The 72,089-nt window shown below is 32.8% G+C and overlaps 5 protein-coding genes across 7 annotated transcripts; 3 read left to right on the forward strand and 2 right to left on the reverse strand.

Annotated features, from left to right (window-relative positions):
* The first annotated feature begins 16,194 nt into the window (after nucleotides 1-16,194).
* LOC131626310 (potassium transporter 2-like) lies at nucleotides 16,195-20,624 on the forward strand. 3 transcript variants are annotated; one of them, XM_058897143.1, is made up of 10 exons: nucleotides 16,195-16,328; nucleotides 16,842-16,923; nucleotides 17,014-17,248; nucleotides 17,326-17,568; nucleotides 17,802-17,858; nucleotides 17,944-18,204; nucleotides 18,590-18,642; nucleotides 18,758-18,875; nucleotides 18,967-19,221; nucleotides 19,308-20,624. In XM_058897143.1, exons 2-10 carry the CDS (start codon nucleotides 16,885-16,887, stop codon nucleotides 20,420-20,422), a joined length of 2,376 nt encoding a protein of 791 aa, XP_058753126.1. In that variant the 5' UTR covers nucleotides 16,195-16,328; nucleotides 16,842-16,884; the 3' UTR covers nucleotides 20,423-20,624. The 3 variants fall into 3 exon arrangements, with proteins under 3 accessions (XP_058753126.1, XP_058753124.1, XP_058753125.1); XM_058897141.1 differs by lacking the exon at nucleotides 16,195-16,328 and adding an exon at nucleotides 16,425-16,660 and having other exon boundaries at nucleotides 16,737-16,923; XM_058897142.1 differs by lacking the exon at nucleotides 16,195-16,328 and adding an exon at nucleotides 16,425-16,660.
* A 3,010-nt stretch (nucleotides 20,625-23,634) lies between these two features.
* Nucleotides 23,635-24,562, forward strand: LOC131626284 (uncharacterized). The gene is made up of 3 exons (XM_058897117.1): nucleotides 23,635-24,015; nucleotides 24,094-24,157; nucleotides 24,273-24,562. The coding sequence occupies exons 1-3, from the start codon at nucleotides 23,737-23,739 to the stop codon at nucleotides 24,446-24,448; spliced, it is 519 nt and encodes a 172-aa protein (XP_058753100.1). The 5' UTR covers nucleotides 23,635-23,736; the 3' UTR covers nucleotides 24,449-24,562.
* Nucleotides 24,563-32,369: 7,807 nt separating this feature from the next.
* On the reverse strand, nucleotides 32,370-33,926 carry LOC131626296 (zinc finger BED domain-containing protein RICESLEEPER 2-like). Its single transcript, XM_058897126.1, has one exon. It carries the CDS (start codon nucleotides 33,924-33,926, stop codon nucleotides 32,370-32,372), a length of 1,557 nt encoding a protein of 518 aa, XP_058753109.1.
* A 1,039-nt stretch (nucleotides 33,927-34,965) lies between these two features.
* LOC131626285 (mini-chromosome maintenance complex-binding protein-like) lies at nucleotides 34,966-39,451 on the forward strand. Its single transcript, XM_058897118.1, has 14 exons — nucleotides 34,966-35,242; nucleotides 35,316-35,429; nucleotides 35,522-35,635; nucleotides 35,725-35,847; nucleotides 35,935-35,982; nucleotides 36,462-36,581; nucleotides 36,698-36,853; nucleotides 37,045-37,119; nucleotides 37,241-37,354; nucleotides 37,532-37,734; nucleotides 37,820-37,955; nucleotides 38,113-38,340; nucleotides 38,747-38,814; nucleotides 38,894-39,451. The coding sequence occupies exons 1-14, from the start codon at nucleotides 35,075-35,077 to the stop codon at nucleotides 39,006-39,008; spliced, it is 1,782 nt and encodes a 593-aa protein (XP_058753101.1). The 5' UTR covers nucleotides 34,966-35,074; the 3' UTR covers nucleotides 39,009-39,451.
* A 2,961-nt stretch (nucleotides 39,452-42,412) lies between these two features.
* Nucleotides 42,413-44,024, reverse strand: LOC131626311 (expansin-A10-like). The gene is made up of 3 exons (XM_058897145.1): nucleotides 43,786-44,024; nucleotides 43,343-43,655; nucleotides 42,413-43,023 (listed from the first exon to the last, which is right to left on the reverse strand). The coding sequence occupies exons 1-3, from the start codon at nucleotides 43,928-43,930 to the stop codon at nucleotides 42,720-42,722; spliced, it is 762 nt and encodes a 253-aa protein (XP_058753128.1). The 5' UTR covers nucleotides 43,931-44,024; the 3' UTR covers nucleotides 42,413-42,719.
* Nucleotides 44,025-72,089: the final 28,065 nt, after the last annotated feature.

Consider the following 72,089-nt stretch of genomic DNA (forward strand, 5'->3'; position numbering starts at 1 on the left):
TTTTACAGTATTCTAAACATATATAAATTAAATTATTCAAAAATTTAAAAATTAAAGGATAATTAAACAGCTTTTAAAATTTTAGAAAATAACATGGACTGGAATTGCATGCATAAAAATTTTAAAAGGACTATTTATTAAAGGAAAATTTTATAGAAACTAAAAATGCAGGGTCACATGTTTATAGGGATTAAAAACGTATTTAACCCTTTTTTTAACCCTTGAATTTAAGGCAAAATGACAGCTGAATGAAAAAGGCAACAGAGGATCCTTATTCCAAAGGAATGAACCCTTCCTTATCTCTTAATTATGTTTCCTCCCTTCTCTCATAGTTTCATATGCTTTTAGTGGCGGTGCACCACAACATAATATACTGCTTCTTTTTTCTTTTCTTTTTTATAAAAGCTTTGAGCTTAGAATAAAAAATCAATGAGAATGAATCAAATATTCAACTCAACTAAACTATCTTTGAACTTTAACATGGTATCAAGCTTTTTGATCCTACATTCTGCTACGCTTCTCACTACTCCTTCTCCTTTCTTTGTTAGTGTACCTTACTTCTCATCAATGGTGGAAGTTGATGACTCGTCACCCCTGTCCAAGAATTGCACGACTTCAACTGATGCACATGTAGCCTTTGGAGGCTCATATATTCATATTCTTCATTTGGATCGAAATTTTCCCTTAAACAGCAAGACAACAACTATCTATTGTAGAATCAATGGGTAGAATGTGAGATTTTATCGCATAAGCTCTTTAGTTATGTGAAGAGTCCCAAAACTCTGCCTATGCTCAAAACAGATAAATATCGTCTTCAAATCATCACCTCACTAGAATATGAGACTTGGATAGTGCAAGACCAACTCTGTTAACATCGCTACTTTCAAAGATTTCTCAAACCGTGATTCCATGGTTTCTCTATTGCAAATGGTGTAACACCCTAAACCCCACATATAATTTATCGAGAATTTAATTATAAAATACCAATCACTCAGGGTGTCACACACAACAAAACATAGCCAGCTTTGTAACACGGATTAAACAACACATTTAAAACATGTTATCACATGCTCGCCTTCACTTAGGTTATCATCAAAGCGGGATCAACATCAAATCAATCGAATAAAATATTTCATTTCATAACATTTAGTCTCGTAACTTTCATAACATAAAAAAGAGGAGTTGTATTATTCTACTCTCAACAACTTTGAGATCTCAACAAAATATAAATAGTAAACATCAATTATTTCACCAAGCACTACCATGATGTAGAACTGAGCGTTAGATTTCTAACGCTTCAAACGGGACGTCATTTGGACTTATGGATCAAAAATCATGGCCAAAATCGTCGGACAGTGCAACAAAGATCAAAACAGAAAAATTCTAAAAAATTTGGCCTACGAAAATCAATTGTCATAGGATAACAATGGATTGTCATCAACGATGCTTAGCTACTTCCAGACCCAAAAAACACATTTAGAGACATGACAATCGATTGTCATTTAGTGACAATGGATTGTCACAATGTTATTTTCCAAAATTGCACTAGTGCAATAAATTGTCATCCTGTGACAATCGATTGTCACTGTGTGTTTTCCCAAAACTTACAATTAAGTTCAGGTTACAAAATCACTTTTTCTTAAAATTCCTTCCAAACACTACCTTATATGACAACAACTTATTTACGAAAATATATCAGATTAATCCAAATTTCTACTGATATAACATCCTAAACACATTTATTACTTCATGGATTCATGAATCAACAACACATTACAACAATATCATTACGTTCATCATCTCTATATCACCATTAACACACTTAAGTTTACAAACCTTTAAACATTCATCAATGGCACATTTCCATACATATAAAATCAAGGTGAATCAACATAATTTCATTCACCCAATCATACATTCATATATTTAAGGCAACACAACAACAAAGAAATACAAGACAATTATCACATTAATTCATTCTTCATACTCATCATCAAACAATAGAGAACTCTACCCTTTCACAGTTACGACATTCTTAGATGAATAATTCCCCTTACCTGAATTTTCCAGCAAAATTGATCGATCCTTGAACTTTTCTCTCCTAAGTCTTTTCTTGCTCTTTCTCTTACCCTAGCCTTCTTTTCTTCTTTTCTCCCGTAAATTCTACGTCAGTAAACTAATTCCCCTACTATTATATTTATTCCCCTTAAAACAATTCCCTTAATTCACTTTTACTCCCATGTCATTCACTTACTCACAAAAATCCAATATTGCCATTTTTTCTTTATTTTCTATTTTATTTAATTAATAAACTAAAATATTATTTTAATTAATAAAATAATTCTAAATACATCTACCAACTTCTAATTACTTTGGCACTTTCCTCTCAAGGTCAGACACCCTATCACACTTATTTATTTAAATAAATCAATTAAAATACTATTTATTCTAATTACTAAGATTCTAAATAATTTTTAAATAATTTCTATCAACTCCAACAAGTCACAACATATTCTCTACGCCTTATCTATAGGACATTCACCTCTACCCTCTTATTTATCTAATTATTCACACACGATAATTAAATAAATCACATTTAAATCACAAAGAATTCACAAATAACTCAATTAAAAATTTAATAAAAACTAGGGTGTTACAAATGGTCCTATGAGGTGTGATACAAAGTCCACAAGCACTTCATAGCAATCATGAAAGAACGTGTGAGGTAATTTCACACTTCAACTCAAAACAACTAAGACGCTTAATCAGTGTGCAGGTGAATTTGTTCTTCGCATCAAAGCAATTTCATATTCCTTTCTTTCCGTAGGCGACTACATATCTGAACAAGATTAGATTGATGATATTCTTGACGAACTCCCTGAAGAGTACAATCAGGTTGTGATGCAAGTGTATGGTTGTCCTAAACCTCGTAAAATATATGATGTTTAAGTCTTGTTTATGTTCAAGAAGCTCAACTTGATAAGTTTAGACAAGAGCTTTTGGTTTCCAATGTCTTTGCAAACCTTGCTCAATATGAACCTGCACCTAGTTATGGAGGTCAGGGTATGCATGGACATGGAAGAAATGAAAGTTTTAGAGGTCGTGAACGCTTTAGAGGAGAAAGCTCGGGGAATTGGCATATGTGTCAACTTTGTGGCAAGTATGGGCATGTTGTGCTTGAATGTTTGCACATGTATGATGAACATTTTGTACCTGCAACAAGCACTGAAGGTGTTTGTGAAAATGCGCAAGTGAATGAAAGTCATACTCATAATGAGGCACCTGCCATACTTTTTAGTTCCAATGCTCCAAGTACAAATGTGGCCAACACAAATCTACAAATGTACATTGAGGAGTACTTTATGCCATGTGAGTTGGAGTCCTAAGTGTGGTTCGCTGATTTAGGTGCTTTACATTCCTTTACATTTTTTACTCTTTCATACATTATAAGTATGCATACTTAGGAAATGATAGAGTCCAAATAGGGAATGAACAAATCCTTTCCATTATGCATGTTGGATCCCATAGTTTATTCCTCAGTTCTTAGTTAATACTAAGCTAGTTCTTAAACAAATCTTTAAAGTACCTCACTTAACTAGGAACTTGTTATTGGTTTCAAAAAATTTCAAAGAAAATTGTGTCATATTTGAATTTCTTGCTAACAAGTGGTTTGTGAAATCTTAGGATTCTATTCAAGTTGTCCTTGAAGAACTCCATGATTATAATGGATATTATTGCTTTCCTCACATTCATTTGTTTCATTCATAAGTTTATGGCCTTGTTTCTCTTAGATCTAATAAATATAAGTCGAGCCATAAGTCAGCTCTAGCAGGTTGTACCTCTTATAACGTGTTATCTTTGTGGAATTATAGACTAGGTCAAGTAAACTTTCAAACTGTTTGACAAATACTCAATTTGAGTGATATTAAAGTTCATAATAAAGATTATATAGGAAAGCTCTTGATGTAAGCGACTTGGTAGGTTGGATCCTTTGGTGATCACCTTGTGTTTTTTGTGGTTTTTTGAATTAATCCAATTGTTATTTGATTCAAAAAAAAGTTCATAATAAAGAGACACCACAAATTTTAAGTTCTTGTTGCTTAGGTAAAGCTCGCAAGATTCACTCCCATAGTTCCTCAAATGTCTATAGTGCTCCCTTTGACCATGTGTATACTGATATTTTGGGTCTTGCATCCTTTATGTCTAAAATTTATGTAAGTGGTATATTAGCTTTGTTGATGCTTGCACTAAGTAAATTTGGGCATAGTTCCTTCAACTCAAATCAGATGCTATGACTGTTTTCAAATTATTTTATGCCTATTTCAGGTCTCAGTTCCAAACTAATGTCAAAGTTGTGCAATCTGACTTTGGTGGAGAGTACATACCTTTTACCAAACATCTCATTAACCTAGACATAGTTCACATGCTCACTTGTCCACATATCTCTCATATAAATGGATCAATTGAAAGGAAACACAAGCAGATTGTTGAAATGGAACTCACTCTCTTATTAGGATCACAATTTTACCATGGCCACCTACATCATCAACATGTTTCACACTACAGGTTTATCTAATTTTACCTCAGCCTACTATGCCTTGCACAAGAATATACAAAGTTACAAGTCACTCAAGGTCTTTGGATGTTTCTGTTTTTCTTTTGTTAGACCTTACAATCAACTCAAGCTCTAATTTAGAAGTGAGAAATATGTGTTTTAAGGTGTGTCTCCTCAACATAAGGGGTTTAAGTGTCTTAATAAAGATATCATAATTTTCATTTCAATGGATGTCTCCTTTAATGAGTGCAAGCTTCCATACTCCATTGTTTTTCCTAACTGAACATATAACTTGCAAAACTAGCATTCTAGCCCACTTATTCTCCTCACTCAGACATTTGGCATGCCAAGTTACTTACTACCCAACACTTCGGCCTATATTTATGGTCTACCTATTTCCAACAAGGTTCTGCTAGTTGGACCTAGTAGCAGGGATAAGTCTCAGTTGATACCTCAAGTGATGTGTCACCATACAGTTCTCAATAGTATGAAGACATATCTACCTCATTTATGCTTGAGGAAGTCTCGAATTAACTCTCTCAAGATGCCCCACTTGTCAACCCCATGACTTCATCTCTTATACTTGAGGTACCAACTACTAATGAACTCGGGCATACTATAACAGGGATCCACACTCTATTAATTGGGAACACTCATCCTATGCTCACTAGAGCCAAAACCGGGCACTCTAAACCTAAATCATTTCTTATCATCATCGATCCTACCTCGGTCAAAGAGGTCATGTCTAGTCCTTAATGGGACAAAGCCATGGAACTAGAGTAAAATGCTCTACTTGCTAATACGAATTGGTCTCTCGCCCAATTACCTTCTTGTAGAAAACTTGAGGGATGCAAGTGGATATTTAAGATCAATGAAAATCCTGATGGAATGTGAATAAGTAAAAAGCCCACCTAGTTTGTAAAGGCTTCCATCAACAACTTGGATTTGATTACAATGAAACTTTCTCTCCTGTTATCAAGATTACAACTATTATGGTTATGCTCACACTTGCCATCACTCATGAGTGGTAACATCAACAATGTGTTTCTTAATGGCGTTTTGCAAAAAGAGGTCAACATGGTGCAACCTCTAAGCTTATCCAACTCTGATAAATCCACGGTCTATATCTTTCTCTTTTATTTTCAAGGCTACGATTATTAGGGTTATGCTCACACTTGCCATCACTCATAAATGGGAACTTCAACAGATGGATATTAATAATGTGTTTCTCAATGACATTTTGCAAGAAAAGGTATACATGGTGCAACCTTCTGGCTTCTCTAACTCTGATAAATCGAGGGTGTGAAATTCGCATAAGGCCGTGTATGACCTTAAATAGGCCTCAAGGCAATTGTATGAGAAGCCTCGTCGAGCCTTGTTCTAGTTTGGATTTGTCTCTAGAAAATGTGACCGTTCCTTACTTTTTTATTCTCATCAAAGTATTGTTATCTATGCACTTGTATATGTGGATGACATACTTCTCATTGGCTCATCCTTAACTCGTATTCATGATCACGTCACTAAGCTTCATCAAAAGTTTTCTCTGAAAAAGTTGGGTTAACCTGAATACTTTCTTTGTAATGAAGTAAGTCACCATGACAAAGGATTCATTATGTTGTTTCAGTCAAAGTACATCAAAGATCTCCAGACTCTTGCTCACATGCCTAATGCCAATGGAGCTCCTACACCTATGATTAGTAACTTAAGACTTAGCAAATTTAGTCCTAATGTGTTTTCAGATCCTCATCACTCTAGGTCTATTGTTGGGGTCCTCTAGTATGGCACTTTGACACACCCTGATATTGCACTCATTGTCAACAATGTTTTCCAATTTGTGGCCTCTCCTTTAACTACACATTAGAGAACTGTCAAACGCATCCTAAGGTACATAAGTGGCACTATCAACTTTGGTCTCACTTTTCTCTCTTTTAATGCCTTACACAAGTTAGCTCTTCGTGCTTATAATGATAGTGAATGGGAAAGTGATGTGGATGATAAAAGATCCATGTATGGCTCGCGTATTTTATTTTGACCAAACTTGGCCTTTTAGAGCTCTAAGAAGCAATCCCTTATGGTCGGGTTAAGTGCATAGGGGAAATATTGTGCCTTGGCTCATACCTTTAGATCTCCTTTGGCTTGAATTACTTCTAATTGAGTCTGTGACCCTTTTCTTCCTCTCACATTCCTATTTGATAATCTGTGTGTTGTTTATCTTTCCCATAACCCAGTCTTTCATACGCGTACAAAATATATTGAGTTGGACATACATTTTGTACGGGAACATGTGGTCTTTAGGAAACTTGTCGTCCAACATGTTCCAACTGCTTTTCAAATTACGGATGCCCTTACAAAATAGCTTGGTTCTACAGCCTTTAATGATCTGCATGTCAAGTTTAAAATTGGTCCTCCACCACCCTAAGATTAAGGGGGGGGGGGGGTATTACAAGTATTAACTATTTCTTGATTGTCTCTCTCGTTCCTATTTGATTCATCCTAATCTCTCTTAATACAAACACATTATAAAGGCATGGAAAGAGTTGGGTGAAAGGATAATGGTCTCTTTTTATCCTAACCATATGTTTTGAATTCAAATTCTACCTTAAACATGTATTCCATCTGTTTCACAATGACTGTCGTTTTAATAAATAAAATTTGTTTTAAAATGAATATTATTCTCACTTTTTAATGTAGTAATAATTGTTATTTTTCAACTGTGCCCTATAATTATTACACTTTACATTATTTCAAATATATTTGTAAGGTTAATTTAGTAAAATTGCGATATCTTATGATAATATGATTACATTCTTTAATTTGTGCACAAAAACTTTAAACAACAGTCATTTTAAAATTAATTTAAGCTTAATTACTCCAATACTCCAAATCACATATTAGTAATTTAAAATTTTCAGTCTCAATTGACGGAATACATTATCATTATTAGTTGACAGTATAAAATTAATTTACAGCATCTATTTTTCTCTAAAATTAGTTAAAAAATCAATTCAACTTCATTTTTACTGAATTTTATTTTAGTTTTAGAATAAATTTTTTAAACCAAAATCTCAATAATATCATCCTTTATATCCTCCTCCCATGGTTTTTGTCCCAAGAACAATATCCTTAAACGAAAAAATCCTTCGGTTTTTCGCCGATAATTGATGCTCCACGGAATATCTGAGTGATCTTTTGGAAAAGATGCCACCAATATGAAAAAAATCATTCTCTCCTATGGACAATGAGATCGTCATGTTTGTTAAACAATTCAATAAAAATAAAATCGTATAATAATTCAAAACATTCCATTCTTTGTTTCTAACCATGTTCCCACGTATGTAAAAAAAAATAAAAATTCTAGTTTTGGTTTTTCTCTCATTCTTAATGTACAGATTCGTCACTGTCGGCAGATACAGAATTTAACACTAACATCATCCACTTGCATGGTGTTTGTTTAATCAGGAACAGAAATCTGCCTTTACCTAACCTTGTAGTAAAAAAAATAGTACTAGAATTAATTCAAAACTGGATTTATTTGTCATGTGTGAAAAATATAAAGGGTGTCCAAAGTGAGCTTCCGGTTTCAACATTAACCCGTGACGCATGCTGCTGCTTAGTAATTGAACGTGTTAGAATGTGACTTTGTTTACGATTTTGAAATTATAAGATGCTTTAATTTGAAATTGAAAGAAAGTATATGTACTATTTGCACCACTTTCAAACAAAAATCAACGAGATCTATCAATGTCGGTTAGATGTCGCATTCAGATGTAGTACTCATGCATGGTTAGTAAATTACTAGTAATTACGCTATATCTCCTGAATTTTAGATTAGTATGAAAAGGAAAATGATATAAAAGTTATACGTAGTATTTGATTGTCATAATAAAAATTAACATTTAGGAACACATTCTTCAATTAAGAATTCATCTAAAACATATTGTGATTGAAGTAAAGTTATGAAGCAAGACAATGATTGTAATTATTTTATTAGTTCATTGTAATATTAAGGAAGCAATTGTATGACTTATACGATATTATCAAACATGTCATATGCATACCCTCTTACAGTAACATTACTTTAAGTAAATTAATAAATTATGTGAGGGTAAAAATTAAAAGAATCCTCGTAGTTCTAGATACTAATCTTTATATAATTTTTTAGCGACAATTGGTAATTTTTTAAAAGTACAATAAAGGGGCCATGTATTTGTAGGTTCATTAGGGTGAATAGCTAGAGCTTGCTTACGAAGAGTGATGATTTTTAATCGTAGATAACGTAGGCAATATCGAAGGGACTATGATCTTTGTATGATGACTTTTATTCGTAGGCAGCAAGCTAAGGTATCCCAATGTTCGAGGGACTTGACTATTTAATCGAAGGCAGCATATAAGAGATTACCTTAAAGGTGAGTGGGTGCAGCAATCACGTGTATTATGTTCAGATAAATTAATCTTTGAATTAGTGATCTACAGTTGATTTTATTCTTGAGCATGCAATCCTATTAGCCACACATGAAAAGAATTATATATGAAACAAAGTCATAAATGGAATTGGTCAAACCAAACGTTCAGCGTGGGGCCCTCCACCAACGCATGCATCCAATGGGGAAGAAAGAGAGAGTCTCCGCCCGTTGACTGGCCAATTACGCTTAGAGAGAGGGATTAATTTGTTGACTAGCTAACAGCAACACCACACGTGACACATCCTTGTTCATCATCTTCTTCTCTCCTGGGCTAGCTTTTTGCTACGAATTTGGCAAGTTTTAGCTACGATTTCCTGTCACGATTTGGTAGCTAATTCTGTGGATCATGAAACCTGCAAAAATCAATCAAACTACACAATAGAATAGCCCAGATATACTAATTAGGGAGCCCTGAGTCCAATGGTGTGGTCATTTCGATCTAAAAAGGCCGGTAAGTATAAGAACAAAAGCTTTGCTTTCGCGAGCCCTAGCCATGGTGATTCTCCAATCAATGCTCCAAACACCCCTATTATACATCAAACCTGTTCTAAACTTCAACATAAACATGTTAAAAGCACCAAATTAAATTGGAATGCATAGAATAATGGAAAACGAAACCCAAAATATTGCATGAATATGAACACGCATGGTATGATGTTTAACGTAGCATGAGGGTCATGTACTCGTCCATACGCACCCTAAATCACCTTAGGAAGAGATTGAAGTGATTATTTGGAATTGATGATGGTTGGAACTTGAGATGTCGAATTGCACTTCTTCTTGAAAAAAATTGAAGTTTGAATAGGGTTATGGAGGCTAGGGTTTCGTGTCTTTGGTCTTGAATGAATTAGATATATATAATATACTGAATTAGGTCAAGAAAATTGGACTAAATCTTTGTGAATCAAGATTTTGCATTTTGTTGGAAATTTGATTTGTAAATCTTTCTAAATGTGTCCAATTTCAATCTTATCTCACCAGTATTATTTTGCACGAATTTGGATGGAAAATATGACTCTTAATAGATTGAATTTGATTGGAAATCAAAGCCAAATCAAATCCCTTTCATGCTTCTTTGATTATTTGATTTAAATCACATTTTTAATGAATAAAATTCAATAAAAAAATCAAATAATTGTCACAAATTTGTGGACTTGGACTTGGAGCTTCTTGATTACTTAAGGAACAATTTTGGATCATAAAAGATTGGGCCCATTTGCAAGAAAATCCAATTTGGTCCTTATTTGCTTCATGTATCTCTTCAAAAATTTACCAACTTCAACAAGTCATAACTCCTTCAATATTTATCATATGAAGGTGTTATAGGAATTTTAGAAAAGCCCAAGATATCCTCTTAAAGACACTTTGGAACCTTTTTTGCAGTTGGAGATTTTATCTTGATGATATTGGCTTTGACAAAAAATAGCTTTTGGCAGATTTTTAGAAGGACCTGTAATGTTTTGGCTCATATCTCCCAAATGATGCATTTCTTGGTCTTGGGCCCAACATAAAAGTTATAGAGAATTGAATTTTCTTGAGAATGAGCTTTGGTTGGAAAATTTATGATGAACCATGTGAAAGTTATGGCTGGTCAAAGTTTAGTTGACTTTTAGTTCAAAAACCCTAATCTAGAAACTTTGAGTTTTGTTGATTTTTGAAGCTTTTCTTGATGAATCATGATCAAACCTTGATCAAATGATGAATCTTACTTCAAATTAAGGATGTTGACCAAAAATCAGGAGTTTTGACTATAAGTTGACCATAGTTGACTTTTAGGTCAAACTAGTTGACTGTTGACCTTTTGAGTTGTTGTCTAGGCAATCTTGTGAATCAAAGCTTTAAACTTGGTGTGAGAATAATTTGAGGCATATGAGAAGCCATGAAGTCCACTTGAGGTATAAGAACCTGATTTTACCTGGAGAGAGACAAAACCCTAGTTGGATGCTTGTTGCTTAGGAGAGAGAGTGGGCAGGCATATTTCTTAGTGCTTGAGCCAAATTATTTTGAAATATGATGGAAAAATTTTGGGGTATGACAGATTCCAATCACAATTATCACTGACTCAAATCATGAACTTTCATGACTCGTAAACGAGTAGATTTTCTTTTGTGAGATCTTGTTTCACTGCACTTGCTCATTTGACTAAAATTATGAAATGTTCTTAACTCGAATCTAACTAACTTTTTCCATCCATTTATGTGCTTAATCTTAAGCATCTAAAATTCATTTTGTCATCTCATTTTCAAATAGCAATATCATAATCTACATTGTGAATTTTTGAAATCAACACCCTCTCATTTTTTAATACTAAAAAACTCTTGCAAACATAAATTCTTTGAATTTGCACTGACTCAAATCATGAACTTTCATGACTCGAATCATTGAAATCAGGTAGCTTTTCTTTTGTGAGATCTTTGTTAATGCCTTGGTTTATGTGATTGGCATTTATGTTTGGCTAAAACATAGTAGCAGCAATATGTAATAGGATCTATAGAACTTGTAAATATAAATATGAACAAAACATGTACAACAACAAGATGTTCTATGGAATGTTAAGACATGCACTGTGACATCGCGCCTGCTAAGCTGATATATAAAGATTCTAGATATAATTAAACAGATGCAGAATATTCCAATGGAATATTATGCAATCCTATGTGGCGCAGATTTAAAGATCAAGAGAATCAAGTCAGAATATTGAAGAATAATTTGTTTCTAATTATGGAGACAATTTAGGAAACTTGTGATTAAAGACCTTTCTTTTAGCAGAAGTTTTCTACAGATTTGTAACAGCAAATATAGCTGTGATTGTAAGCCCAAGTCCAGTTGGGAATAGGTTATAAATAGGAAACTTTGTAACCTAGTTTTGAGGCAATCCGATTTTAAGAAAGATGTAATCATTAGGGTTAGCCGTGTAAGGGAACCATCCGGATTGTGGGATGGTCACTGATCTGTGCCTCGAAGCCTATAGGTAAGAGGTTTATGTTACTCACTCAGATGTTGTGAAGCAATGAGTGCTGTATTGTTCTTGGAGGAAGCTTTGAAGTAACTCTAAGTTATGTTTGTTTGTGTGATTAGAATGTTGGCAAATGGTTGTTGATGCAGTGGCTGAGTTGTCAACTACTAGACATTATTGCGATGATTGGGAGTGAGAGTGGTTTCTCATATCTAGGGAGAAGCTAGGTAGAAGGGTCATTGGGTAGTGATTAAGTGCGTAGATCGTCAACAGGTGTGTTGGTTGTAGGGTGTACAAATTGATACTATTAATAGTGGACTTCATCCCTGGCTTGGTAGCCCCCAGAGTAGGTTGGTTGAACCGAACTGGGTGAACAATTCCTTGTGTTATCTATTTTCTGCACTGGTTTATTGATCTGGTATAAGATGTTATAACATCGGTTATGTCATCAGCAAATTCTTTCAAAGCATGGGCTTTCAACAAATCAAACCAGATCAATACCTGATTGTAATCTCTGTGCTATCATTATAAATGATTCCATAATGTTTAGGATCTTTTAGCATTCAAGTGTTGAACTGAAGTTGAAGATGATCCTATTTTATCAGTGCAGTTCTTCTAACAGACTAGATGTCAAGACATCCTTATATGACATCTGAGTCTGCTGTAACCAGAATTTCAATCTTGTTTCACTGCACTTGCTCATTTGACTAAAATTATGAAATGTTCTTAACTCGAATCTAACTAACTTTCTCCATCCATTTATGTGCTTAATCTTAAGCACCTAAAATTCATTTTGTCATCTCATTTTCAAATAGCAATATCATAATCTACATTGTGATTTTTTGAAATCAACACCCTCTCATTTTTTAGTACTAAAAAACTCTTACAAACATAAATTCTTTGATCTCGAATCTCTTGTTTAATTTCAGAACTTCATTATAGAGATTTGTAATTATTGAGGGAGACGTGTCTTGAAACTAATAGTTCTTGAAGGTTTGTTAAAAAAATTCACGAAGCTTGCAAGATTGAGGTTGTTGTCATTGGTTGTGATAAATTCCAGTGAAAAGAAGGCGATTCTTCTCTCCAATTGACCTTGGTAGTGACAGTATGGAAGGCTACAGTCAAAATGAAGTTCTTCTCAAATCTTCAGACTGTTCATCACTCAAGAAGTCGGTGGTATCAAGGGGTGATTGCCACACACAAAGACAGTGAGCAGATTGGTGAAGTTGTAAGATTCAAGAAGCGATAATCGAGTAAAGATTTTGCAGGAGAGTTTAACATTAAGCTTTATACGAGTCAAGATTCAGATAGGGGATTTAATTTTCTCTATATTTTTTTGGATTAGTAATTGTATGAACTCATGTAATATTTTTCAAAATAAAAAGAACACAAAACAAGTTCCAATGAAAAAATATTGAAGAGTGGAGTAGGAAAAACGGGGAAGAACGTCAGACCACTATATATTCTGATGTACTCTCACTCTCTTTATCACTCTTGCATTTAATTTCTGTAGGATATTGCATGCTCAACTTATCAATTCTTAGCGTAGTTTATTGTTCAATTCAGTTGGTGGAAATTTATTATGTAAGGTTAGGTTTTGTTAGAATTGGTACCTAATTGAGCTTTAGTGCTGATTAAATTCTAGAAACTAGTGTTGTTAGAATTCGGTCATAATTGAAATATTGTACGGGACACATCTTATGCAATATATAATCATTCAATTAATCATCATTGAATAATCTATGAGTTTCAATTGTGTATTTGCCAATGTGGTTGAATTCCACGAAAATCATGAGTCTTTATTTTCGCTTTAAGACTTCTGTGCGCATTTTGTAAAACTTATGATATTCTATTTTTGAAAAATATAATAAGGGTCTATTCACCCCATCTAGATCGTTTCAATACAACTCATGAACTTCATAAACATCAACAAAGAATGAACCTCCTCTACAATAGATCTCGCATTCTCTAAGAATTGAGAAGCAACAATGATGTTAATCTTTCTAGAGATTGAAGATGAATTCAAATGCAAAAATAAATGTGAAAATGCGTTATTTGAAAGTGGGCTTCCAAGGTTTTAGAAAGACTCTCAAAGAAGTGATTGTCAACACAATAATCATTCTCATTATTATGGTGAGAAATGACAAATGAAAGAGTAAAAATTAATGGTGAGGGAGAGAGTAAAATGATTTATATAGGTGCTTGAGATTATGCACAAAAATGAGTGAAAATACTCCCATGATTTAGGTCACAGGCAATGGATATGATTAGAGTAAAATGAGAGAAATAGTTTGAATCAAGAACATAAAAATCCAAATTTTGCGCCTATGATTCAAGTCAAGGGTACGTCATGATTCAAGTCAAACAGTGTTATGATTTGAATTGTGTGTAATTTGTGATTCGAGACAAACAGTGTCATGATTCGGATCAAGTGTAAATTTTGATTTGAATCAAATTGACAAAATCAAAAGATTATTCATATTTTACAATGTCATTCGAATCAAATTGACAAAATCAAAAGATTATTCATATTTTACAATGTCATTCGAATCAAATGTATTCTCTGTTTTGATTAAATAGAGAAGAATCAGCAAATATATGAGATTTTGCACTATGAATAGAACCAAGTGTAATATGCGATTTTAATCAAATTGGAAAGAATGTGAATTTTCACATTCATGTTTGATTATAATCATACTTAACCTTTATCCAAATCACACTTCTACAAATTAATTTTTAGATTAAATTAAAATGTAATATTGCATCTAAAGTTAGTACGATAGGAACCATTCATGTGTTTCTTGACCTAAACAATCGATTAATTTAACTTAAACCATATTGAATTGACTTTTACCAAAAGAGTTTGATTTATGCATGCAAAACACGATTTAATTCAAAATACTATATAAAAAGCATTGCACTCAATTCTAAAATAGATACAAAAATCTAATTAGAGGAGACTCAATTACGAAAATGATAAATGATAGTAAATAAGACAAACAACAAAATCAAAGCCCCCGTAGAACATATCAACTTCAGAACTTAAAATTGTAGTGAACATGGTTATAGATTATTAACATATTCGAATAATGGGTGGTTCATAACTATTGAATTGAAATGAATGGAACCACTATACTATAGCCTAAAAGTAACAAAGCAATTCAACTCGTTTTATTTATAAATATTTTATTTTATAGTAATTTCTAAAGTCCAAACTCAAAAATTATGAGGCTCCTTATTTTTAGATGTCCTGAGTTATGGGTCTGCTTGCCCTGGTCAGGCCGGTCCCGCCCCTTTACACCAAAGAACAAACACATATAGATTAATCGATAAAATATAAAATATTATAAAAATATATTTTAATCAATATGTGATTTGTTCAATTAAGATCGCAGAAACAAAATTGCCAAAAAAAAAAATACTCATATATACTATAAATCAAAGTTCAAATAACTTCCCAAACAATGTTATATTTTGATGATATAAGCTTTTAACTCTAAGCTCTAAGCTATAAAGTCGAAAGTGGAGTCTGCCAAACATAAAAAGTAGAAGGAAAAGTAGAAAGGCTTAGCAAGTTGGCATTGATATATCCCTTTCTTTTTCTTCCTTGAAAGAAAGATAGAAGTGCCAGACTTTAATGTGACCATGTAAGCACGTTGAGTTGTTCAGATGTTAGTTATTATGGCCATTTCCAAATTACATTTATAGTGATCCACATGCCTCTTGCTTTTTAGGTAGCTCATACTATTACATGCTCTATTCCATCATCACCAAAATTTACTCTACTACTATTTCCAAATTATTATCATTATTATGGCTCACCTACTTTGTACACATCCTTTCAACTCTTTGATTGGATGTATTCGGTTTTCATCTACTCTTTTTAATATGTAGAAACGGCCAATAAATAACTAAAGAATTCCAAAAGTTAGGTGTGACTTGTGAGTGAGTGGGGAACTTTGAAAGTTTGATTATATTAATTATTTTAGCTACTACTATAGTTATGCATGCAATGTGTATGATTAATAAACATATCATAACCAAATAAAATGACAAAAATATCCAATCATAAAGTGTGTATGAAACTCAAAAGAAGGCAAAGTGGGAAAGATAACTAATCCTCAAATTTTGCATTTAGATTGTGCAGGCGCAAGGTATAGTGACAGGTGAATTTGTAAGTGTTGCTAAATCACGTGATTACTACACGTTATGTCAATATCAATAGACAATTTCCCTTGTTTTTTGATAACAACTAGTTCAACGTGATGTTACCTCATTTCTTTATCATTCTCCTAACACATTCGTCTTGGACTTTCCAACAAACACAAACACTCATCCCTTTGTTTTTTGGACGGTAAATTATTTAAATAATGTTACATCACATTGCCACAGTGCTTTACAACCAGTATTCCATATCCATACATTCTTCTCAGTGCTTTTACTTTTTCTTGTATAACAAAAATAGTTATTTTATGTATATAGTTCTTTCTAGAATATCATTTTTATATGTATAGTTATACAAAGAATTTATATTATTTTTATACTATAGTATATTAATGTAATATGTGTAATGCTATAGTACTGTTGATATGTTTTTATCATGTTTGTTCCTTAATATTTGGGAAAAGAAATAATGTGTGCCCACTTTTCAAGATTTGACAGAGATATGGAAGCCATGTGATGAGAGTGAGTTTCATATTTATCCAAAGAGAGTGAATGTTTTTCTTTTCTATTCTTTACTGAGTTTTGATTTTTGACACAGACAGAAAACAGACAGGATTAGTATTGAGTGGCTGTAGTTTGTTTGGTTTAAGATTTCTTCATTGTGTTCCATTGAAGTTGTTGTTATTGTTGTTGTTGAGTTCAGATCTGATAATAGACTGGTACACTTTGTGTGAAAACATTGAGGTATGGATCTTGAACCTGGAAAGTGTTGGGACAACTCAAAGGTTAGTGAGATTTCATCTTTCTAATGTTGGTTTTTTTTTTCATTGCTTGGTGTTTTGTTGAGGTAGTTGTTGGTAAAATTTTAATTTCAGAAGGGTTCTTGGAAGGCTATTATGCTATTGGCATACCAAAGTCTTGGTGTTGTGTATGGAGACTTGAGTATTTCTCCATTGTATGTTTTTACAAGCACTTTTGCTGAGGATATTGAACATTCAGAGACTAATGAAGAGATTTATGGCACTCTTTCTTTTGTGTTTTGGACTCTTACATTGATTCCACTCTTCAAGTATGTGTTTGTTGTTCTTAGAGCTGATGATAATGGAGAGGGTAAGTAATTTGAATTTCCTTTTCATCTTATTTTTCATCTTGTTGGTGATTTTCATGTATGTTATGGTTGTGTGCAGGTGGTACTTTTGCTCTCTATTCATTGATTTGTAGGCATGCTAAAGTGAGTCTTATACCAAATAGACAGCATGCTGATGAAGCACTTTCTTCATATAAGATGGAGGAGCCTCCGGAGAAAGATAATTCTAAAGTGAAGATTTTGCTTGAGAAGTATAAGACTTTGCATACAGCTTTGTTGATTGTGGTTCTTCTTGGTACTTGTATGGTAATTGGGGATGGAGTGCTTACACCTGCCATTTCTGGTAACAATCCTATCCTCCTTGTTTCGCAATTTTTATAAATAGCTACTTGATTTGGGCTCAACTGGTTAATGATTTTCAGTTAAGGTCGAATCAATCGGGAAGTATCCTAGTATTTGGAACAATCTATGGCCGAACTCCGGATTACCAAGGCCTAACCGGAGGGTTAAGAAAATAAAACACTGTTTTATAACTATTTTCATGTCAATTTTTTGACTAGTCTTTCATTCATGTAGTTTTCTCAGCAGTATCGGGTCTTGAGGTATCCATCATGTCCAAGAAACACCATCAGTGTAAGTTTCACTTATAGCATTCTCATGATTTCTTCGTTGTTTCTTCGGTATTTGAATTTTGAACATATTGATTTTGTGTTTGCAGATGCTGTGATTCCGATCACTTGCTTCATACTGGTGTGTTTGTTTGCGCTTCAACACTATGGTACACATAAGGTGGGGTTCTTTTTTGCACCAATTGTGCTGACATGGTTACTGTGCATTAGCACACTTGGCTTATATAATATATTCAAATGGAATCCTCATGTGTATAAAGCTCTTTCGCCGTATTATATGTTCAAGTTTTTGAAAAAGACAAAGATAAGTGGATGGTTGTCTTTGGGTGGAATATTACTTTGCATAACAGGTAACAGAAGGAATAATGTCTTGTGCTATTTTCTTATTTATCCTTTTAATCCCAAACATGTATCTATCTACAAATATGCATATGTTGTGCTTTTGGAAAACGCAAGACTAATATATTCGAGGCATCTTTTGAGAAACCTCAGAGTCAAAACTATGATTTCATTAAGATATTAAGACATGGAATAAGTTCTTTACGAATATTTACTTTTGAACAAATTATGGACTGCTCCTTTATCATATTATTTCCCTTAAAATGTCAAATTTAATATACTTTCACTATGACAAAGTAAGATATTATGCTCCCAAATCAATGGATTCGAGTTTCACATGGAGCATTGTAAAATTTACTTTATGGCGTACTTCTTATGTATTGACCTTGTGAACAGGCTCAGAAGCTATGTTTGCTGATCTTGGCCATTTCAATTATATGGCTATTCAGGTTGGTTAAAATATTTTCTCATTTACTGTTTCCTATTTTCTCTTATAGACCTAAGGAAAATGTTGCTTAAATGTGAAAAGTTCTTGGTTTCTGCTTAACAATTTGTCATATGCAGATTGCATTCACTTTTCTGGTATATCCTGCACTTATATTGGCATATATGGGTCAAGCTGCTTACTTGTCACAGCATCATAATTCCGATCTCCAAATCAGCTACTATGTCTCCGTTCCAGGTATTCATCGCCGCATATCACTTTTATAGGAAATTACTAACTTGTAGTATACATCAACTTATCCGCAATTTACACAAAATTTTGGCTGCAGAAAGTGTTAGGTGGCCTGTGCTTATCTTAGCTATATTAGCTTCTGTTGTGGGGAGCCAAGCAATCATCAGTGGAACATTTTCTATCATAAATCAGAGTCAATCTCTCGGCTGCTTCCCACGAGTTAAGGTTGTTCATACATCAGACAAGATACATGGTCAAGTCTACATCCCAGAAATCAATTGGATGCTCATGATCCTTTGCATTGCTGTTACCATTGGGTTTAGAGACACAAAACACATGGGAAATGCATCAGGTATATTAAACTTTCTCTATGATTAAGTGATTAACTGGATAATCGTAAGTATAATGACATGTAAATTCAACAATTTTTTGATGCAGGGTTAGCAGTGATGACCGTGATGTTGGTAACAACGTGCCTAACTTCTTTAGTGATTGTAGTTTGTTGGAATAAACCGCCAATATTAGCCTTTTGTTTCCTATTGTTTTTTGGCTCCGTTGAACTGCTATATTTCTCGGCTTCACTGACAAAGTTTCGCGAGGGTGCCTGGCTTCCGATCCTCCTCGCCCTCTTCCTAATGATTATAATGTTCCTTTGGCATTACGCGACGATCAAGAAATACGAATACGACCTTCACAACAAGGTTTCACTTGATTGGCTTCTAGCTTTAGGTCCAAGCTTAGGAATTGCCAGAGTCCCTGGAATAGGCCTTGTGTTCACTGATCTCACCACTGGCATTCCTGCGAACTTCTCCCGCTTTGTCACCAACCTCCCCGCGTATCACCGTGTCCTTGTTTTCGTATGTGTAAAATCAGTGCCAGTGCCTCATGTTACCCCGGCAGAGAGGTACCTTGTCGGCCGCGTAGGACCTGCTGCTCATCGATCTTATAGATGTATAGTCAGATACGGATATCGTGACGTTCACCAGGACGTTGATTCATTTGAATCCGAACTAGTACAGAAGTTGTCTGACTTTATCCAATACGATTGGTATCGAACTCGTGGGAATAGCATGAGCACTGAAGACGACGGTTCACACTCGAACGAATCATCAAGTTACAGACTAACCGTGATCGGAACAACAAGTTTCTGCAGCCAACAAGGCTACGAGAGTCAGCAGAGTGTCCAACCCGGGAGCGCGTCTGGATTCCCGTCTGTACAAAGCATGACAGACGTAATCGAGATGGAACCAATGGATGCGGCAGAAAGACGAGTGAGGTTTGCTATTGACAATGATCATGAAAGTGAGACAAGGTCAGAGGCCGGTGTGCAAATGCAGGAAGAGATTGAAGATCTTTATGCTGCACAAGAAGCTGGTATAGCTTTCATTCTTGGACATTCTTATGTGAAAACAAAGCAAGGTTCATCATTGTTGAAGAAGTTGGCACTTAACTATGGATACAATTTCTTGAGAAGGAATTGTAGAGGGCCTGATGTGGCACTTAAGGTTCCACCAGTTTCTTTGTTGGAAGTTGGGATGGTTTATATTGTGTAGAAAAACTACTAACATGTAATTAGGTATGGTTTTTGTTATTGTGTTTTTGCATGTAGAGTTGTTATAACTATATATATAGGGTTTAATGGCAGAGTTATGTGCAGTGCAGTGCAGTTTACCAAGACTTTTGTTAATGGGACTGTGAGATAATTAATTATAGATATCTATGAGTATTGGAAGTAAAAGACTATTTTTCTTCCTCCCTTTTTGACTACCAAAATGTTAAGTGGTTCATAAGAATGAGATTATGTGAATGTTTTCAACTATATGGTTTTTGGGATACAAAACTATGGTACTTTAGAGTTTTGACAGAGAGGTAAAGGCCTTAATCAATTGAGTATTATATTATTTGCTAAGAAAAATAAATAATTTAGCAGCATTACACATTTATATGGAAAATGGTGGTGGCACATCACAACCAACATGCATAACCTACATTTGATGATACCAAGTTAGTTACAAGTTAACTAACTTCTCATTCCACCAACTAACTAAATGATTTCATCTTCGTTGGTTAATATCCTCTTGCAAGTTGATGCTTGATAAATGTTGATGAAGTTCAACTATGACATAAAAAAAGAAATGATGTCGAGGAGGATAACTCATAATAATATTTACCAAGAGAAATGATGCCCTGTTTATCAAGGGAAGTCCAAATAGCTTGAAGCTTGGATCGTGAGGCATCTATTTTTAGAGGTGTACTGCTCGTAGGCCATATCATTCGATTATGGAGGTTTTTCTTGCAAGTTTTGTAGCATTCAATATTTTTCGTCTTTAGGTATGATGATAGAAATCTGGCTATCTTTCACCCAAGGTTAGAGAAGTTGATTAATATGTATATTATAAACATTGTTATTGATAGTTTAACTAAAAGAAGAAGATGGTTTACTAAGGCATAAATACTAAAAGATCCCTCAAGCTAATATTATCTCGGTATTCCATGGGATGTGCCATTGTCACGATTCACTGTTGTATTCGCCAAGTTTGAAATGTGTCTGTGTTTGTTACTTGCAAAAGAAAAAAGGTTAGGAAAAAGATCCCTCAATGTTGTCTCACCTTACCACTTATCCATCCAAAACAGAATTTTGTTTCCTTTACCCACTTCAGCTATGAAATTGATGTTAAGTTGGTTCAGACCTGCGTAATTCTCTTCTCTAATTTTCATGATATCGAGCCACAGATAAATTGCTTAACATTGCGACGTGCAACATCTTCCCTCAATATAGAAGATGATAGATTATCATATCTAAAAATTAGAAGATCGAATTATTGTGGATTCTCATCATGTAAAAAAGTGTCACTTCCGATTCTCATCATGTAAAAAAGTGTCACTTCCGATTCTCATCCTGTGATTTTTTACTCGATTTTTTTACTCATGTGCCACAAAAATAAAACAAAAATACCAATATGCCATGAAATGAAAAAAAAATACCAGTTTACCACACTTTCCTTTGGGGTCCGTCCAGGGTTGGCCGGACTGATGAAGCACTTTTTTCTCCTGTTGGGGTCCGGCCAGGGGTTGGTTGGACTCTAACTAGTCCGTTTTTTTTTTTGTTTTTTTAATTGATTTAAATGTTTTATTAATTATAATAAATGTTTTTTATTAGTTATAATGATTAAAATATAGTTAAAAATGTAAAAAATATTATAATAAATAAAAAAATAATTTTTTTATTATAAATAATGATTAAAATACAATAAAATATAATAAAAAACATTATAATATAATAAAAAAAATTATTTGCCAATAAATTTTTTTAATTGAATTTAAGGATTTATTAATTATAAAAATCGTTTTTTTATTATAATTAATGATTAAAATTATTTTTTTATTTATTATAATATTTTTTACATTTTTAATTATATTTTAATCATTATAACTAATAAAAAACATTTATTATAATTAATAAAACATTTAAATCAATTAAAAAAAACGGACTAGTTAGAGTCCAACCAACCCTTGGCCGGACCCCAACAGGAGGAAAAAGTGCTTCATCAGTCCGGCCAACCCCTGGACGGACCCCAAAGGAAAGTGTGGCAAACTGGTATTTTTTTTTCATTTCATGGCATATTGGTATTTTTGTTTCATTTTTGTGCCACATGAGTAAAAAAATCTTTTTTACTCCTGATCCACCTTTTTGTTTAGGGAGGCAAACAAATTCCCACTTAACCCATCACATTTAATTTTTTCTTAAAGGCATAAATCAGTAAGTTAGTTTTGTCAAAAACATAAACTTTTTCTTAGATTCAATAACTCCGAAAAGCGCTTATATAAATTGATTTAAGTTTATTTTATTTTATTTAGAAATAGGGATGACAACGGGTAGGATCGGATGCGGGTTTTATACTATCCAAAATCACCACCTGAATTCGAATTCAAACCCAAAGAAAGACTATTTGGGTGGTAAAATAACACACACGCCTACAGCCGTTGAGTTTAGATTTTTCGACTCAAACCCAAACCCACAGCAAAACACATAAAATACAACAACATTGAAATTTTTCATCAATCTAAACGGATATCGATGATCTTTTCTTCCAGATTTTGTGGTACTCATGGTGGTCGTTAGCTATAGATTCTAAGGATAGAATTCGTTGTAATTTTTATGAATGGTTTAAAAATCCATTGCTTTGTTCTTGATATCTTTGCTTGATCCAGGTTTTTCCTGTATTGTTCTCTTGTAAGGGTTGGTGTACCCCTTGTACCCACACTTTCTCAATTCAAGAGTTGCTTATAAAAAAAAATCAATCTAAACGGATGAAAAAATACAGTAGAATTAAAATATATTTAGGGGCATAAAATACAACAGCAACATTAAAATACAATATAGAATTATATATATTTAAGAGTACTTATGTAATTTCAAGTCTAAGCGGGTGTGGTTTCGGGTGCGAATTTCACACTACTCAAACCTGTACCCGAAATATCGGATGACACCCAAACCCAATCAACTCAGATTCCGTTGACTCGGGTTCGGGTGTGCCCGTGGATTTGAGTGTACTGCCCTCCCTATTTAGAAATTAATGATCCACATGAAATACATAATTACATGGCATATGCTCGATTATAGAGATCCAATCAATTTAAGAGCTCCCCAAAGTGCCACATAGTCCACATTTTAACCACCAAGTTTTCCTAGTGGCAACAGTGCTATGGACAAAATTAACAACAACTTGTGGCTGCAATTTCATACCGCAAATACTGAAAAAGAATGAAACACACTCATATAATACACACATATATAACATAGATTCTAATAAGCAAGTTCAAATTCATTAAAGGAATCAAGGTGGTGATTACTCAAGAACCACAAATGGGTCTTGGGACTTTGCCATTAACCTCTCCTTATTATTCCACTTTCACTTCAAAATCAAAACTAGTACATAATAATACCAATAACTACAATAGAACCAAAAAATTCATAGTTTCAGCCAAGCAAGAGAAGAAGGAAGAAGATAAGAACAAGCAATCTTTCTTTACAAGTGTAACTGATGCTCTTGATTTTGCTCAACCGAGATCCGAACAAGATGCTCAACTTATAGCAGATGCTAGAGAAGCCACAAAGTCCGGAGAAAAAATGAGCAAAGAACAGGTACAATATAAGATACTCAAATTTCTTCATCTTTTAATCTTTATGATTCTCCTTAAATAAATTATTTATATTTTGCAGTATGGTGCTCTTAGAAGGAAAATTGGTGGAACATATAAGGACTTTTTCAAATCTTATGTTGAAGGTATAGTTATTGAATGACCAACAATTTTCATTTGATACAAAATGTTATTCTGATTGAATCAATGTTTGGTTTAGAAACAAAACTGAAACGTTGTTGTTCTTGTTGTATTGAGCAGTGGATGGGGCTTATGTGGAAGAGGGTTGGGTAGACAAAACATGCAAAGTGTGCAAAAAGGACACTAAGGGTGAAGCAAGACAAGTGGATAAGCTTGGAAGATATGTTCATGTAGCATGCGCAGAGAAGGCCAAAACTGGAAATTTCTTTACGAGATTGTTTTCACTAGGATCATGATATGGTATTGAATTGTAATTTTTAGTGGAGAATACAAGATTGAAATATTAAAGTATAGTTTTCCTCTTTGGCTTAATGAATTCCTTCAATATTAACCATACAAGTTTTTATTTATCTTTATCATAATATCATCATTGTTTGGTAGGCTCTTAGAATTGTTGTCTTGGGCTATTGGTGCAAGCTCCTCTATCCCACCCCATTTAAATATGGCACCCCCACAAATTCAATGAATTGAATATATTATGCTTGCAAAATTTTCACCTATTCTTTAAAATCCACTTCGAATTTGTTTAAATTACGAAACGTCCATAATAACTAGACGTACACCCGTGCGATGCACGGTTATGTTGTATTTAAATATTAATGATAACTATTATAATCTAAAAATATTAATATGAAAATATTAATATAAATATTATTTATATTGGTTGCTTCTCAAATTTATAATATAATTTAGTTGTTTTATGTGTAAAGCTTATCATAATTTAAAAATATAAATAAGATAATTTTTATATTGGTTGCATCTCTAATTTATAATATAACTCAATTGTAATAACAATTTATTTGAATATTTGTAGTTGCACTGGTTTTTTAATGGATAGTAGTTTTTTTTATTGGTTGATTTTAACAATAGTAATTAATTAATTAATTATAATTAGTAGTGGATTGAATAAGTAACCTATTTTATTTTTTGTATTTTTTATTTAATAAAAATACATAAATTATTGTCTTATTTTTTAATCATAATTTAAATTAATAATTAATAATTATTTTTAATCACATTATCATTAATTAATAGCTAATAGAATTTATTTACTAAAGTGGAGTTCTAGAGCACATAGGATGCACGATTATGTTCTATTTAAATATTAACGATAACTATTAAAATTTAAAAATATTAATATAAATAATTTTTATATTAGTTGCTTCTCTAATTTATAATATAACTTAGTTGTTTTATGTGTAAAGCTTATCATAATTTTAAAGTATTAATAAGATAATTTTTATATTGCTTGCATCTCTAATTTATAATATGACTCAGTTGTTTTTATGTGTAAAGCTCATTAACATAAATTACACTATGTGTCTGTTGTAATAACAATTTATTTGAATATTTGTATTTGCACTGCTTTTTTAATAGATAGTGGTTTGTTTTTATTGGTTGATTTTAACAATAGTAATTAATTAATTGGTTAATTAATTAATTAATTTTAATTAGTAGTGGATTAAATACGTGACCTATTTTATTTTTTGTATTTTTTATTTAATTAAAATTAGGAAGAAGATCTTATGAGAATGGAATCTTTATTATAGAATAAAAGCAAACAAAAGTTAGAAGGATGAAAAGAAGATAAGAGATGGAATTGTTACTGGGAAAAATACGAGGAGCTGATTGAATTTGATTGCACCTATAAATAGAGAGAAAATAAAATTAGTACAATAAAATAAATAAATTTAAAATAAAAAAAAGGAGGAAGAAGATCTTATGAGAATGGAATCTTTATTATAGAATAAAAGCACAAAAGTTAGAAGGATGAAAAGAAGATAAGAGATGGAACTATTACCGTGAAAAATATGAGGGAGCTGATTGAATTTGATGGCACCTATAAATAGAGATTAAGTTAAATTAACATGACGTGAGAAGTGAGTTAGTGGGAAGTTATGATAATGTGAGTTAGCAGGAGGTTTTAAATAATGTGTGGGAAGTTATTATGCCGTGAGTTAGTGGGAAGTTTTGAATAATATTAATTAAAAAAATAATGTTAATAATTCTTATATTTATTATTAATAATTAATTAATTAATTATATTATTAATTAATTAATTATTAATTAATTAAATGAAAAAGTTTTGGCGGAAAAATTTTGGAGGGAATAAGTTGTAGGATTATAATTTAGTATGATATGATGATACCGAAAATTTTACACTTTTACTAAAAATATTGTGAAAAGTAAGGTTTTTATTAGGAATTTCAAAATTTCCGGTACAATTTTTTAGATTTTTATCGAAAATTTTAAAATTTCCAGTATTTTTGCATATATATTTATTGGGAATTTCAGAATTCTCAATATTTATTTATAGCATGGTATTAGGAATTTCAAAATTTCTCGATATTAGTTCATACCAAAAATCATAAATACACTACCGAAAATTATATTTATACTAAAAATTTTGAATTATTTACCAAAAATTTAGTAATATACAAGGTTGAATCCAATTTTAGTGGAGGTGTCAACTATGAAAGGAGGGTGACACTTTAAAAGAAAGATGTCCACGACCACTTCTTTCCTAATGTAGTGGAATAATTGAGGAAGATGTTGGGGGCGAGAGCGAGATGCATACGTTTTGTCCTTCCTAGGTCGCTCTGGTATTAGTTCGAGTGCCCTTCGTTTGGTTCGATCGCCGCTTGTCTAAATTCATTGTCAGACTTCTTGTTTTTTCGTCCATAACATGTGATCATGGGTGGAGCGTCTAATGGGTTAACTACCGACGCATAGGAAGTCGCGGGGCTTAACTACATCTCTTGAATTTTAAGGTATCAACCACCCACTCATGTGAAGGTTGTTATATTTTAGGGAAATTTTGCTCTCTCGATTCAAAGCTCACGAGGGTTATAAATACATCAGTACCATAATACTGAAAGAGGTGACCAATAACACCAAGAAATAGAAATATACAAATATATGTTGAAAATGATTATATGAGTGAATTTGGTTTTAACTAATACTTAAAATATTTTTTATGTTGAAATATTATAACTCGAATTATAAAAATGGGTTGATTTTTTTTTCTTTTCATTTATCTTTTAGGCATGTGCTACTCCACTTAACCTTCAACATAACTATTAAGTAGTTTCGTAGCCTTTATTAGATAACACAAATTCAAATTTTCTATTTCCTTTGATTTCAACATTTAAGGGAGGAATTTATTGGACTTGATGAAGTTAACATTGAATTCATCCTTAGACAGTTAGACCTAGTGCTCGCAGGACTCTATTTACATATTTTCATCTTTAATGGTTAAGTGAAATGGGTCACAAAGCTTATATAACCTCTCTGATCCATTATGATTATGAACATAAACAAGAATGATAAGTCATTTACATACACGGTGTTAATATTATAATATATGATCCAAGTTCACAATGGGGGTGGAGATCAGTAGAGGATGACAATGGTTCTTGGTAGGACTTTTCATCACAGGTTTTGGTGGAAGAAGGTGTTCTTGCAGAAAAACATTAAACGGGTGACTTTCCTATTGGAACAGGGAGAACCCAATGAGATGAATCTTATGAGATTATTTGGGGATTTGGGTGATACTGTTAGTGAAGTAAGCACAAGAAAGATATCTTGCTTAACCCTCTTGTGGGAGCCCCTTTATATATGCTCGATCAAAAAACTCCTCATTTAAGAGGGAACTCTTGAATTTCTCTCCATTAAGCCTCATTCTGCAACGTCCGCTGTCAACCTTAATAAGGATTTCAATGATGATCCTTGCAACGCCTGTCTTAATGACCAATTTTGATGACTCCTTTGGTTCCTTCATCTTCGGTACTCACCCTTCTTCTATCCCACACCTAGCTCGCGTACAAGCGCTTTGTCGAGGTATCCGAATGATGAAGTAACTATTCTCTTTAGTCGGGTACAAGACACATCTTTTTTAATATTTTCCGGGATATGTACAGAAGGAACAATTTTAGTCACATGTTTTAGTGGAAAAAAATATTAGATTCGTCGTAGTTCACAAGGAAAGAAGAACCAGTTCTATCATAGGTACTTATGGAAGAAAGATCTTATGCGTCATAGGCCTTTGTGGAATAAGTATTACTTTTTTCGCAGGTCCTCGTTAAAGAAGGACCAAATAAGTCGTAGGTCCTAATGGAAGAAGGATAAATTCTATCGTAGGTCCTAATAAAGAAGGACCAGATCTATTATAAGTCCATGTAGAATAAAGACTTGCAAAGTACTTGCAAACACTCTAACATTCAAGTTAATGACAACCGTAAATCGGATGATTTTATGTTAGAATAATGTGTACTTCAATCTAAGGCTTTCGTTAGGATTTTGTTGCAAGGGATTTTGTTGCAGGGTCCTTGGATTTTCAAGAACCTAAAACACTGTGTTTGCTAAAGTTATCTTTGTAGAATAAACGTTAGGGGATCATATAGGTTATTGTAATATGACAATTAACAAGGTCTCAACCAATCTTTAATATATGTAATATAACCATCTCCAAGGCCACCAGGTATATTAGAACATGGGTGTCCCAGTTTTCCGCATATTGGCCATTGGTGTAATCTTGCTTGTATGTACCTTATAGGTTGCCTATTACCTAGACCATATACCTTATCGACTCCCTATCTATTGGGCTACTCATTTATTAGGTCATCCATCAAACTAGGACTCATGTGACACGTTTTGCCACATGTTGGGTCTTAGTCTAATCATGACAATATGAATCTTTTGAGTCTGTCGATCTTCTCAATTAGATGTATTTTATGTTAGAACAAGATTTGTTCTGATCAATTATCTTAGTTTTGATGATAACAATAATATGAATTTTGCTTAAGATAATATGGTACTCTAATCCAATGCAATTTCCTTTTCAGGAAATATATAAAGAGTACGCATAATTCAGCGCTCAGAAGCTTTGTCTCAAAGGGTTCAGCATGCAACATCAGAACATGGTCTGGCAAGACATCAGAAGATGGTCGAAGCAGAATCAGAACATGGGTCTATGGAAGCATTAGAAGAACAAGAGAACAGAAGCACTGAAGTTCTGATGGTATCACGCTCAGAAGCACTTCAAGGTCAGAAGATCAGAAGATGCTATGCACCAAGCTGTTTGACTCTGATGATATTCAAACGTTGTATTCACAAACATCAGATCAGAAGGAAGTACAAGTGGCAAGCTACGCTGACTGACAAAAGGAACGTTAAAAGCTATTAAAGGCTACGTCAGTAGACACAGCGTGAACAAGGCTCGAGGTAGTTGACAAAAGCGTATAACATTAAATGCGATGCTGTACGGAACACGCAAAGCATTAAATGCACTCAACGGTCATCTTCTCCAACGCCTATAAATATGAAGTTCTGATGAGAAGCAAGGTTAACGATTCTGCACCAAAACAACTCATATTAACTTGCTGAAACGCTGTTCAAATTCAAAGCTCAGAATCTTCATCTTCATCAAAGCTCACTACATTGCTGTTGTAATATATTAGTGAGATTAAGCTTAAACGTTAAGAGAAATATCACGGTTTGTGATTATAGCTTTTAAGAAGCAATTGTAATACTCTTAGAATTGATTACATTAAGTTGTAAGGAACTAGAGTGATCGTGTGGATCAGAATACTCTAGGAAGTCTTAGAGGTTATCTAAGCAGGTTGTAACTAGAGTGATCGTGTGGATCAGTATACTCTAGAAAAGTCTTAGAGGGTATCTAAGCAGTTGTTCCTGGAGTGATCAGTGTGTGATCAGAAGACTCTGGAAGACTTAGTTGCTGACTAAGTGGAGAACCATTGTAATCCGTGCGATTAGTGGATTAAATCCTCAGTTGAGGTAAATCATCTCTGCGGGGGTGGACTGGAGTAGTTTAGTTAACAACGAACCAGGATAAAAATAACTGTGCAATTTATTTTTATCTGTCAAGTTTTTAAAGCTACACTTATTCAAACCCCCCCTTTCTAAGTGTTTTTCTATCCTTCATTTTAGACCATATAGATCTTTAGTTTTGTTGTACTATGATTTATATGATTCGTTCTGCCACATGTTAGACCTTATCACGTGTAGGGTTGTTTTCGGTCTGGACCGGTCCGGGTATCCAAGGTCCCGAGAGTTGGACCGAACACTTAACCGAGTAAACCGGTACCGGACCAAAACAGTACTGGTTAATTTTTTGAACCGAAACCGATCTGGTACCTTCGGGTAAACCGATACCGAACTGGATACTTAAGGAATTGGTATTGAAAACCAAATCCGGACCGATAATTTCGGATCGGGTATCCAGACCACCCGAATTAGAGAGAAAAAAATGGAAATTTTAAGCAAAATTCACATTATCAACTCACATCATTTTCTCATTCCAATTTGAGTATTTGACATTTGACATTCACATTACATTTGATCAAAATTCACATAATATGATAAAAATTCACATAATAAGTCACATGTTCAAAATAGAAAGTTGATGCAAATAATTAAAACTTGTTCAAACATAAGTTATACAAATTTTGTTTTCAAAAAAACACAAAATATCATTACATTTGTTAATGCCTCAGAACAATCTCATCATTGGCATTGCAATTATATCTTCAAGTTGCTATTGTAGAAGAAGCGACAACCGGATCCTCACCAAAATGATATGTTAAAGGTTCATCTTGTGGTTCTTCAAGCTACAAAAGTAAAAGGATAACTTCATAAGGAAAAGAAATATAATTATTCAATTAAAATAGACCATCCATAAATATAATCAAAGGTTACTTATAATGCTAGCAGTGCAGCCCTTTTTAATTCCATACTTCTCCTTCACCCAATCACCCCCACAAAGAACCATTTCAATTGTCTTAGTTTTCATTGAAGATCGTTTTAGATCAATAACCCTTTTACCAGCACTCAAAGTTGCTTCAGAAGTAACTGTTGTAACTGAAACAGTTAGAATATCCTTTGCCAATTTACTAACAACAGGATACTTGGCTTCATTCCTCATCCACCATGTTAAAACATCAAACTTAGTTTTAGGGGGAACTTTCAAGGGAGGCTCCTTAAGATATAATTCAAGATCAGATTTTGAATTAGTGTCACCAACAACAGTTTCTAAAAACATTTCAAAACTCCTCCTTCCCAACCCAAAACTAGACCCAACCTCTGGAGTCTCAGATACAGGGACATTCTCACCATTGGTTCCATAAGTATCTTGATATAATTGGAAGAGAGATTTTAAGTTGGTTGCCAACTCTTGTTCATAGGCAGTGGCTTGAGTAGGATTTGAATACAAGAAGGGATATACTCGTTTGATGAAGATCATTTTATACCAATTCGAACAAGTAGAGTTGCCAACCAACTTAAATTCAGTTATACTTATTTGCATAATTTATTTTCAACATTGTTTGGCCTCAAAATTTGATTTCATCATAGGAAACAAAAGACACTATGAGGTAACAGAATTGGTCCTAGACACAACTAAAGTCACATCAGAAGGAGGTAACAGAATTGGCCTCAAATTTATCATAGGTACAATTGAGTCACAACTCACTAGGCAACACAATTAATCATAGGCACAATTGAGTCACAACTCACAATGTTAGATAATTGAATTGGCCTCAGATTCACAACAAGACAACAAAATTCATCATAGACCAATGTTGATTCACAATTCACAACATGGCAACAGAAATCATAGGCCTCAACATGTATTTCATAGGCAACAAAATTCATCATAGGCCAAGATTAAATCAAATAGAAGTACACAACAAGGCAACGTAAATCTTAGGCATCAACATGTATTTCATAGGCAACAAAATTCATCATAGGCCAAGATTAAATCAAACAAAACCGCAAGAAAATCAGAGACATAAAAGTGGCCTCAATATTCATCATAGGCCAGGATTAAATAAAATAGAAGTACACAACAAGGTAACAAAAGTCATCATATGAATAATTCATCAAACAGAACCACAAGCAGATCAGAGACATAGAAGTGGCCTGAAGATGTATAACTTAGGCAACATAATTTATCATAGGCCAAGGTTGAATCTCAAGGCAACATACAAAGCAGAATAGTAGCTACCTATTGTATAATACAATGGAAACATAATAAACTATCTATTTGTAAAATGTACATACCTTGGATCAAGAACGACATCAATAGAAATCAATGTATTAGACTCTGACCAATACTTGTCGTATTTCAACTTCATTTCATTAGCAAGCGCTTGCAGCTGAGGATTTTGAGATACTCGAAGGTTTGTCAAGTAGAACCTTCACCCTGTAAAGCTCAGCCAAAAACAAATTAGCAGTAGGGTAAGAGGTGCCACTAATAATTGATGTAACATCAGCAAAAACCTCCAAGAACTTGCAAATATCATGAGCGTCTTCCCAATCATTTGCATCAGGCAAATAGTTGAGAAATGCATCATTTTCTTCAGCATATCTAGGCCATAATTCTCTGTAGTGGTATGCAGTGGACAACATCAACCAAATTGAGTTCCACCTAGTCTTAGTATCCAACACTTGCATTCTACCTTCAAGTTGCAACTCATCAACAATTTTTTTGAAGGCTTTGCATCTAGTTTCAGAATTCAGCAAGTATTTGACCCCATTCCTAATCTTATTAACAGTCACCTTAATCATATCAAGACCATCCTGAACCAACAAATTTAGGATGTGTGCACAACATCTCACATGAAACAGTTTACCATCCAATGGTAGATTTCTCCTACCAGAATAATCTCTCTTCAACCTAACAATACAATTATCATTGGCACTAGCATTATCAACTGAAATTGAAATAACCTTATCCGTTATGCCCCAGTCATCCATGACCTTAATCAATTCCCTACACAAAACCTCACCTGAATGTGGTGGTGGCACATTCTTAAAAGATAAAACTCTTTTGTGAAGCTGCCATTTTGAATCAATGAAATGACCAGTCACAATCATATAACCCATCCTCTGCTCACCAGACCACCACAAGTCAGTTGTAAGACTGACCCTGTTAATAAAAAACATAGACTTTTTCATCTTAACTCTCTCAGCCTCATACAATGTCTCACAATCAAACTTAACCTGTTGTCTAGTAATCTTTTCATACCTTGGATAAATTTCTCTAAGAAACTCATTAAAGATAACACCTTTCATAACACAAAAAGGAAATTCATGACCTAGAATCATATGAGCTACAACCTCTCTAACCCTAACATGATTATATGTCCAAGTTGCCAAACTAGGAGTATTATCAACACCTACATTTAACCTAGATTGTGCAACATGTTTGTCAGTATTACCTTTCAGTCTTAACTTTATCTGAATGCAGTTTTCTAAATGTTTCTTACCATTACCAGTACTTTTCCATTTCACACCATAAGTGTAAAGCTTACCACACCACTTGCATTTCCACTTCTTGGTACCATCAGGCATTTCTATAAGAACCATTTTAGTATGAATAGCAGACTTCGTAGGACGAGGAGCTTTACCAAATGCATTTCTATGACTTTGAGAACTCTGACCTGGGTCAACTGGAGAGGTTGCACCATCAATAGCAGTAGTTGTATTTTGTGTGGTAGAAGTATTTTGAGTAGTAGTTGTATTTTGAGTAGTGTTGTCATTTGTAAGTGTAACTGGAAGGTCCAAATCAATCATCTCGCCAATCTCTAAATTTCCTCTGTTCGTTGTCTCCTCTTCCCAACTACCATCAAGCATCATGTTAATATCAATAAGATCATCAATTGCTGGAGTCAATGAAGAATCTTGAAAAAGCATGGCAAAAAGAAAAAATATCAATCAAACCATAATGTATGATGAAATATGAACAAAACTGAGTAACACAAATACAATTAGAACCTTAATTCAAAACCCTAAGGCCGAACCCTAATGTAGAACAAAACTCAACAGCAAAATCAAATACTCAAACAATTTATTCTCAAAACTCAAGCAATATAAAGAACAAATCAAATACTCAAACAATTTAGGTCAAAATTGTGTTCGAAATTGAAACAGAAAGTACCTCAATTCAAAACCCTGAAACCCTAATGAAAATAATACTCATCAACATAATCATCCTCTCAGACATTTTTTATCACAACTCAAGCAATATAAACAACAAATCAAATACTCAAACTGTTTCGGTCAAAATTTTGTAACATCATTGAAATAGGGTCAAGAACAATTCCGAAATCACAACATTTTATGTGAAAATTGATACCAGGTAAAGGAGTATTCAGTATATCAAACGTGTAAACATTGTAAACAATAGGCGAACAAAAATAAGAAATATAAGAGTTTGGAAACATTACACGATCGTAGTACTAGTAGTAGGCTTGAAGTCTTGAACAAATCACACTAACATAAATGATTCAAACACTCATGCAAGGAACCACTGTGGCTCGATCGGAATTTGGGAAGAAGAAGAAACCCTAGGAGACGGAATGAAAGAGTGAGAGACGAGAGAGAGGAAAAAAATGATGAATTAAAAAAACTAAATAATTTATATGCATGCTTACCGGGTATCCGTTGGATAAATGGTCCGGTTCTCTGTTCTGTATACGAATTAAAATTATATCCATTACCAGATCAACATTTGTTTCGGTCGGTCCAATTGTCCGATTCCATTGGACCAGTTCCTGGATGAATTTCGATTCTTCAGCTCCATTTACGACCCTAATCACGTGGCAAAACAATTATCTTTCATACATATTTTTCTGATAAAATAATAATAATAATAATAATAATAATAATAATAATAATAATAATAATAATAATAAAAGAGGAAGGTTCACAAATGGCGGGAAGGATCGGCCGAAGAAGATTTGGCGGGAAACAGAAAACCTACAAAGCTGCTCCACAGAACATAACCGCTACGAACTCCGATATCCATATCCACTTCCCACTCACAACTCACCGATTCCATAATGGTTGGCCCCCAATACGATTTACTGGCAAACCCCCTCGGTGTCGTCAGATCCACCTTCGACACCGCCATATCCTCCGGTTCCGATCCCACCTCCTTAAACGGCCGCGACTGGGGTGCCATCGATCTCTTCCGCCACTTTCTCTCCGACCAATCACAACTCTCTCAGGTAACACTCACTTTCTTCTCTTCCAGCATTAAACCCTAATTATTCCTTTTGACTAAACCCTATAATCTATTAGGTCCCGCTTCTCACCCCAGCTACAATCAAGTACGTTAAGCCCAATACTCTTGTTCGATTCCGTGGGATGATTCAGGACATGCTGGGAAATGAATTTTATGTTGGCACTTTCAAGGTAGCTTTTTTATTTTCATTTTTTTTATCTTTATTGTTTGAATTGCTTGCTTAATTGAGGATTGATTTTGGGTATATGAATTTATATTGAAGGATGGTTCCGTGTGGAGGACCAATAAGTTTACGGATTTTGCTCAATATCCTATTCCGACGGGTTCCTCGGTTGATACGCAGATCTGGGAGCGTAGATTACTTTGCTGTGTTCCGGTGAGCTTTTGATTGCTGTTGCTGAGTTTTAGGTTTTTTTCTTGTGTCGCTTTGGATTTTTCTAAGGTTTAACCTTTCTTTATGCATAGATTCCGGGACTGAGTCCGTGGGCAGAATCTACACCAGAAACAGTTGCTGACGTATTGATGGATTGTACATCAGATCAAAGAGAAAAACGAAGGAGAGGAGATGACGAGTCATCTGCCATGCATGTATATTCTTGCTAACCCTGACATTTGATTTTTTTGGATTAATTGGGAGTTTATTATTCAACTTTCTCACCGACTGTTCATTCACAGGTTGAGAATGATGAGGTCGGCGAGGTTTCTCCTAACTCTAAAAGAATGGTATGAATTTCTCTCATCCAATTCCAATTATGTGTTATGAATTCGATTGATAGGAAATTATCATCGAAGAACTGTCTTTCTGGATATATTGTTTAGAGTTCTTAGAAATTATGTTCATTTTTTTAATTTCTGTTTACAGAATTTTGATCCCATTAGACCCTCAAATATTCAATATTCTATTTAGCTTTCAAGTTATGATTTATGAAATCACAAGTAGTTTATTTAGACTTCTATTCAGTTTACATGTTCTGATTTATGGAATCATGAGTAGTTTATTGAGTACTCTATTCAGTTTGTAACTTGAGTGTTATGATTTATACTGAATAGCTGACTGATAATAGATCTAGTGGTGTTTTACCAGTATATGTTTTGAATGTGCTTGCTATTTGATTAATATTTTGTAACTACTTCAGTTTGATAATTGGTTCAACCTTCTACTTTTGTTTCTTAATGAATTGGTTTCTCTATTTCTTTTATAGAGAGAAGGGGAACGCCCTTCCCCTGCACCTCAATCTCAGGGTGCTGTACCCGAGGCTGCCGGCTCTTGTATGAGTTTAATGCCTTGTCTCAATGGCAACTCATCTAGTTGTATTGTGAAGGTAAGATTTATTGTCTTCAGGTTTTAGATTGTTATGATACAGATTAACTTTTTTTCACTTAATTTCATGGAATCATATCATATCTATTTCCTCATTTTCCTCTGATGCCATGCCAGATATATGATACACCAGAGTCCGAACTGAGACTGAATGACATTTTTGAATTTGTGGGTATCCTTACATCTGATCTAGAGCTTCAGGACGACTGTGAAGATAGGGATTTATTGAATGGACTTAGTGAAGATCCCTTGCATCATTTCCCACCTAACAAGGTATGTATAAATCATCACCCCAGAGGGCACTTGGTCAATGAGAATAGTAAGAGGCTTGCATGTGGCTGTTCCAATTGAATTTGCCATAAAAGAAGTTTAAATATGCAGTTGTATATAGTTCCCATGTTCTCTTAGCATCTGGTTTATAAATTTTAACATGCTTGTTTGCAATTTTCTCTTCTATGTCGCAGGTACCAAGGCTTCATTGTCTTATTCACAGGAAACTTTCAACTTTGGACTTCCTTCAGAATACACCTATTATAGAGGTACACACCCAAATGGATTTATTCACAATTAAATGCTTTATATTTTGCAATTAACATCTTGATTTGGGATAGTTCGTAACTTAAAAACACCTTGATAAAGATAATGTTCTTGAAATCACAGCTAAAACCTGACTTGGTCAAAGGTATCAGGGAGTCTTTGCTAAAATATCTCTCAGCTGTTCTAGGCAATGATGATGTTGCTGCTCATTTCATGTTGTTACATCTCCTATCCAAGGTATGCAGTTCTTACTAGATTATCCCCTTGTATCTTTTCAAGCATTGTAAATGATTTGAGTATTGTTTGTCTCACATGTTTCCCTTTTCTACACACGATAGTCATTTTATACATCTCTGTTCCTTTCCCCTCCACTCTTGATAGTGTTTGTATTAGGATTAATTTGCTTTTGACCAGGTGCAAGCCAGGGTAGATGCTATTGCTGTTGGAAAGTTTTCAGTAAATTTTACTTGTTTTAACAAAGAAAGTGCGTCTATATTTGGAAAGCAACTAAACCTTGCCGTCAAAAACCTTGTGCCTTTCACACATTGCATACCCCTTACAGTGGAATACTTGAACACTGCTTCTCTCGCTCCAAAAAAAAATTATGATAAAAATAGGTATGTGTTCATATTTGATAATCTTTCTGATCATGGACTTACTAGTATACAGATATATTTACAAGTTTTTGTGTCAATGCCCCAGATTAGAAACTGGAGTCTTGCAACTAGCTGAAGGTTCTCATTTGATTGTTGATGAGACAAAATTAGAAGCTGGAACTCTCAATTCTGTCGGTGTAGAGAATGCCAGTTTGTTGAAAAATTTAATGGAAAATCAAAAGGTAATCTTTTTGCATGGTCAAGCTTTCTATTATACGTTGAATTTTCATTCCTGAGACAAATTTCTCTGCACTCTGAATATTGTTTGTTAAACACTTTCCATTTTCTATTAATTACTTTTCAAAGGTGATGCTTACATACCCTCTGTATGCATTTCAGGTGGATTATGATTTCAAGTACTATAAAATGGAAATGGCGACTGATGTCCAACTGCTAGTTTTGTCTGAGGGGAAATCAAATATCTTGCCAGCTGATGTTATTGTACCTATCAGGCCTTCAGCAACCAATTGCTCCGAAGCTGTTTCAGCAGAAACTTTGGAAGCTTGGAGGTGGTATTTAGGTACTGTTAGACAATTGCCACACTGCATGGAATCAGGAATGGAGAAGGTATGTGTGATGCTTATAACAATTTTTATAAACAAAGATTCTTTAGGATAGAAATAAATCAGTTGAAGATTTTGCGTTAGCTATCAGCCCTACTCTTAGAATACAAAAACTTAGGAAGTCACATTACAGAAAAATACTAATGAACTGACATCTCAAACTTGAACAGAAGTGGCATTTTAAATTTGATTTTTACATTATCCACTGCAATTTATAAGTATATTGGCTGAAAACATGGACATGAGTTGCAATTACTAGTATTCAGTTATTTACAACCGATTCCAGGGCACTCTAGTTCCATCATTACTATTTGGAAACTCAATTTTTCTAATAGTCATTTCAAGCTACCTTAATCTTTATGATGAGAATGTATAATACTAAGCCTTTTCCCTGATATGGGTGTTTCCAGATGGTAGAAAGTGATTTAGTCGATGCCATACAAGCAGATAGGAGCTTGAGTATACAAGATTTTAGCAGGTAGATTGAGTGACATGTATCATGTATGTATTGTAGTATTTTGCTTGTAGCATATCTTTACCTATTTTTATCTTTACAGATGGTTAACAATGGGCCGCCTCATGTCCTTGAGCTATGGTGAGACCAGCATGTCGCTTGAACATTGGCAAATGGCCAGGGAATTGGAGAGACTCCGCAGAGAGAGGCTAAAATGAAATACTGATTGGTTGGGTGTACACAAAGTTCTCAATACAAGGTTACTATTGACGCCTAAATTTCTGTTGTAAAATCATGGAAATGAATGTCAGACCTATTACGCAGCACTATGAAGTTATGAATGAGAATTAGAAAGAATCAAATAGTTCGTTCCATAAGTTCTGCGTTCGTTAAAAGCAATATGATGCCATTTCAGTTTCAGATAGTCATTAAAAACGAATTTCTGGTTCAGTTGCTATTTAGGTCTAGTGACAGCCATTTCCTACATGTCATCATGGGCAAATATACTCAGTTTCCTCGTGAAGCTTTCTCGATTATATTCTATTAAAGTTGTTTTTTTGGTAACAAAAGATAAAAGATACTACTATGAAAGTGGTGTAATGAGGACAATGGAGTAGTAATTTCATAAAATACTAGTAAAGATGAAAGGGAGAAAACTTGCATGTTTATTACAAGTTTGAGTCTAATTAGAACCAGAGTTTCCAAAAAACTATAAATTAGTGAGAAAAATGATTTTAATTTTGGCTAAATAAATTAATATTTATATGCCCAAAACGTGTTCTAATTCTCGCAATTCTTGACTAAGAAAAATCATACATTGCCAGCTTGATCCTCCTCTAGTCTTAGTATTATAGTAAGACAAAACTACAAGAGATGAAACCACCAAATTAAATCACCAAAACACTTTTTGGTGAACAATTTGAAAGCTATCGGAGTCTTATGAACAATTTGAAAATATTAGAACATTTTAATTAAATTATCCGGTGAACAAATTAAGTTATTTGGTGAAGAAAATTTATCATCTTATCCAAGAATACTTTTTTTATTCTCTTTTATAAGTAATTTTTTATTTTTTAAATTTATTAAATAATTTATAAGTAGTCTAAATATATCATTTATTAAATGAAATAAAAAAATTAAATTTGGTTATTAAAAAGAATAGAGGGAGTATTTGAATTAAAATTATCTGGTAAACTAATATAGGGGTACAAAAATTTTTAAGTAAAAGAATTTCATAATAAAAAGAAAAGAACATAAATGAAATATTTTGATAAATATTGGATATAGAGATAATGCTAGGGGTAAAGTTACCTACCTGCAACTCATTTTATTGAAAAATTCGAATGGAACTCATTTTTGAATTTTTTGAATAAATATCTTCGTTGAGATTTGTTTAGGATCGGAATCAAAATTATGTGTGAATTCAAGTGGTGAACTTCTCAGCAATTGAATACGGGGTGAACATGTAAATGTAAGGCTAACACTTCAACTGTTAAGAGAAAAAACTAATTCACGTGCATGTAACCGGTTGACATAATAGTGCAACCGATTTCACCTTTTTTTAAATTGTCAAACAGAAATTTACAATAGCTAAGTGCAACCGGTGTCAACCGTTACACTTAAAACAATTTAGTTAAAATTTGACATAATAGTGCAACCGATTACATAAGAGTTTTAGTTTTAATTATTTAATAAATTGTACCCCATCTTGTATTTTATATAAATATCATTTTGGGTAGTTCATTAATGATTAATGCTATTAAAATTCCAACGTATGGTATTAAGAGCCAAGTTCAATCCATCTAGGTGCAAACACGACTTCTGTCTCCAATGAAAGAATTCCTACAAATCTACCTATCCTTGATGCGAATGACAAATAGTACAAGCAAATAAAGGTGTTGTTTGGTTACCAAGACATTCTTAATGTGGTCAAGAATGGTGTGAATCCTCTTGTTGAAGATGCTACTAAAGAAAAAGAAAATAAGAAAGATTTCAAAGCGCTATTTTTTAATTCATCAATGCGTTGATATGGATAATTTTGAGAAAATTGATGATTACGAATCATCGAAGCAAGCGTGAGAAATCTTAGATAAGATGTATGCAGGAGATGACAAGACGAAGGTTGTGAGGTTACAAACTCACAAAAGGCAACTCGAGTTGATTCAAATGAGGAGAATGAAACAATTTGCGAATTCACAATGAGAATTACAAGATTGATAAATCAAGTGAAGACTTGTGGAGAAACGATCACATAGCAGTATGTTGTTGCAATAATCTTGCATTCTTTAACGCCAAGATTTGACAATATAGTGGTTGCAATTGACAAGATTTGACTATGTATATTGTAAAAAATTATCAATATTTATGAATAAAAAAAATCCAAAAGAAAAATGGTGGAAAGATATCAATTATTGTTAAAATTAGAAACAGTCCAACCATGTAAATTATGCGAGAGTGTTAGTATTCATATTTTACATTAAAATGTTTCAAAAAATCTGTTTTATAAAATAACTAAAACTTTTATATTTTTAAATACTAAATGATAATTTTAAAAATTGTGAAAATTTTCAGTTGAATATTATCCAATTTTATTAGACGCCTTAAATATTTTTAAAATTCTAATTGAATATTAGAAGTTTACGTTCTTAAATTTTTTTGATTGAAATCCTACATGATTTTTATAAAAGAAAATAAAACGTGTATTTAATTAATTTTACAGGATCAATAAAGACATGTATTAAAATAACATGTTTATTTTTAAAATACTTATATAATATGTTGAGATGATAGTTTTCTATCATTTCAATTTATTAGACTTTTTTTTTAATAAAAAAATCATTTTTTTAATTTCAATTCAATACACCTTCTAAATTTTTTTATTAACAAGTTGTCAAACTTAATTAGTTTATTAATGGGATTATGTATTTGGGCTTGTTTTATTCTTCTCATCTTTTACTGTTGGCCCTTATCATAGTGTGATGTGAATGGACCCAACATCTAGTATTTGTAAAGAACTAAAGGATCATTATAGTCAAAAGAACCTATATTGTATAAAGAATTTCTGAACCCATTTTATGAGATATTCCAAAAATGCTTTGGAAACTAGAAATGCATTTTTGGAATGCATTTTTTTATTAGGTTTTAGTCTGTTTCGGAGATGCATTTTCAATTCCATTCCGTAAGTGTATTTCTAATTTATTTCAGCGTGTAAACGTCAAATAAGTCTTAAAAATCCATATAAATGTGAGGTGTTTTTGGAGATGTATTTACCGTTTCTATCCGTAGTTGTATTTCCGATTAATTCAAAGTTCTTATGTAAAGTTTTGTTCACAAAAAGTTAAACTTTCAAGGTTTTAGTGCGTCTCGGAGATGCACTTTCAATTTTAAAAAGCATTTTTTAAAATTCACGTGCTGCTTAAGAAGAATATCAATTTTTACAAATTATAATAAAGTCTTATTATTAATCTATGCGAGCCTTGAATTTATTCTATTATACCCCCTAATAAAAATATAATAAAAAAAGAAGACCTAACTTATTTTTTTGTCACAAGCTTAACAAACACATGACAAGTAAATTGAGTAAGAACTTAATCAAGCAACCGAAAAGCTTTGAAACAGAATAGAAACTAAAATTCATCATCAAATTAATATGAGAAATTTCCCAAATTGGTTTGAAGCCATAGTTGGGATCAAATATACAAGGCGATTAAAATCACCATCACCTTCAATTACTTAATGAAACAAAAAGCAACTATATATTATATATTAGGCCTAGCTAGCGGGTGCCATATATGCCACCACAGCATTACTGACCAAATTTTTTGGCCTTAACTCCTCCTAATCTACCTTCTTTTCCCTCACACTTTCCATCTAAAACAAAGGAAACAATGCAATGCAATATATTACACACACAAACTGAACTTATGTTTCTAGAATTGTGCCCCTGTGAATGTCTGTCCAAATTGCCAATTACTAGGCACAACGTTGTTGCTAGTGACAACCCTGCCATCACTTGTAGTGACTTGGAATGAAAGGCTTTGACCGTTAAGGTAGTTGTTGCTTTGCCAGTTTTGCCCCCAGTTTCTTGACATGGTTTGCCATCCGGTTTTTGATCCTTTGATGGATACAGAATGAACATCTCCAGCTCCTCCCACATTTGTTACCAAAACTAAGTTGAAGTATGAGTGTCCGTTGATTGTGAACCTTATTCCTCCTTTCTTCACACAGGGGACTCTGTTTTAAGACCACAAAAAAAGTCATGTTAGTACATGCTAAAAATTATGTACCACTGACACTTTAAATTGAAGATACATGCTAAAAATTATGTACCACTGACACTTTAAATTGAAGATGTATCTGGTGTCTAATACAAGCTGTTACATTCAATTACTTCTAATTTTTAAAATTATTATCATTGTCTACGTGTCCGTGTGTCTGTCCAGTATCAGTGTGTTATGTTTGATATTCATGTCTATGTTAGTGATTTAGTATTTTACTATTAAAATTACAAGGAAACATGGTTGACTTTATTTTCTTGGGTCTATCTATGTACCTTCTGAAGGAAATAGGAACAATTCCAGCTTTATATTGAGCAATTTGCAAGAAAGCAGGCTCAGCAAGATCAAAGTGCTGAAGAGGAGGGTTACACCATCCACCATTAGAGTTAGACTCTGCAAAGTTTGGTGGGCAAAAGTTTGTGGCAGTGACCAATATGCTTCCAGGAAGACACCATTTAGGGTCACTCGCACATTTCATCTCATAGCAAGACCCACAACTCAATCCATTGTTGAAAAGAGCAGTACTTAGTGCAGCAGTGTTGGTTCCATAGCCTTGACTATACAAATTTCCATAACCACAAGCCCCTCCTGCAATTTTCAAATTTTCATTAAAAAAACTCAACGTAAAATAAAATAATATTTAAAACGAATCGAAACGACAAGAACTGAACTACACGCTGAGCCAACGTAGCAACTAGTATAAGATAGTTAAACTTACCCATTGTGCCAGAAGCATCTCCACCACCATAAAATGTGGCATGAGCACTTTCCCATCCACCTCCATAGTCAGCAAAAGTGCCTTCAAGGCATAAGGTAAGAAGAAAGAAAGGAATAAAAATGAATGAGGTAGCTAGAAAAGCCATTGTGAGTACACTACTACTTCTTAGTACTTTAGAGATAGGGGAAAGAGCTTTTAGTATTTGGTGGTGCTTAATGCATTATCTAAGGTTTGGTTTGGTTTATATAGGAAATTTAAGCATAGGTTGGGGAGAGTAAAGAGTGAGATATGGCCATATGGGGTCTTGTGTTAGAATTTCTTAGGGTCTAAAGAGAGAGAGAGAAAACAACAAAAAGTTATACATATGTGCACATGGAAATGTTTCGGTTACACTACCAACTGCTTAATCTACGGGCCCACTTGGCACATGCAATTCTCAACTGTTTGCATCTTTTTTTATTTTATGTTAGTTAATTTTTTTCAAGTGGTTGTTACGTATGAAAATGTGTATTTCTTCTTAATTAGGTTCCCTGAAATTACGGCTTACATAAAATAAATGGACACTAATTTTGGGTTATCTAACCGGCCCTCTACGCATATACGTCCAACTTGGTGTGCACCAAACAAAGAAGACTTAATGGCATTTATTTCTTGCAAATTGTGTAGATGCAAGAAGAAATTACAAAAGGTAGATTTGTGAATTTCTTCATCTAGAATCGGGCACCACAATAATTTTTTTTTTGTTGGTTAGTATTCTTAGGTAATAAAAGAATAAAATATAATAAAGTTGGTATATATTATGAATTGAAAAATAATGATAAGATGTTTAGTAGTAATATGTTCTACGTGGATATCACATTTAAATGTAATATTTTTAAATGTAATTATAAGGGTAAAATCATCATATTAATCTATCCTGTTTTATTAGAAAAAACTTTGAAGATAATATAAATAATATTTCTTCTTTCATCTCATTTTATAAGAAAAATCATGATTAAGATTTATATTAGATTTCTAAAAACAATTTGTATTCCACTAGTGTGAGAGATTTAAAAATATTTAAATATCAAAAGTAAAATAATCAAGTTGTGATTCGGATGAGCTTGACAACTCAAAATAGTATTCAGATAGTAATTGTTCAAATCATATAATCGAAGATAAAAACATTTTCTCTTCTTTTACTTCTAAGAAAGATGACTTTGCTTCTTATGATAACAAAAAATATAAAATTATTTGTTCTAACATTATTGATAAGAATTCTAATCCTACCTATGAGTTGTTTTGACAGTTCAAAGTTTATAACATAATTTATTTTGTATTAAGTAAATTATGTGACAGTGTAATAGAGTATGATTTGATTCTTCTATATGCAAGGTCATTAAAACTTGAGAACTAATTTATTTTTCTTTTTTTAAAATATTTTTGAAAATATAAAAGGACCATGACTTAGAAGAATTTGTACATGTTATCCTTGATGAAACTAACCATATTTTTGTAATAGAGGTAGAAATTTCTGTTTATGCATGTATTCTAAAAAACTTAGAAGATAAAGACAAAAATAAAGAACAATCCTACAAAATGGAAAACCTCGAAAAATTATCCTCTTGATAAGTAACAAATATCTCAAAAAGAGAAGCTATCCTTAAACAAATCTACAAAGATGAAGAAGCTAGCTAAAACTTCTGCTCAATAAACTGGTCCCAAAGTTGGATGGTGTTAACTGTGGGGAGAAATATGGTCTTATGTCCTCTTTAAATGCATCTCTATAAGCTTATTTTTTGTTCTGTTTTTATCGTTTAACTCATCTCTTTTATATATGAATAGTATATATCTATTAGTCTTGTTGCCTTCTCATGTGATTATATGTTTTCTTCCTTTCGGATAATGTTAAAGGGGGATAAGTATACCCCTAAAGAGTAGTAAAGTATACTCTCTTTATCTGTGAGGGGAAGTTAACAACTCCAACATTTTCATCTTAATTTTTCTGGTTTACCATCCCCTTAAGAGGTGCATTGTCATCATAAAAAAAATGGGAGAATGTGGTTCTATGTGCGGTGTACATAATGATGTTACCAGTTGTGATTTTGATGAAGAGAAAAGAACAAAGCTAAAATAGTTATGAGCATCATCAATGTAGAAGTTATTAAACAATTAATATAAGAAGATTTCAGTGTTGAGAGCGAAAATAGTTAAAAACAAAGATCAACATAGAATAGAACTGAAGTTGAGAAAGCTCGTGTGATTCTGCGTTATAATTTTTATTTATTTTGGATCAATAATGTGTAATTAATCAAGAGTAGCTCTCAATATACTAAAGCAATACATACGCTAATCGATTAGAACTTATATCAAATATATTATGGAGTAAACTCGTCACCTAATTAATTAGGAACTCTTTTATTCTATTAGAAAGCAAATTTGGCTAAATTATTTCCTTATTTGCTAGGTCTAATTGATTACCACCGACACAAACTTATGGATTAAAGAGCGACCATAGCCCATAAATTATTTTCTTTTTTAGACAACTTTTTCTCCTATATAAAGGAGTCTTATGCACTATTCCAAAGCACAAGAATATAATTTTATATTCTTATTCCTCCCCCACTCTCTTCATATAAATTGTTTTTATAATTTGTAATTATCTTAGTGTTGAGAAAGCGAAAAACTTAAAATAAAGTTGTGTAATTCTATTGTTTAATCAGATTGTACTGTAATTGTAATTCAAGAGCTTAAACTAAGTGGAAATTAAAGTCAAACTCTTAGTGAAAATCTCATGAAACTCTTGGGTAACTAGATTAAAGCATGGGGTTTAAGACCGAATAATATAAATCTCGGTGCGATCTCTCTAACTCTTCTCTTTGCTATTTGTACAATTTATCTTTAATGCTTAATTTTTTTATTTCATCTTACTTCTTAAAACTAACCAACCTTAAAATCACTTCTCGAAAACAGTTTCTAACATTCCTTCATTATTTACTGTGTTTCTCGAGTCTATTTTATCTCTAAAACTGAACTGTTTCACGTGTCAACTATGTTTCCTTCCCTCTATTTATAATTCACCTCTTTAGTCATCTTTTTCATTCACCCTTGTTCAAACTGTTCATTTCATTCCTTCGGCTCCCCTCTCCCTTTTTTAAAGAGCAATGTTTTTTCAAAAACTATATAATACAATCCAACTTTCTCTAGTGTTTGAACTCACTTGGTTGACACATTAGTATTATATATTAAACATGTTTATAAATGATATATTTCGTCTAAGTTCAAGAACACACCTCACATAGTATAGAAGAAACTCATAATTATTAAACATCTTTAAACGAATATAATTGATACACAACAAATTACAAATTTTATCATTTTTTAGACGAACGACCTCACATTCTTTCAGCTTCATGGTCTCGATGTATTCATTTCTCTAACACATATGATAAGAGCAGATAAAGTCTCCAATTCAATTCTTTTCAGTTTTTCAACTAGTCAGCTCCAATGCACCCTCACATTTGTAACCCTCATTTGAAGCAATCACAATCTGAACGATACTCTCACTGCTACCTTTGTAAACACTCCTTCTTAAAGTGGCAGGTCTTGTGATAATTGATACACATATACTTTGACTAGTTAACACCCGTTAACTTGAACTTTGACCTCTATTACTCCCTTTTATGATATTATTGTTGAAGTATGGCTTAAAACCTTTGTTGATGAAGATAAATAAAACATGTTTCGAGATTGGCAAAAAAATTAAAAAGCCGAAAAAATAATCTGGTCCAAGCGATTTACAAGTATCGTATTCGGTCGGTTCAGATCATTGATTCATTCATTAATGTTAGAATATTTTATATTAATTTGGAGATCATATAGATTAATATAAAAAGATGTTATAAGCTATTTATAATATTCTAAAGAATATTATAAGATATAAGATACATATTTATAATAGTCTAAGAGATATTATAAGATATTTATAATATTTGAGAGATATTATAGGATTATAATAATATCTTTTATTCTAACAATTATGGAGATATGTTTTTGGATTTGTTGGATTTTGGCTATTATAAATATGTATCTCTTCTATTATTATAGTGTGACAATCTTAGAGCTTACAACAACGAAGGAGAGCAAGGGTTTAAAGGTATAACATAGAGTTTTAGCTATTTTCAAGGGAAACCTTAGAAAGATAAGAGATTTTTTGGAAACCTTTGGAGTTATGTTAGGGAATTGGGGAATTGGGAAACACTTGTTTACATCTTGGATTTTGGTTATTAAAATATTAAAGGTTGAAAAGGTTGGAAAACACTTGGATAGAAAATAAGGTTAATTTTTGGGTGTCGTCAGGGCCGATCTTGGAAATATGGAGACAAATGTTATTTTCTTGTAACTCATATGTAATCTATTGTAACAACTTTATAAGTATAGTGAATTGGAGAGTTGGTCTCTTCCCTAGAGTAGATCATTTGATCAATCTGGGTAAACAAACCTTCGTCTTTTTCTTGCCTTATTCTATTATATTATTGATGTAGACCATTTATTTTGGTTGATACTATTCTTTGTCTCACAAATTAATATTACATTTTGTAGTAATTCACAACAAGATTCACAACAATTTTTTACTCTCATTTCTCTCCCTTAAAATATTGAACACTTCACTACAATCATCCGCCTTCAATTTTTCAATTTGTTTCACTCATTGATTCTAATAATTGGTTGAACATACTCTAAAATATTAGTGCATTCTCCACTATAAGTAAAAGTATATTTAAAATATAAAAAAGAAAAAACATAAGTAATAAATTCAACAAGAATAAAACTCGTTCTCTTCATCATGCTTCACCTTAATAACTTGTCACTTATCAATGACATTTTTAAAATCTGATAGTAATTTTCTACAATAGACTTTGACTCACCGTCTTAAATAACTATAGTTGTTTAGAAAAGAATAGAATACTTAATTTTAAATTTCAAATGATTCATAATATTTTAATTTTATTTAGACATTTAGTAAATGGTGATTTAGGATCACCTCTTGCCTAAAAAAAAATCTAGTGAAATCGTAGCCCATTTTCATTTATCATCTTCACATTAAATGAGCCAATCTAAGTTGTAGTAGCTTTATTTTGTGACTGCTACAATCCATAGTCTAGTCCCTTTCTGTACACAATCTCATATACACAGAACCTTTTCTGTGTTCTACTTGGTTCTTCTTCTTATGTATGAAAAAGACGAAACAGTTACAATATTAAATTTATATGCAGAAGATTATTTAATACTCGAAAGAATCAGAAAGCACATAGTCGAATTTATTATAAAACCAATATTGATTTAAAGTCTACTATGATCATTGATCAGCACCAAAACTTAAAAAAAGAGAGAAATACAAATTCTCCTTTGTCTCTTTGTTTTGCTTGCATAACTTTTTTTTAATCATGGCATATAATTAAATTAGTATTAGTTAATTAGTCAGTTCAGTTGATTAGTACTTTGAAAGAATCCTATATTTTATTTTTGTCGGTTACTATGATAAACTTATTCTAATAAGCAGATTATATTAGTGTGTGAATGTCTCTATAATCCAAAAATATTATCTATGATTATTTGTACGGTGAAATTAGTAAGTTTTGTTGCGTCACTCTTCATATAACATAGAAAACCTTGGCAATTATATTAAGCTTTAATTTCGAGTAAATATACCTTTTTTTTTACCTATTTAAAAAGGAAAATTTTGCATAAAATTTTGTGGCTAAGTGGTAAATACTCCTCATTTTAAATATTTCTTCTTTGGGTGTTTATCTCGTCTCCCACATTTTGAAAGCTTTAACTTTCCTCCGTTTATCTCGTATAGGAGACAAATTGTTTGGTAGTTCATATACGGTCAACTCTTTGGAATTCTATAGGGTCCCTAGCACTTCTTATTGTATTGGTGTTTCCTTGTTTACAACACTCATCAGCCCTTTAATCACCACTGAACAAAAAAAATTCAGTTTTTTTAACAACACAATCAAACTCCTTTTCACTCTGCATCATCACCAAGAAATTAGACTTATTTCCTCTTGGATTCTTATGAAAGTACAAAACAAGAGCTGTGACAATTTTATATGTGCCCTATGTAAACATCATCACGTTATTTCGTCCTTGATAAGTGATATCATTATCAAACTGCCAATGTCTACCCAGTAAAATAAGACAAACATCCATATTAAAAACATCACAATGTACCTCTTCTTTATAATAGTTTTCGATGGAGATATGAACTTTCTAGGCTAGTGACACTCGAAATAGGGAGCCCTCTCTTACCCAACCGATGGTGTATGCCTTCTCACAGGGTTCTGTGGATAACTTCAAATAATCTACCAATTTCCGTGACCCCAAATTCTCCATGCTGCCACTATCCACAATCAGATTACACACCTTGTTCTTGATAGAACAACGTGTTTTAAACAAATTCATGCATCGCCCTCCATCTTTGGATGCTAATAAAACTCTCTGCAACATAAATTTTACCAGCTCGTAATTTTCTTCCTATATAAACTCAACTACCTCATATTCATCATTCTCAACTGCATGTCTTTCTCTTTCCTCTTCCTCTTCCCTTTCTTCCACAACAACAACGACTTTTCTAGTTGGACAAACATTTGATCTGTGACTTCTTCCATTACAACGAGAACACATGTCTCCAATGGGTTTAAAATATGGATTATTTTGCCACTGGATTGGTGGTTTACCTTGATGCACACCGCTAGGGCTGTTAGTTCCCTTATTCCCAAGGTTGTAATCCCTGGTTGTTGCACTATTTTCTTTGTTGCCTACTGATTCAAAGTTATTCTGGGGCGAATACCTAAAAGATGAAAATTTTCGAGGGGATTTCTCCATTAATTCTTCCTTCAAAGCTACAATAGATGTTTCAACTACAACTCATACAGTTTATAAACTCATCTTGTCCTGCAAGGATCCCTTTAGGCCATTGATGTATCAAGACACTTTTTGGCTCTTAGACTCCCTTAATTCATTGTGCTTAATAAAACACAGGAACTCAATTATGTATTCAGTCACAACTTTCTTGCCCTAAACACACTTAATATACATCTTATAAAGAATTGGTTCATAATCCTCCAGTAAAAACCGCTCCATTATCAATTGCTTCATTCTTTGCCAAGTTATAACTAGCACATTCCTTTGCCTTTACCTCTGAACAACATGTTTATCCCACCAGACAACAACAATACTCTTTAGCCTGATCATCACCATCTTAGCTTGCTTAATCTCAGGGACACCCGTAACGTCGATGTCAATCTTTCAATCTAAAAGCTCCTCTACTCCCATCGTTCCGTAGAATAATGGAATATCAGTCCTCACTCGATAATTATGGTTATGTCGATTCCCATGATCGACTACCTCTTCCTCGTAGAGTTTTTCTCCATAACTCAAATTTTAAGTAATAACAACACAATGATTGTTTCCACCCCGCGGAACCTTATACTGTTCTCCTCCCATGTCTCTTCGGTGATTCTCGTTGTTATTGGCGTTATTCACTTGATTTGCTAAATTCAAAATGTATTCACTCAAATCAGTTAGAGTCGTGGTAATTCTTTTAAGATCTGCTCTGGTCACATGTTGATCTCCCATGGTTAATCAGGCTATGAAAAGAAACATGAGAAACTTGGTCTAATGACACCCGACAAAGTTAGAATCATTACAGACTAGCAAACACTATGCCTAGAATGAAAGCACAAGTTTGCAAGCGACAAACCTCTCAGATAAAGTTTTTGAATCCACCAAAAGAGAAAATACCTGGATTTTATTATAATTAAAGATAACCTTGACGGCCACACCCGAAGGTGTTTAAATACATAAAAGAAACCCTAATGGAATTTTAATACAAAATAGAAATAAAACCTAAAAAGAAACACTAATGGGTTTTTATTCCAAAACATAAATAAAAATGAAAATTACAAAAAATATTAAAATATTGTATTCGGATCTAAAATAAACTTTGATGGCTTTAAAGATCCATATATCACTAAAAAGTAATAAGTTGGACTCACGAGCGTATTTACTATCCAGAAAAGTATAATAATAGTCATTCTGATATATGATGCCAAACCTGCATAATTCTTGCAGAACCTCTCTGACGCGCAACCTCTTCTTCGATATGCGCAACCAACCTTCCTACATCACAATGAATATTAATTCCTTTATCTTTCTTTTTGTTTACGTTATTTTTACCTATGCAGTTTTTGATAACTTTAATCACTTATCCACTCCCTCTATAAGTGATAACTTTAATCACTTATCCACTCCCTCTACCACGCGTCATTTTTTCCACTGGCTCGGCGACTTTTCTTTTTATCCCTCCAACCTTTGGTAAGACTAAAATATATCATTCTTCACCATTTTACACTTTTTATTTTCTCTCTTCATTCTTTCCATTATTTCTTCCTCACAAAAATTAGAAAACCCTTATATATAATAACTCTCCCTTCTTCCTTCAACAATGGGCGACCGTTGACAATGTCGTTGAGGGCGAAATCATCACGTCTCCCACCAATAAAAACTGACCCCCAATATTCAACAAAGTTATCAAACTAATAAGTTAGATCCATTACTCATGCACCCTTTTGATAATCCTGGTCATGCCATTATTTCTCCTTCCTTAACCAACATTAACTATCACTCTTGGCAGAGGTCCATCAAATTCCCTCTCAGATCGAAAAATAAATTAGGATTCATCGATGAAACCCTAATTTTTCTCTCAAATAACAGTTGAATCGCCATTTCCTAGGATCATTGTAGTATCACAATCATGTCACGAATTAAGAATTCAACCAGCCTTGAAATTGCTAAAAGCATTCTCTTGGATTATGCACGAGAAATATGGTAAGAACTCAAATATCATAATCATCAAGGGGATATTTTTTTTGCATCTGAGACTTATAAGAGGAAATCTATGCTTTTTGTCAAGCCGATCAAACCATCATGCAGTTCTTTACTACTCTCGGGAAAATGTGGCAAAAATCCTTCTTAGGAACTTAAATGATAGGTTTATATGAAAAGTCCTCCTTAGGTTATTACGTGCCCCAAAAGTCTTGTTTGCAAACCTAAGAAATTTATTTATGGCCTCAAGCAGACCATCAGACTATGAAATCATAAACTGGCCACTGCCATTCTTAATTTAAGCTTCACCCAATCCAAATATGACTATTCCTTATTTACCAAGAAGCACAATTAATCTTTCACTCCTATTCTAGTATATGTGGATAATCTTATACTTACAAGAACTAGCTTATTTGACATCATTAACATCAAATTTGTCTTAGATAGTAAACTCAATATCAAATATCTAAGAGACCTAAAATATTTCCTTGGTTTGGAAATTGCAAGGTCTTCCGAAGGCATCTCATTATGCAAGAGAAAGTACCGTCTAGATCTATAGCATGATACAAAACTGTTAGCAGCCAAGTCTACCTCCACTCCAATGGATCCCACTATCAACTTACACACTGATCCAACCATCTTTCTCAGTGATCCAACATAATTCAGACAATTGATATGTAAGTTAATTTATTTAACACAATCTAGACCTGATATAAGTTATTATGTGTGTAAACTGAGTAAGTTTCTATCCAAGCCTACAACAACACAGTTCCAACTCAAGCCTTATATTAAATGAGTTTACAAATTCTGAGTGGGACTCTCGTACTTTAACAAGACGATCCATTACAAGATTTTGCTTTTATCTAGGATCGTCCATCATCAACTGAAAAAGTAAGAAACAGTAAGTTGTCTTCTGATCTTCATTTGAGGCAAAATACAAAACTCTTGAAAAACATGACTTGTAAAGCCCGATGATTAATCTATCTTCTTCAAAATTTCTCGATTCTTATACCCTAAACTAGTTTCAGTTTATGTGACAACCACTTTCAACTATTAACTTTTTATTTTATTTTAAGCATTATAATGGCTTAATCATATATTCTAGAACAATGCACAACTAGCGGAATATTATTTGATGCAACATCTTCCATATGATCACGTCCAAAATAGTCTCAAAGATGTGATTAAGAAAATTGGTTTGGTCTAACTCAATCCGAAAAAACCGACTAGTAGAGTGAAGATTGACTCCACTTATAAGCACATGTTTATGTCACATATTATTCGATGTGTGACTCTTAACAAATAGTCACGGTAAAAAAAAGATCATGTACTTGACCTAAGAAAAGGAAGAGAAAATAGACCATGTAAAAGTGATCTTAGCCGTCGTCGTATTATACTATAATAAATAAAAATCACAAAATGGTTATGATTAAAATTAGAAAAATACATTTTAATTCTTCAATTAAAATTTTTCAAAATAAAAAATCGATAGTTAACAAAAGAAATTACATTTATCTTTCTATCAATGGGTATATTATCTCAAATCACAACCTTAAGAACATGCCAAGTGAGCACGTGGTTACGTTAAATCAAAGGACTAGTGAAGTTTAACAAACGAAAATAATTGATATTAATTATTATTAAGAATTTTAATGAAAAGACATGATCGAAGACGTTTAAACAATAAACAAAGAGAATAACTTAAGAGTGGTTGAATATTTTTTTTGTTAAGTGAAACAAAATTTTCAAGCAACATTTATGATACATACTTGTTTTTGTATGCACATAAAAGTTATGGTAATGTAATTAATATTGAGAAAAGGTTTTGACGGTGTTGTAGACAAAAATGGAGAGAGCAGATCTGATATTGGCCCTACCATGTTAGGGTCACATGCACGTCCCGTTCTTTACGGTTCTTTTTATTCAACCGTCGTTTTCAGAATAAATAAGTAAATCAAATTTGGATATTCTGTAAAGAAAACATGCCTGCAATTAAATCTAATTTCGATTATGACTTTTGTATTAATAAGTATATCTTCTAGTGGTGGTTAGTATATAATACTATCACTGATGGTGTGTATTTCGAGTGCATGAGTTACTTTTACTATCTACTTCAAGATAGAAAAATAAGCTACTTTAAATGTTATCCAGCTCCGACGGCCGCCGTCTAACTCCCCTGTTCACCGCCAGCGATTGAATTAATGTATATATTTATTTTATGGGTCATGCTAACGAGTGCTCCAGGGACACTGGTTAAGCATTCTAAATAAAGAAAATATTCAAGGTTCAATGTATCGAATACACAGAATATTCTTTAAAAAAGTTAAATATTTATGTTTTCAATACATTTAATACATATATTTTAGGTAAAAATATATCTTTTTACTTTATTAAATGATGTTTAACTTACTTTTTTAATCTCTTAACAAGTGTCCCGGGGACACTCGTTAGCATTACCCTTATTTTATAGCAGTAACATGGTGTATATATATTTTTATAAGTTTTTTACGATGCCTTTTTAGAGCGTGTAAAATGAGATATCATTCAAAGTTCAACGTTGTGTATACATATTGTTTATAACTTTTTTTATTGAGACTATCTTTTGAGAGGGTGTAAAATGAATCATTAATAGTCCACAATATATCACGTGAACGATTTACATATATGATTTTCACAAAAAATTGATATCGCTGTTATTTATCCGTGTGTTTCTTTATACTTTATTTGGATATTATAAAATGAATATAGTGTAATGGATTTGAATGAAGCAGAACATAGTAGATTGGAATCTTGTTTGAAAATTTTATGACGAAACAAAATAAATAGGAGAAAAATATGATGGTAAGCAATGAAATTAAATAAAATATATATCATTCTATTTCGTTCCATTCCATATAATTTTAAATAATCCAAATAATGAAATATTATTACATTCTATCTCATTCTATTCCGCTTCATCCAATTTCATCAATCCAAACAAATCTTTAAAAAATATAAAATGTTCAGTGAAATGGTTAGACATGATCTTAAATTAGTAGAATAAATTTTGATACGATGGAAAAAGTGAAAATTGATTCGAATATCTAAAATAACACATTTTACTTTTATATACTACGAACAGTTTGAAATTGTTCGCGTGTGATATGACATGTTACATAGACAATTTGATCAGATGACAATAAAACACAGTCAACCAACACATTGACTAGAATTTTTACCTGAACAACATAAACCACAATATTAGTTGTATAGAAACTTGATTTCAACACATGCCTGCAAAAACACTTACAATAATCAGTCTGTTAAAACTAATTGACAAACACATTATGACAACTTCTGAACCTATGAGCAAACATCGATTTAAACCGAGAAAATGTTATGACCAAAGATTGTCCCAAAAACAACATGAAGACAACACAATCAAATTGATTAAACTGGATTTATTTTACTCTAGAGTCAAATGTTCTGTTACAAGGTTCAAATACAACATTACAAGGACACTGAGAAAAGAAAGATTACCATATACCGATTAAGAGAAGGACGACAATGGTGAGATGACGAAGGGCTGAGTTCGACGTAGAATAGGTTTTGTCTGTTCTTTCTTTCCGGCGTTTCCTCTTTTTTTGAGTGGTGATTCAAAGGTGAATCTGAATCGACCGTGTTTCCTCTTTCCTGTGGTGAATCAATGGTTGACAAATGGATTTTGTTCGTTTTTTCTTTCCGGTGAAATGGTGGTGAATCGATGAAGTGAGGGAAGGGGCCGGCGGTGGTGAATCGATGAAGTGAAGGAAGGGCCGGCGGTGGTGAATCGAAACGAAAGAAAGGGCTGGCCAGGGGCAATCGATGGGTGACGACGGAGAATCGATGAAATGAAGAAACAGAAAATCGATGAGCGAAAAGGGAGAATCGATGAAAACGTGTGTTTTAGTTCTTGGCGGTGAGTGGCGAAAATATGTGCGCGGAAATGAAACTATCTGCCAAAAAGTGTTTTGGTTTTTTTTATTTTATTAATTATATATTATGTAAAAAAATAGCACTTTTGGTAAACGCTAACATAGGATAGAAAATGATAGCGTTTTATAAAAAAATGATATCTTAAAGAAGAATCTTAATAGCGTTTTAAAAAAAGCGCTATCTTAGTAAAGTTTAATAATAGCGCTTTGTCACAAAGTGCTATCGAAATTATATTGTATGTATTCTATAATAGCGCCCGACCATAAAGTGCTATTATAAATCTGTTTTTTCTTTTTAATAGCACTTTTTTTTTAAAGTGCTATTAAATTAGGCGATACAAAAAATCAATTTTGACGTAGTGTATGTTGGAAGAGGAAATTGCCTATTTTGAGTTAGAATAAAAATCCATCTACTATGTGTGTCTTCACTCGAGTTCCGCTCTTGTGTTTTTTTCTCTGAACTTTGCGAACGACAAAGAACGTGATATTTATATTATTATTATTATTATTATTATTATTATTATTATTATTATTATTATTATTATTATTATTATTGAGTAGAAATCTGTATAATATTAGCATAGAGAGAGGAACCTTCGTTCTGGTTATTAGTTAGTAAGTTAATAGTAATAATAAATAGGACAAAACAACAGACGAGTAACTATTTAGGTTAGCAAACATTTTAATTTCATTGCCACAAATTCTATTATGACACGTCTCTTCCAAATCACCGTAAAAACATCTTTTCATGCACCTCGCAACTTTGTCTTCTTATACCTTGTATTTTTATTGTTAAAATCAAACTATTAAACTAGAGTGTTGGATTGGATGCATTAATAATCACTTCCGTGACTTATTTTTTCACCTTTTGACAATTAAAGGCAGTTTCCATAGCAATGTAGTAATATCAACATGAGTCAAGATTTATGTCTTTACCACAAACCGAGACATCCCAAGTGTGAATTGCCTAAAACATGTACAAGTTTTTATAATAGAATCCCAAAACAATGATCATGTCCAAAAAGCAAAAGACCAAAATGGAAACAATTAAGTTCTTTGCTCAAGCATTTATGACCATGTATGCAACATTCCACCTTTTCTTTAAAAAAGGGAGAAAATTGTGGCAACAAATTATTTGAGAAATTTGAATAATCCATGAAGGGAATGGTTGAACCACAATAGAAATAAGATCCACATAAATGGATAAGTATATTAAATCCATATGGTTTTTGTCTAGGGGACCATATAATATGAAAGTGGCTTCCACAAGGTGTGTATCCCTTAGACCCACTTGGGTAACAAGAAAATTAAACCCTAGAATATGGATTGAACTTGAACCATCAACTAAAACTGTGAGGGGTCATTTTCTTGTGGTGGTTAAATGCTATGGTCATATGTAGTGCATAAATTAAGTGTTGGAAAGAGGTAGTTTTCTGCATGGCTTAAATTGCTTATATATTGAAACATGTTCCAAACCCTACCATGTGGATTTAAATGGGGGGCTGTGGGGGCTGGAACATAGTAGGTCATATGTAACCGTTTTTAAGGGTGACCAATTGGGTACATCTTATAAGTTTGGTGCCCTTTGTGTCTCTTTGAATTTATTTCTCACCATGGTTTGTTTCTATGTTGTCATGTTAACTCTATGCAAAACTTTGAAAATTTAGGTGAGTTTGACTCGAAGATGGATCAGAAATAGATCCTTTATTATTATTATTATTATTATTATTATTATTATTATTATTATTATTATTATTATTATTATTATTATTATTATTATTATTATTATTATTATTATTATTTACGTTTAGCTTTTTTTTCAGACGCTTCATCTAATGGTTGAGAATTCAACAAAAACAGATAAATGAAAAATCAATTTTAATAAGAAAAATTATATTTAGATAACGGATGTGATGAGCGCAGAATAAACAATAAAGCATAATCAAAAGAGAGGATTTAGGTCTGGATCAAGACATACCTCAGCATTAAAAAAAAACACTTATAAACATATTTATATATTACTCAATAAAGATATCTTCAAATCTACTGTATGAATTTAACTCTTGGCTATGTTTGGATATCACGAAATGAACGGAGCAGAGCAGAGCGGAATGGAACGGGGCGGAACGAAGATATCGTTCCATTGTTTGGAAATTTTAAGACAAAATAAGGCAAACTGTTCATTCCGCCCAAATCGGAGGAGAAGGAATATGATGGTAAGTGATGGAATGGAATGTAATCCATACCACTCATTTCCGCTCCGCTCCATCCGTTTTTAAATTATCCAAACAATGAAACATCATTTTATTACATTCCATTTCATTCCGCTCCATTCGATTCTATCAATCCAAACATAACATTAGTTTGTGAGTCAACTCATTATTAACTCTGACAATATTTTGCCACATTAACTCAGAAGTTAATGTAGAAATTATTTGTTGATAGAAAGATTTATGAATTTAGAGATCAAATTAAAATTTATATAAAAGTTCAATGACCTAATTTAGATGAGCACACACGTCACCGTCAAAGCTAAAACCAATAATGTCTCCATAACATGCCTAAGATCACACTAATATTAATGTCATGTCAATTGTCATTATAATAGTGACGAATTAGAGTGGTGATAATTCTATCCAATTATCTATCGTTCATTCAATGATGAAGTCATTATCCATCAACTATACCTTTAAATTCATCTATTGGATGATAAGTGTAAATTATTTAAAAAAAATACTTGAATTGTTTTTCCTTTTTACTTTTAATAAATCGAATGAATTTTTTTATCTACGACGACTGAATACAGAAGGAGAGATTGATTCTCTCAATATTACAAACAAGGTTCAATATCTTTTTGAACGTATCATAAATAGGGCTGTTATCGGTCTGGTCCGGTCCGGATATTTGTTATTCTGAGAGTCGGACCAAAATAATATCGGGTAAATTCGGACCGGACCGAAACAGTGATGGACCAATTTTTTGACCGAAACCGAATCGTTACTTCGAATATCCAACAAAAGTATCCAATAAATATTCAATATAGTATCCATTTTTGGTATCGGATAAAAAAATTATTCATTCCCGGACTGAGTAACATTTCGGCCGGTCCATTGGTTCGGTTCCCCCGGTCCGGTTCTCGGATCCAGAAGTCCAATAACAACCCTAATCATAATATCCTTTTTTTCAATTAACGATGGAAAAATTTTAAAAATTAATAGTCAAATTTGTTTTTAATTTAACAAAAAATTATTACTTTTTTTTAAATTAAAAAAATAAAATGAATCATAAAATTAAGATCCGAGACTAAAAAAAAATTAAACTTTGTAAATTCATATATTCATATATTTTTTTAAATAATTTAATTTAATTTTTACAATTTTATAATTTATTTTTATTAATTTAAAGTTTTTTTATAAGTTTGTTCAAGTAATTTATCATCTTTTTCTCAATTTATCATTGTTATCTTTATTAGAAATAATAATTAAAATGTAGTTAAATATATATTGGTTATCATTTTATATTTATAACTTAAATCAATCAATTGTTAATTTTACTAAACACTACACATTCAATCAACTAGATATTTCATTATTATTTATTTTTAATAAGTTAAAACTATATTAAGAAATCTAGTCAAACCCAATAAGTAGGCTGATAGAGATCAACATTAATTAAAGCTAGATTGTAGAGGCAATAGATATATCTTTAATATATTAAAACAAAATACATGTTTAGGCGCCAACTTTAGACCAAAATCCCGCCTAAACACGTGCATCGCACGGGGTAAAATACTAGTTGAATTGTAAAATATGATCTTTGCCTCTCAATTATCTCGGTCATTCAATCGGGACAAATCCAAAACGAAAAGATACTTGAAATCAAGTGATAAATTGAGATTGAATAGAGGAAAGAACAAACATTTGTCTATTTGCGTTCAAATTGTAATCTCAAAATCAATTTTATATGCGATTTCAGTCTACTTTTTCTCTTTCTTTAAAGTTCTGTCATATATTATTTCTAAACTAGAATTTATCTTTAAATAATTTTTTGGAGAGGTTGTGAGGAAAATAGAAAAATCAATTGGGTTAAGGGGGAGAAAATGTGTATGTAGATTGAAGAATGAGGCTTGGGGATTAGAAACCTGGGGATTTTCAATATTGCATTATTAGGAAAGTGGGAGTGGAAAGTTAAAATAGAAAAGGGGGATATGTGGCTTCATATGTTACTTAACATATATGGAATGCCTAATGAGGTCCTGAATCTAGGTTCTAATGGAGTTTCAAATTGGTGAAAGGATATTTGTCAATTAGATTTAGGTGTTTGCACCATATTAAATGAATATTTAGTGAAAGATGCATATAAGAGTTTATTTGAAAATTTTGGTATGACAGATTCGGATGTCAATCCCGATGTCAAGACATCTGATCTGTTATTAATATAGCATAAGCAGAATAGAAAGATCCCCCATTAATTAATTACTCCTAAATAGGAGTCAATGAGACCTGAGATCACACACGTTTAGTAGACATAACCAGATTATAATCTTTATATGATTCTGTTTAGGAACAGCTAACACTTCTGAACCTGTTGTTATAAAAAAGTCATAACATTCATAACTGAACGAACAATGCAGAAGATAAATGACACAGTTAATTGTTAACCCAGTTCGGTCTAACTACCTACTCTGGGGGCTACCAAGCCAGGAAGAAGATTTCACTATCAGTAGTACTATTTTATGTAAACAACCTCTGGTTTACAGATAAACAACCTCTGGTTTACCTAGTCACTACCCAATGCAACCTTTATCTCAGAACTCCATCCAAGACAAGAGAACCTCTGCTCACTCCCTAGTGATACCTAACTGTTATAACCCTGCAACAACTATTTACACGATTAACAATGAACAAATACTTGATCTTGCTTCACAGCTTCAATCAAGATTACAATACTCAACTCTTACCTACATGTTTCGAGTGAGGACAATCACTTCTCTAACCTACAGGTTTCGAGAAGGACATGGCAGCCATCCCACAATCTGGGTGGTCTACCTATAGAAACCCTAATGATTACATCATTTAAAATAAGGTTTTCTATATCAAACTAGGTTACAAAGTTTCCTATTTATAACCTGATCCCAATTGGACTTGGGCTTACAAATCGCAGCACTCCTTGCTGTTACAAATATGCAGAAATATTCTGCTACAAATAAGGTCTTTTAATCATGAGTTTCCTAATTTATCTCCTAAATTAGAAACTGCTGAATCTTCAATCTTCTGATCCGATTCTTCCTGAATCTTCAATCTTCTGATCTGATTCTTCAATTATTCTTTTGACCTTTAAATATGCGCCACATAGGATTACAAAATATTCTGCGAATATCCTGTATCTGTTAAGTACAAACTGAATCTTCCTTCCAGTTCTGCAGGCGCGATGTCATGAGTTGATGTCATGACATTCCATCTAACATCTTGCTTATACCTGTTTTGTTCTTTTTAAACTTGCAAGATTCACATTTTGACCATTTGCTGCTATTATATGTTTTAGCCAAACATTATACAATAATACAGAACAGACGGAGCATCAACATTATTGTTGGATAAACATTCCTAATCTAGTCATTAATGCACAAAAATTTGGAATAAGGCAATTTCTTTGAAAGGTGAATGTTTGATTTGGAGAATGCTTTAAAATTGAATTTCTACATAAGATAATTTAACTAGAAAGGGAATATTAGCCCAGGGAAAGGGTAGTTGAATCAGTGAGTGTGTGAGTGGGGAGTAGGCTTATCACATTTTCTTTGTGTGTCCAGTTTTTACACGTGCGTGGAGTTCCATATGCAATTGGATTGGTGTGCATTCAAGTTTTCATAATGATGGGTGACATCACTTGGAATAATTCGAAAGTAAGTTAGGCATAAGTAGATTACTAACTCTAAAACTATCACTTATTACGTTCACGTGCATGGTTTTGGAACATTTGGAAGTCTAGAAATAATAAAGTATTCTGAAGCGAGGATATTCAAATCAAAAAGTCGTAGAAGAGGCAAAAATATTGGTTTGGAAGTGGCTTAGAATAAATTCAAATCCAATATTTGATGACATATTTGTGTGGTGTATAAAATCTTTAGCTTGTCTTAACATCTCGGTCGAGTGATTATTGTTGTTCTTCCATGTCAAGTTTTATATCGTTACATTGAGTTTTAATTTGGCAGATAGGGGAGGCGAAGGTCGAGCGACTTTTAGGATGCATTCCATATTTTTTGGTGGCTATGAATTTTCGTCAATTGATTGGTTTTTGATGCAATTTTACCTTCTTTATTTCTCTCTGCTTTTGCGGGATCTGATGTTTATTTTGGATTGCTATATTGTTCTTGTATGGATGCTTCATCTGGTTTGACTATCATTTTTTTTGTTGCTCTACTCTATGAGTTGGTATTTTGAATGTGGGTGGTGGTTCATTTATTGATTATGTAATGATTTATTTATACAACTCAATGTTAGACGGTGGTTGGGGTTGTGTTGATGAAGTTCCTTTTTTGTGGTTGCTTTGTAACCAGGGCCGGTCCCGACATTTTAGAGGCCCAGGGCAAAAAAAAAATGGACCCTAACAAAAAATTGACTTTTTACTCGTCTTCAAAAAGAATTTCGGAGACAAAATCAAAAATATGAAGTCTTGGTTGTTTCTAATAACTAAAAGAATTTCAACGCGGATAAGAAGTCATCTGCAAATCATTAAAGAATTTAAAATCGCAATATGATTAACTAAATTAAAAATGAGAATCTTTTAAGGACAAAGCATAAATGATAATAAATTTGATTTCATCATAAAAAAAATTTGATAATAAATAAATTAATTGTATGATAAATTATTAAAATATTTAATTATAACATATAATAGTCTCTAAAATTTATACTTAAAAAAAATTAAAATAAAATTATAAGGATTAGAATAAACTATTATCGAGAATAAAATTTGATTTAAAAAATTATTATAAATTTTAATTGATTATATATAAGTTACTTTATAATTAAAATTTAAGAATTGTTAATTTGTCCTTTTTTTTTAAATTGCCGTCTTTGTTAACCTGAGACTTAAAATTGACAAAGTAATCACTAAACCGCTTGGCTACATCTGTTGAATCGTTGGATAAATTGGCTAATAAATATATATTATATTTTTTCAGTATAATGATTTCTTAATAATTTTCAAAATTGAGGCCCTCATATTTGTGAGGCCCTGGGCTGTGGGCCTGGTTGCCCGGGCCCAGGGCCGGCCCTGTTTGTAACTATTATATGAACTATTTTAATATAATTGGTTTGGGGGATCTCTTATGCCTTTGTTTTTAATGTTATTATCCTTATTGTTCGTTGAAGGCAATTTTACTAGCAAGTGAACTAACATTGTTATTGAAGTAATAAAAATTAAATTCATCTCCACATGGATTGCAAACTTTTAACAAAGAACATTGTGCGATGTAAATTAACAGTAAATTGAGGGTTTTCATATTGCTTTTGGTGGAAAGCACAATAATAGTGTTTTCAGTGAATGTCAGTTATGTTATATTATGTGAATCACCTATTTATACTAAATTGATGAAACATGCAGTAACAGACATATAGTGAATATCAAATTACACGACACATTAACCCAACCAATACACCTAATAAGTTGGTGTGTGGCTCATTATCCTAAACGTGAATTCCCTGATCCCTCATGCCAAATTCATGTCAGAATAGGAAACAAATCTTGTTAATCCCTAAGTCACAATTCCTATTCATATTATCCCTAGGCAATTTGAGAAGTCAATAGTTAAAGTAGTTTAGATAAATAACTCTAGGGTCAGTAGTCACTACTATCAAGATCAATTTGAATGTTCTAACAAACAAAAGGCAATGAGCATAAGTATTAACTGAATAATAATATTAATAATAATAATAATAATAATAATAATTCAAGTTTAATAACATTAACATTCAACCGGTCATGTGTTCTAATCAAGTACAAATAGGTTCATCGTCAAATAAAACTCAACTTAAGGAAAATCTTGCCACTAATATTGAGTTAAAACAATACCAATAGTGTAAATTCAAAGAACATGAAAATTTCCTAAAGAATAAGCTCTCACTTTACCGTCACTTTCTCCTATTGGAAATCTAACCCTCTGAAATTCCTTTTTTTTTCCTTTAAATAGAAGTCAGAACATGTGTCAGCGAAAAGCTTAAATGTGGGTGTGCCATTCTACAACGTGGGCGTGTTGCCAGATCATTTCTCAAACATGGGCGCGATGTGATTTGACGTAGGTGTAACAAACTAAATCTACCTAATAAATTATACAGAAAATCAGAGTATAAATTTCAAACAAGTTCATTTGAGGTATCACATATTCGTCATCTCAAAAACATTTACGGCTTACTTGCCTTCATATAGACACATAGCATAGGAATTTAAAACGAAAATCAAATCATTACTAAAAATCACTTTGTTTAAATTCAATAATTAACTTGCACCGGAATCATCAAACTTCATAAATATTCAAATCAAGTCGTAGCATCTTTACACGGTAACTTTGAGTTACAATTTAAACCAAAACCATATATAAATTCAGCAAAAGAAATAATAATTAAAACAATTGTTTTATCCCCCGAGTGCTACGTATCAGAGCAAGACACAAACTCGAATAGCGGCAACTAAAGACTTCATAAAATCACTTCAAACTTCCACCGCTATCTTGAGTACCTGTCCGTTTTCCATGGTAGGGGAAAAATCAGCAGAAGGGGTGAGATATCGAAAAATATAAACAAAAGTATGATAATTAATATATTAGATCAGGTCATACAATTATCACCACTTTCAAACAACAGTTATAATAACAACTAGCAACGGAAGTTATAACAACAACCTAACCCAAAGACTTATTTTTCATAACGATCCAATCGATCTACAAAATTCATAAAACAGTAATTCTTCATAAATCCAAACAATACAGTAACAACACACAATTCATGGTATTAATTTAAACAATCTCAATCCTACATACTAATCATCATATTCCCGGTTATATAATTTGAACCCCATCCTTACCTTGTATATGGAGATCGCCTCTAATATCCGATTGAGTGCAAGCCTTTGCCCAACGATCACGATTAATTCCTCTGTTGCCAAAGCCTCGTTCCTCTTTGTCGGCAACTTCGTTTCACGATCTATTCTCTCAAAAACCAAAACCTATTTCCACATAAACCTAATTTCATATATTCTCCTTTTAATCCAATAAATCAAATAATAATAATATAGTTACTATTATTTCTTAATGGGCCTACTAATCGTACACCTCCTCATTGCTATATATACAACACCATAACTAAACCAAATTAAATAATAATACTATTACTAATATTATTTCTTCAACAAAAACCAACTTTATTAATTCTTCAATGAACTAACTAATAATCCAAATTCCTCGTCTTATAATATCACTAATAAATCCAACTTCGATCGAATTTTCATATTAAACCCTTGAATAATTTATTTAAATAATTAAATAATGTTTCAGGTGTTACAACTCTCCCCCACTTAGAATATTTTCGTCCTCGAAAATTCTATCCGACACAACCATCCTTAACACAACATTCTCATATAATCCTTCGATCAGACGATAACCCGATCACGGTTTAAATCCAATACTTATACCTCAATCTTCCAATACGATTGCAACATAATCCTTACTAACTTGCCAACCATTTTAGCAATATCTTGAAACAACATCTTACAACGTAGCAACAGCTACCACTCGCTTACATTTGGTTATACAATCTCACCTCATCATCCTCATCAACATATTCAACACCAAACACATACACAATTCTTATTTCCATATTAAGGCGTCCTTCACTACCGAAGCACCAACAACTTACAACTGAAGCATAACCGAGAAGCACAGCTTCTCCCCCACTTATTTTCAAACCCACTCCTGCAACAAGAAATCAAAAACAACAAGTACCGACAGTGTTGTACACGCTTGTCGCGTACTAAGGGATAAACAACAATTAGACGACTCTGGCTGGACGGACCGACCTGCTCTGATACCGCTAATGTAACACCTCAAATCTACCGATAAATTTTACGGAAAATCAGAGTCTAAATTTCAATCAAGTTCATTTGAGGTATCACATATTCGTCATCTCAAAAACTTTTACGACTTACTTGCCTTCATATAGATACATAGCATAGGAGTTTAAAACGAAAATCAAATCATTACTAAAAATCACTTTGTTTAAATTCAATAATTAACTTGCACCAGAATCATCAAACTTCATAAATATTCAAATCAAGTCGTAGCATCTTTACACGGTAACTTTGAGTTACAATTTAAACCAAAACCATATAAAAATTCAGCAAAAGAAATAATAATTAAAACAATCGTTTTATCCCCCTGAGTGCTACGTATCAGAGCAAGACACCAACTCGAATAAAGGCAACTAAAGACTTCATAAAATTACTTCAAACTTCCACCGCTATCTTGAGTACCTGTCTGTTTCCTATGGTAGGGGAAACATCAGCAGAAGGGGTGAGATATCGAAAAACATAAACAAAAGTATGATAATTAATATATTAGATCAGGTTATACAATTATCACCACTTTCAAACAACAATTATAATAACAGCTAGCAACAACAGTTATAACAAAAACTTAACCCAAAGACTTATTTTCCATAACGATCCAATCGATCAACAAAATTCATAAAACAGTAATTCTTTATAAATCCAAACAATACAGTAACAACACACAATTCATGGTATTAATTTATACAATCCCAATCCTACATGCTAATCATCATATTCCCGGTTATATAATTCGAACCCCACCCTTACCTTGTATATGGAGATCGCCTCTAATATCCGATTGAGTGCAAGCCTTTGCCCAACGACCACGATTAATTCCTCCGCTGCCAAAGCCTCGTTCCTCTTTGTCGGCAACTTTGTTTCACGATCTATTCTCCTAAAAACCAAAACCTATTTCCACAGAAACCTAATTCCATATATTCTCCTTTTAATCCAATAAATCAAATAATAATAATATAGTTACTATTATTTCTTAATAGGCCTACTAATCGTACACCTCCACATTGCTATATATATCACACCATAACTAAACCAAATTAAATAATAATATTATTACTAATATTATTTCTTCAACAAAAACCAACTTTATTAATTCTTCGATTAACCGACTAATAATCCAAATTCCTCGTCTTATAATATCACTAATAAATCCAACTTCGATCGAATTTCCATACTAAATCCTTGAATAATTTATTGGCTTAATTGCAACTTTAGTCCCCCTATTTTGTTTATTTCTTGATTTTGATCCCTCTATTTTAAAAATCACTATTTTAGTCCCCATTTTAAGTTTTCTGTGTAATTTTCGTCTCCCTATTTTACTTTTTTCTGCAAAATTTCCCTATTTTTGTCCCTTATTCAACAGAAAATTCAAGAGGGGGACCAAAATCGTGATTTTAAAAATGAAGGGACTAAAATCGAAAAAAAAGACAAAATAGGGGGATCAAAGTTATAATTAAGCCTAATTTATTTAAATAATTAAATAAATTTTTGGGTGTTATAGCAGGCGCGTTTAATCCAGTGGCTTTTAGCGTGTTTTTGCTCTTTTTTCACCACTTTCTTCTGCTAAATGTTTTTCTTCACCCAAAAGTGTTTTTTCCCCAATTTTTTCACTTAAATGATTCTAACATGCTCATATCTTGTTAGAATTCGATGATTTTCCTTGCTAAATGGCGTAGACAGATAGCCTGTCATCAAAACCCAAAATTTAATGGTTACCTGTCCTTAAGTAACCTGTCTGCACATTGAAACTTTATCAAAATTAAACTATAAACCTTACCAACTGAATATCATTGCTTTTGATGATCAAGACTTCCGTTCCTTCTTTGTTCCAATCAATTAAGATCATTTCCTCCAGTACATGTACTTATCCTTTCTCTCTACTCACCATTATGCACTCAATTGTAAGGGATTTCACTCGATCAATATACATAAGTAAAAATCCGTGAATTTGTAAGTTATCTGCAAAATCGGTTAGAACATATCTAAACACACATTTTGAGCACTTTACTGGTTGTATCGGGGTTTATGCCAGTGTAGGATAATTTTGGGAAAGTAGGCTTAAACCTTGGAGTTAGGTACCTGTTTATCCTTTTGTTATCTTCCTCCTTTCATACCACTCTTTCTTTCATTGGATACTAGAGAATTTTTCTTCTCTCTAGTCCTATTCTTTTCTCAATTTTTTTTGAAAATGTCATGTTTTTGACATCTTACTTTTCTTTTTCTTTTTTCTTTGACCAATTTCTCTAGTACCCCAACCCCAAACTTAAATGTTGCTAACTTCCAAGAGCAACCCTAAACTTAATGATTAGTTTATACTGAAAATAAGATCTATCTACCTAACTCCAAGGAGGGTGGAAATCTTTGTATCTTTCGAGTCGATGACTTATAACAGGCTAAGTCACAAATGGAAAAGGTTACCGCTCAAAATGGTTAACAATGGATATTTATTAGCATACTCAAGTGGTTTACAAGGCCGCAGATTTTTCAGATACAACAGCCTCAATGCGTGTTTATCAGATCGATTTATTGAACAAAAAATGAAAATTCGAGATATTGTAAATGCATGGATACACTCAGAAAAAGAAATAAGTAAACTCTAGAAATATTAGGGCTCAAACCTCACTTGCTTAGATATATGCAGGTTGAGTATAAGCAATGGTATCCCTTTTCCTCATCAATCATCACTCGGCTCGGGAACTTCAATCTCGATCACTTTATTCATTTTTTATATGAATGTTTTTCTATTCAATGATAAGGTAATAACTCAAGTGAAAAAGAAACATACATAAACAAATTCATTAATTAGGGAAAACCAAACAATAGAAAATTTGGAGCAAAGCAATTTTTAGTTGCGCTCCCTTTTCATCAGATTGGTACACAGAAAATAAAACGTAAAGAACTAAAACTAAAAAAGGTTGAATCATAGACTATCATCCGAGTAGTAGAAATCTTGAAGTCGATCAATGTTTTTGCTGCTTCCACTTGCCTTTAGATTTTCTACATATTCAGCACACACATTAAAAATACCAACATACTAAAAAGTTATAACATGTAAAAATTTAAAATTTGACAAATTAAATTAACTTGACTGAAAACAAAATGTGTTACCAAATTGTGGATTTCCTCCCACACAACGCTTATTTAAGGTCCTTAGCTTGACTGTTTGCTCCTATGTTAGGGCGACATATATGATACGAAGAACACATCATCCTTCTTCTTCCTCTTGTTCAATAGGATTCCAATGAACTTGATGAACTTGAGGAATCGATGATGGAGTTCCTAAATCTTCTTTGGCCCAGTGATAGCAAACAAAGCATAGATGGATTCCAATAATTTATCAATTTCTTTGCTTCCATTTGTTTTGTTGCTAAAATAACTCTAGGTGCTATGTTGTTTATGAAGATGTTCATGTTGGATATCTATGTCTAAGAAAATTCTTCCCCTTGAAACTTTATCCAGAACCAGACTATCTTGTCTTGGTCTCCTTTCTCTTTTACCAAGGCTATTCTTCACCTCGGAGTTTTCTATTTCTGATTTAGTAATTTCATCCAGTGGTGTGCATGTGTCTTCTTTTTAATCCCCGCTAATCTTTTGGGTAGAACTCGCCACTCCACTTCTCAACTTAATGGAGCTACGATTCTCATTCTTGATAAATTCCCCACTCGAACTAGCCTGAGCTGCCATTTGTCGCGACAACTGACCGATTTGTGCAAACCCTGGTTTAGTGGCTCGCATAAAACTTACCAAGGTTTCTTATAATTGGGATGATATCCTTACAAGTTTATCTTGAGGCGCTTATGGGCTGAAACTTTGAATTTGTTAATTTTACCAAATGTAACTCAAATGATTATCCCACTTTGGATATGTATATAAGGAGGGATGTGGCTCCTGATTGTAGCTAGCATACATCGGCTTTTTGATGTATGGTACACAATAGCCATTGATGTGTCCTTCCCCACAATAACCGCACTGTAGTGTTTGACCCATGTGATGATTGTTATCATATTGCGCCTCTGCAATGTAACTCTATGGTGTACAATGACCATTTTGGTGACCTTCACCATAAAATTCAGGCTGCAATTTTCCTTTTTAAAGTTTCAATTTGTGCTAACAACATACATCGAAGATGCTCTCCGTTGTACATTCCTTCTTTACCTAAAACACATATGTAAGACACAAATACCTTAGTAGCATTGCACTAGAAAATAAAATTAAATAAGAATAAAATTTGGAAACTAAAATGAAAAGAAGGAAAATTATTTACAAAAATTTAAAAACTAAAAATACAAAATTTACGAACATCACACATTATTGCCTTGTTGAAAATTTCAACAATCCCTAGTAATGGTGCCAAAAACTTGATGATAGTTTTACTAGCAAGTGAACTAGCGTTGTTATCAAAGAAATAAAAATTAAATTCATCTCCACCGAGATTGTGAAATTTTAACGAGGAACATTGTGCGATGTAAATTAACAGTAAATTGAGGGGTTTTCATATTGCTTTTGTTCGAAAGCACAAGAAGAGTGTTTTAATAATAATGTGAAAGTCGGTTAGGTTTTATCCAACCACTATACCCAATCCCTTGGTGTGTAGCTCACTATCCTAAACGTCTATTCCCCAATTTCTCAAGCCAATTCTACGTCAGACTAGGCGTCAGAGCTCGTTAATCCCTAAGTCATAATTCCTAATCATACTATCCCTAGTCAATTAGAGAATTCAATAGTTAAAGTAGTTCAGATAAATAGCCCTAGGTTCTATAGTCATTACTATCAAGATCAATTTGAATACCGTATCAAATAAAAGACAATGAGCATAAGCATTAACTGAATAATAATAATAAGAATTCAATTGTAATTACATTAACATCAACTGATCACGTGTTCCAATCAAGTACAAATAGGTTCATCGTCAATTAAAATCTAACATAAGGGGAATCTAGCAACTCATATTGAACTAAAACAATACCAATAATGTAGATTCGAAGAACATGAAAATGCCATGAAGAATAAGTTCTCCAATAGCTTCAATGGCCTCCAGAAGCTCCAAAATTTCACTTTATTGTTACTTTCTGCTATTGGAAATCGAACCCTCTAAAGTTTCTCCTTTTTTCCTTTAAATAGCAGTCAGAACATGTGTCAGCAAAAAGCTGCAATGATGGCGCACCACTTTGCAACACGGGCGCGTTGTGGACGCATTAAATCCATTGGCTTTAGCGTGTTTTTGCTTCTTTTTTTCACCACTTTCTTCACTAAATGCCTTTCTTTACCCAAAAGTGCTTTTTTCACTTAAATGTTTCTAACTTGCTTATATCTTGTCAAAATTCGACAATTTTTCTTACTAAATGACGTGCACTGATAGCC

The sequence above is a fragment of the Vicia villosa genome, unplaced genomic scaffold (assembly GCF_029867415.1).
Source record: "Vicia villosa cultivar HV-30 ecotype Madison, WI unplaced genomic scaffold, Vvil1.0 ctg.000282F_1_1, whole genome shotgun sequence".
Classification (NCBI taxonomy): Eukaryota; Viridiplantae; Streptophyta; class Magnoliopsida; order Fabales; family Fabaceae; genus Vicia; species Vicia villosa.

Bases quoted from the DNA above. Each gene is read 5' to 3' on its own strand.
- LOC131626296 (XM_058897126.1), bottom strand. From the start codon at position 33,926: ATGCTTTTTCAAGATTCTTCATTGACTCCAGCAATTGATGATCTTATT.
- LOC131626310 (XM_058897143.1), top strand. From the start codon at position 16,885: ATGGATCTTGAACCTGGAAAGTGTTGGGACAACTCAAAG. The intron at 17,249-17,325 runs GTAAGTAATTTG...GGTTGTGTGCAG, and splicing joins AGCTGATGATAATGGAGAGG to GTGGTACTTTTGCTCTCTAT. The intron at 17,859-17,943 runs GTAAGTTTCACT...TTGTGTTTGCAG, and splicing joins GTCCAAGAAACACCATCAGT to ATGCTGTGATTCCGATCACT.
- LOC131626285 (XM_058897118.1), top strand. From the start codon at position 35,075: ATGGTTGGCCCCCAATACGATTTACTGGCAAACCCCCTCGGTGTCGTC. The intron at 35,636-35,724 runs GTGAGCTTTTGA...CTTTATGCATAG, and splicing joins GATTACTTTGCTGTGTTCCG to ATTCCGGGACTGAGTCCGTG. The intron at 37,355-37,531 runs GTATGCAGTTCT...GCTTTTGACCAG, and splicing joins TGTTACATCTCCTATCCAAG to GTGCAAGCCAGGGTAGATGC.
- LOC131626284 (XM_058897117.1), top strand. From the start codon at position 23,737: ATGGGTCTTGGGACTTTGCCATTAACCTCTCCTTATTATTCCACTTTC. The intron at 24,016-24,093 runs GTACAATATAAG...TATATTTTGCAG, and splicing joins AAAAAATGAGCAAAGAACAG to TATGGTGCTCTTAGAAGGAA. The intron at 24,158-24,272 runs GTATAGTTATTG...TGTATTGAGCAG, and splicing joins TTTCAAATCTTATGTTGAAG to TGGATGGGGCTTATGTGGAA.
- LOC131626311 (XM_058897145.1), bottom strand. From the start codon at position 43,930: ATGGCTTTTCTAGCTACCTCATTCATTTTTATTCCTTTCTTTCTTCTT. The intron at 43,656-43,785 runs GTAAGTTTAACT...TGAAAATTGCAG, and splicing joins AGATGCTTCTGGCACAATGG to GAGGGGCTTGTGGTTATGGA. The intron at 43,024-43,342 runs GTACATAGATAG...GTCTTAAAACAG, and splicing joins GTTCCTATTTCCTTCAGAAG to AGTCCCCTGTGTGAAGAAAG.